At 45.7% G+C, this 59028-nt stretch overlaps 1 protein-coding gene across 1 annotated transcript; it reads right to left on the bottom strand.

The window, feature by feature from the left end:
* Positions 1-19828: 19828 nt before the first annotated feature.
* On the bottom strand, positions 19829-36807 carry GPRC5C (G protein-coupled receptor class C group 5 member C). Its single transcript, XM_044300099.1, has 5 exons — positions 36553-36807; positions 23719-24751; positions 22120-22214; positions 21422-21553; positions 19829-19915 (listed from the first exon to the last, which is right to left on the bottom strand). The coding sequence occupies exons 2-5, from the start codon at positions 24746-24748 to the stop codon at positions 19886-19888; spliced, it is 1287 nt and encodes a 428-aa protein (XP_044156034.1). The 5' UTR covers positions 24749-24751; positions 36553-36807; the 3' UTR covers positions 19829-19885.
* Positions 36808-59028: the final 22221 nt, after the last annotated feature.

Genomic DNA, 59028 nt, shown 5'->3' with positions numbered 1-59028 from the left:
ACAAATACTGAGATGATATGAAGGTGAGGAGTCTTCATGACAACAGCTCTCCTGTATAGGTTAGATGGTTGGTAGATCTGGTGTTTAGTTAATGTATATGGAGGACTTTCCCTCTTCTTTTTAGGGGGGGGAGAGTATGACCACCACTTCCAGGACTGAAGAGTCCCAGTTCGAAATTTAAAGGGAATTCTTATTATATAATGTTATTGCAAATTACTAGGAAGTGACCAAACATCATATGGCATAACTGGGGTTCGAACTCTATGACCCATGATGATTCTTCCGAGCTTCTTTGGCTTTATCCTTGCACAGCGAATAGGGTTCACTGCATAGCAGGACTACCGGACTGCTGCTGTGACTTAGGCCCACTGGGGAGAAGCATGTTCCTGTACCAGAGTTGAAGGTAGCGGAACCCCAACCTAAGATCTTGACTAAAGACAGAGGCAGTGCCAGGCCACAGAGAATCTATATGGACTTGAACCATAAATTGCTTTGTGAAAGCAACAGCAACTGTACTGCCAAGTTACGTGTCCATTAGAAAGCCCATCATAGCTTGTAACCACCAAGCAGAGTGCCCAGTGGTGATTGAAAATGCTTAGCTGTGTGCCCATCAGAGACTGCAACCACCAAGCTGTGTGTCCATCAGAGACTGCAACCACCAAGCTGTGTGTCCATCAGAGACTGCAACCACCAAGCTTTGTGGCCATCAGAGACTGCAACCACCAAGCTGTGTGTCCATCAGAGACTGCAACCACCAAGATGTGTGCTCATCAAAGACTGCAACCACCAAGCTGTGTGCCCATCAGAGACTACAATTGCCAAGCTGTGCCCATCAGAGACTGCAACTGCCAATTTGTGCGTCCAAAGACTGCAATTGCCAAGTTTTGTGCCCTTTAGAAACTGCAGCGGCCAGTTGTATGTCTGTCAGAGACTGCAACCGCCAAAATATGTGCTCAACAGAGACTGCAACTACCAAGCTCTGTGCCGAATTGTGACTGTAACCACCAAGTTGTAAATATTATGCCTGTTGCCCCAACTGTAGTAAAGTTATATTGCTTTGAACTTTGCTGTATCTGCCTCATTTGTGGTGCCATCCTCAAGTGAAGAACTGAGTAAAGATCAAGGGTCCCCTTTCTGTCACCTGAAAAATGGATATTAAGCTGGCTGACATTAGTGATGTGCTGAACATAACTATATTAGTGCCATCTCACTGCCTGCCGCCGTTATTGAGAAAACCAAACATTTATAATATGCAATTAGCCTCTAGGTGCAGGGGGCGGGGGCTCCTAGAGGAGCCTAGAGGCCATCGAGGTAGGAGACCAACGATGCATGGCCCTGTCAATCTAGTGTATCTGGCCGTGGCTTGAGGTGGGAGAACGGAGCCTCTAGGAGCAGGGACAATGCCCCCCCCCCCCCCCCCATGCACCTAGAGGGTAATTAGCATATTATAAAAGTTTGTTTTTCTCAATAACGGCGGCAGGCAGTGAGATGGCACTAATATAGTTATGTTCAGGACATCACTAATGTCAGCCAGCTTAATGCCCATTTTTCAGGTGACAGACACTCTTCAATGTTTAATTTGGGGAGAACCTTCTGGAGAGCAGAATGCCCAGGTGATCTGTTGGACTCCAAAGTGACATTTGCAGATGGCATACAATGATCTATAGTCAAAGTCTTAGTTTGGGAGGCATCAAGTGTCAGTTTTTCTTCAAGTCTACCTTGGTGTTCCTCATAGGTATTGGTGACATGTTCATTGAAGAGGTACTCCTGAGGACATGGAGAAAGCTTTCTTGCTGACCCCTCCTATGGGCCTTATGTGCTCTTAGATGTCCTCATGGAGACAATAAGTCCACCCCGGCATTAGGTAGACTATTTCTTCTCTATAGTTTGGGAGGTTCTTCTGATGTCTATTGTGCATCTGCAGCTCAATGTTCCTCGTAGCTTAAAGAAAAGCAGAAGCAACAAAGGGAACCAAGGTTTTTACATATTTAAATACGTTCTGTTGTATATGGAGCACATATCATACAACGCACAGTTCTCACCTCTACGTATGATCGCATGGCTTCTGATTTTTATATGACCTAACGTGATTGTACCTATGTGAAGTACAGGGAGATCAGGCAAGTTCAGCTACCGGACAAACAAACAGCTGTCTCTCTTGAGCCCTCCACATAGACATGCACTCTCTGCCTGCATGCTCGGCATAGGGTAAAGGAAGTAAGGCATTGCCAGGCTATCATAGCTGTGGTTTTCCTCCCTGGAGAACAAAAAGATCAGGCATGTTGAAATCCAACAGCCTGATCCTTCTTGTAAGTCCTCAACAAAATCAGAGGGTTCAGGTGACAATAATCTAATGTATTTGGCAAGGAACATCAAAAAGCAGGGTTGTAGCACAGGCACCTCTATATTAGAGTGCTCCAATGGAAGAGTTACCCACATTGCCTCTGTAACAATGCCCCCCAGCCAGCTGACCACAATGCTGTGCTGAGGAAAGGTCTGAGATACCTGTCCCTCTATCTCTCTCAGAAGGCTGGTACCCTGGCCAAAGGACTGGGGGCCCAGGGTCTGTGGCTCAGTCATCCTGCTAGCCTTGTGGTCAAAGAGCTGGGGACTCAGGGTCTGTGTCAGAGTATCCTTGTCTCACCGTCTTCTTCTGGTCACTCAGGTAGTCAGGAAGACTACTAACCACTGAACGTGATCTGAAGACAATTAGGGGCTCTAATTGATCTTATTATATACAGTTTTGAACTGAACTAGAACCTTCTAGTGGGAGAAGTGGAGAATCACTGCATAAACAGAAACAATGTTGCAATCTCAGTCTGTCATAGACTTGTACATTATATTACATTATAGTTTCAATGCAAGTCTAGGGGAATGACTAAGGCTACTTTCACATTAGCATCTTTTGCGGATCCGTCATGGATCTGCAAAAATGCTTCCGTTACCATAATACAACCGCATGCATCCTTCACGAACGGATCCGGTTGTATTATGTCTTCTATAGCCATGACGGATCCATCATGAACACCATTGAAAGTCAATGGTGGACGGATCCTTTTTCTATTGTGTCAGAGAAAACGGAGCAGTCCCCATTGACTTACATTGTGTGCCAGGACAGATCCGTCTTGCTCCGCACCACATCACGGACAGAAAAACGCTGCTTGCAGCGTTATTCCGTCCGCAATGGGAGCGCAACCAAACGGAACGGAATGCATTTTGGTGCATTCCGTTTAGTTCAGTTTAGTTTTGTTCCCATTGACAATGAACGGGGACAAAACGGAAATGGAAAGGAAAACGCTAATGTGAAAGTAGCCTAAGCAGTTTTTCCAGACATAAATAATAGAGCTAGGGTCAATGTGTCTGGTTAGGGTTTTCCCTTCCAAAACTTTGTGTAGTCCCTTATAGTAACTGTGGAAGATTTCTAGTTCAACTTCTGAGTGCATAGATAGAAAATCAATGTCTGGCCTGTCAGTCTTAGCGGTGGGGTACGGCAAAGCAGGCAGGGAGCGGATCTGGCGGGTGCAACAGCACTGCCCTAGTTGCACCCAGGACTCAATTTCATATTATAAAAGATTGTTTTCTACACATGGAACCCATATAAAGAAATGAAAAGCGTAATGAGAAGTATTACATGCAGCTGACATGCACACATCTCACATGGATTAATGCTCATAAATCTGGCGACAGATGCCCTTTAATAAACTTGTTTGAGTCCCTTTAAAGCTGAGTCTTTTCTTGCATAAGGTGCAGATAAGGAATATTAAGGATTGAAGCCTCAGCAGCAGGGATGGATGATCTGAGGCTGTATCTCTGCGGGATGGTACCGTGGAGTTAAATTTAAGCTTACTAAGCTTTGTCCTGTAATATAATGCAAAAATCAATGACCTTCCCCTCCTCCGCCTCAGCGTCAAGGACAAATCGCCTGGGGGGGGGGGTGGGCTGGCCACCTACAACTGAGAGAAGAATGAAAACTGACCGCCAAACACCACAAAATCAGAAAACCCTCAGGAAATATGTTATCATTTCTATTCAGTAGATTTATCTGTTTCTGGAAAAGTTGGGTGGCAACCAATATGGCCTTCAGGATCTGACACATATCTTTCCCAGACCCTTGAATGGCAAAGCTGACCGTTTATGCAGCAGACTGGGAAGTGGCGGTATCACAACCAGCGAGCATTGTACTTGCAGCAGTTGTCACTTCCCCTCCACATTACTTGAAAGCTAATACAAAGTGCATTAGTCAGCAGGGGGCGACAGTGAGCTCAGCACAAAGCTACGGCCATGCTTGCCCGAAACGGTGATTTTAATATTTTTCTACATGTTCTGAGCTAATAAATATATTCTGTTTTACTGAGTGCCGGATCAATCCACATTATTCCTGCATTGTTCTGGGTTGGCAGCCCTGATCCCGAGCACCGCATCTGCATGGAGGTGAGCCGATCTCAACTTCTTCTCTGCTTTGACTATATAACACTGACAGCCACGGTTCCCCCATAACGAAGCCAATCGTACTCTAATTAGAGCCAATATAATACTGACAGCCATGGTGCCCCCATAACAGAGCCAATCGTAGTCTAATTAGAGTATATAACAATGACAGCCATGGTGCCCCCATAACAGAGCCAATCATAGTCTAATTACAGCCAATATAATTCTGACAGCCATGGTGCCCCCATAACAAAGCCAATCGTAGTCTAATTAGAGCTAATTTAATACTGACAGCCATGGTGCCCCATAACAGAGCCAATCATAGTCTAATTAGAGCCAATATAATACTGACAGCCACGGTGCCCCCATAACAAAGCCAATCGTAGTCTAATTAGAGTATATAACACTGAAAGCCATGGTGCCCCCATAACAAAGCCAATCGTAGTCTAATTAGAGCTAATTTAATACTGACAGCCATGGTGCCCCATAACAGAGCCAATCATAGTCTAATTAGAGCCAATATAATACTGACAGCCACGGTGCCCCCATAACAAAGCCAATCGTAGTCTAATTAGAGTATATAACACTGAAAGCCATGGTGCCCCCATAACAAAGCCAATCGTAGTCTAATTAGAGCTAATTTAATACTGACAGCCATGGTGCCCCCATAACAGAGCCAATCGTAGTCTAATTAGAGTATATAACATTGACAGCCATGGTGCCCCCATAACAGAGACAATTGTAGTCTAATTAGAGCCAATATAATTCTGACAGCCATGGTGCCCCCATAACAAAGTCAATCATAGTCTAATTAGAGCCAGGATAATACTGTCAGCCACGGTGCCACCATAACAAAGCCAATCGTAGACTAATTAGAGACAATATAATATTGACAGCCACGGTTCCCCCATAACAAAGCCAATTGTAGTCTAATTAGAGTATATATAACAATGACAACCACTGTGCCCCCATACCAAAGCCAATTGTAGTTTACAAAAGCCTATACATCACTGACAGCCACAGAGCCCCCATGAGACAGTCAATCACAATAAACTAATTAGTGCCTATATAACCTTGATAGGCACAGTACCCCCATAACAGAGCCAATTGTAGTCAAATTAGAGCCAATATAATACAGCCACAATTCACACATATAGTAGCATGCGCTTAACAAAGCCAACCACGGTGTCTCTATTCCAGTGCTGGTCCCACTAATCCTATAATAAAACACCATGGTTTTATTTAAAGGGGTTGTTCACCCCTGTGGGTCTTTTGGGAAGACCCCCCCCCCCCATCATGGCTGAACCTGATCCCTGGTTGCTGGTATCCAGCTCCGTCATTCCCCCCTCACCGCTGCAGCTGTCATGTCTCCCCATGTCAACATCTGGTTTGATGCGGGTCACATGGCCGCTGCAGCCAGTCACTGACGTGTCTCCCATGTGGCATAACACTCGGTCATGTGACACATAGGAGAGACCTCACTGGTGCAGCCAGTCATTGTGAACCGCGTTAAACTGGATGTTGATGCGGGGACACATGTGAGCTGTAACAGCCCAGGGGGGAGTGAAGGACCCAGAACCCAGTGGCCGATATCAGATAAGTATGGGGGGTCTTTCCGAAAGGCCCCCAGGGGTGAACAACCCCTTTAATGCCATAGTACCTCCATGGCCCTTACAGTTTCAGGGCCCACATAACACCTTTAGCTACGGTGCCCCATATCCGCTCCTGCCACAGTTACCCCATAACAGAGCTTGACATGGTGCCTGTATAACATTGACAGCCAGTGTCCTCATAGCAGAACCGTGCACAGTGCCTCCTAGTCTATCCCATAAGAGAGTTGGCCATGTTGTCCGTATACCACTAACAGCCCCAGTGCCCCTATATCAGTGCCATTATGAATGGTACCAGCTAATGTGGCGCCTGTTCTATCTCTCTCCTCTTGCCCACGACTCTTAGATATGAATATTCACCCCTCTCCCCCGGCGCTGTAGACGTTTATCCTCATGTGTATCCTTCCTGGCCGAGAGCCTTTCATCCTGACAATGTGCTAGATTTTTGTGGCCGGGGCCGCCAGCCGCCATGGAACAGTGCCCACACTCATCAGGTTTCCATTCAGATTCTCTGCCAGATCCTGGGGTCACCTACAGGCTTCCATCAGACTGCAATCCCTTCTCTGTAATTTCCTGGGGTAAGAAAAGGGGGTAATTCATTTTTATTTTCTTGCCCGTAGGAGACAGTTTGAGATATGCGATGCTGTTTGATTGAGTCCTCATGACAGTGACATGGAGGTCACTCTAGGAAATGTGAGGACCCCATACAATGAAATGATTGTGGGGCCCTCAGAAACATGTTTGACAGGTGCAAGCTTCTGCTAACACTCCTCAAAGGGGTTTTCCAAGTCCTAAATATTGATGACCTATCCTCAGTATACGTCATCAATATGAGATTGGTGGGGGTCTGACTCTGCACCCCTATGATCAGCTTTTTTTAGGAGCCATGGTTCTTGGACGACCGCTGAGGCCTCCTCATACTATAGCAACGTTGTATAGTGGTCGTGCTTGGTATTGCACTTGAAAGAGCCTGAGCTACATAAAGGCTATGTGACCGGTGGACCTGATGTCACTAGCCACCATATTTGACAATAGTCCTCAGGCTATCGTGGGCCAAAATGGGCTCGGTAGTATGTAAGCCCGACCTAAAAGGGGGCAGTCCAGGGGCAGAACTACCGCCATAGTGGCTGCTATGAGGTCCCCAGTGGCAGGAAGGCCCAGGCCAGACACAACAGCAGTGACTATCGACCAGGACCTGCTCTGTATCTGCTACACTTTAAGAGCTGAAGCACCTGTGATGACATCACCGTCTTGTGACCAGTGCTTGCGAGGGCGGAGCTCAGCAGTGGAGGGGGGAAGTGATGGGGAAGGACCTATGATGATGTCATGTGACATTTGGGGCGGAGAAGCGATGGATTCGGTGTGAGAGCCAGGGATATTCTAGGAGTTGTAGTTATCTCCTCTTATACTTCCTCCTTTTAATGTCTACTTATATCACATAAAAACAGCCTGGACGTGTTGGGAGTTGTAGTTATCACCTCATACTTCCTTCCTGTAATGTCCTCTGATATCACATAATGCCCTGGACATGCTGGGAGTTGTAGTTCTCTCCTTTTATATCTCCTCCCTGTAACGTCAAATGGCAGTCTCTTTGAAGGAGATATCCCAAGGAGGCGCCAAGTTTGGTGAGGAAAACAATGATTTATGTTGTAGATTATTGGTTTACTTTGGTTGACGCAGTTATATAGGTTATGTTTTTTTATTCTGTGTGTCTATACCTGTACCAGGTATCATGTCCTCCATTTTGGGGTTATGAAAGTGGCCACCCCAGTGACCCCACCTAAAAATTATTACTGTGTTTGTGCCCAGGCAATGTCTGTCAGGATGTCTGCTTCATTCCCTGGCCGTGCTCTCTCCAGCAGGCGCGATGCAGTGACATTGCCTGCTGGACTAAGGAGAAGAACGATCAGGCCGAAGATCATCTCCTGACCTGTCCTTCACCCAGCAGGTGCGATTACATCACTACATCATGGCTGCTGGGAGAGCAGGATGTGATCTGTTCATCGGGGGAACGGGGCTAGGTGATAATTACAGTTTTTTTCTTATTTTATTTACACCACTGGGGGCTTCACTTATATGAAGAGAGGACTACTGTGTGAGGAACACTGTGAGGGTGGCATGGACTAAAGGGGCATAACCTCTGTGTGGGAGCAGTAAGGGGGCATAACTATTGTGTGGGGCAGTAAGAGGGCATAACTAGTTAGTGGGTGGGTAGGGGGGGTTCTATGACAAGCGCTGGGCTGTCTGGACTAGCCATAGGAGGAGGGGTTGCAAGGAAGTTGCTGGGGGAGCATTCAAAAATTTCTATGGGGCCCAGGCTTTTCTAGTTACACCACTGTACATGACAATCCCTTTCTAACAAAGCTAGAACCAGCGCTGCACCTCACATGGATCCAGAGATCTCCTCATTCACTTCTCCAATCTCTGCTAGATTATCTTCAGGCTGGAAGCTCATGGGCCTGTCCTTTCTCAGGGAGCATACCCTTTTTGCTGCATCTCTCTTCTAGTTAGGATTCATGCACACGAACATATTTTCTTTCCGTGTCCATTCTGTTTTTTTTTTGTGGACCGAATGCGGAGCCATTCATTTCAATCGGTCCGCAAAAAAAACTGAAGTTACTCCGTGTGCATTCCAAATCCGTATGACCATTCCGCAAAGACATGTCCTATTACTGTCCACATTGTGGACAAGGATGGGATTGTTCTATTAGGGGCCAGCTGTTCCGTTCCGCAAAATACGCAATGCACACGGACGTCAGCCGTATTTTTTGCGAATTCATGTTTTGGGGACCTTAAAATACATACGGTCGTGTGCTTGAGCCCTAACCGTTACTGTTTCTAACAGTAGATATGGCTGGTGGAATGTAAAAGAAGGAATTGAGCATGTGCGACCACCTCAGTAGGTGGACGTGTGCATTACTATACAGATTAAACACCAGGGGGAGCCTGGGGAGTAAAAAAGAGAATATCTCACCACCGGAGGATTTTTGTAACACACAGTAAATTACAAAAGCAGGTAGTTTTTCATGTTTAATCAAATTCAAATAACATTTAATGGTGGCATGACCCCTTTAAGGGGACTTGAGTCAATTTGATTCCCAGCCTGTGAAAAGGGGTCTTATTTAAGGGCAATGAAAATCCATTTTCTACCACACTTCCGCCATTTAGGAGGAGGAAGCCTCAATCCTCCTGTTTTTGTTTTGCCAAGGATGGAGAGGTCAGCCGAGGAACTGGCTCATTATATAAGGGTAGAGGGTGGGGGGGGGGGGGGGTGGGGGGCCATTTCAGAATGTTTGTGTACGTACGTGTGGACCGAGGTGGAGGAATTTAGATCTTACCAGGAAGAGATGATGTCTTGAGGATACATCTCGGATCCTTCTTGTGTTTACTCCTCTGTTTACTCTGTGATATTAATAAGTACCCATACATTTTGAGGGGGCACAGGGAGGGGACAAACGTGGGCACAACGGCTAATTTGGTCTGTAAATACACAGACACTTACTTCTTCCCGTCTGAAAATGTCGGAATACTGAAAAGAGTGCACTGAGTAGAAATAAACAGGTATAAGACTAGCTTAAAGAACACCTGTCAGCAGAATCAACCCTATTAAACCAGGCCTCGGTGCACTCCAGCTTTCCAGTGCTGGACGCGCCCCATTGGGCACAAGTTCTCATTTGCATAAGGAATAACAGTTGTTGTTTTTTTCTTTCAGGAACACCTCAGCCGGTTTTGACAAGACAGTCATCGCCTTAATCAGCAGGGTCATCCCTACCAGACACAATTCCTGTGTTAATTGGGTTGATCCTGCTGATAGGTGCTCTTTAAAGATGCCCTTGTTGAGACAATCCCCCCTATTAGGGTATATTAGAATCAGTGAGGTGGCTGCAACATACAGTGGTTCCAGCTTTGGTGGACTCCAACGTGGGTGTCATGCAATACCATATTTCTCCTGTAGTGGCCACTGCAAATTTGGGTTCTTACTCATCCTAGGCAGCACCCGAGGATCTTCTTCTCATCCCATTTCCTAGGACACAACATGAACAGCATACAAATGGTTAAGCAGACAATTAACCGATGCGGAAATAAATTAAAATTTACTCTAAAAGCAAATTTACACTGTGTCAGCAGACAATTGTTAGGAAGGAAGCGTTGCTTCCCAACCATTGCCCGCTCATCAGTGGGTGTGAAGAGTAGCATTTACATGCAGCGATCCCCTCCACAGTATGAGGATGAGCGATGGCTACTATAAATATTGTATATATCGTAGTATTGAAAGTATATATAATGTCCCCCTATTTAGTATTAGTATATATAACGCTGTCTCCTGCCCCCCGTTCCCCCAATGTCCCCAGTAATGGCAGCATATATACACAAAAAAAACTGAGTTCCACTGCTGCGATGTAGGCCACAGGCCTCATCCTGCCTGTGGCCTGAGTTGCTGCGTCTCTCTGCGCCAGGTCTCCTCTCATGATAGGATCTTGAATACCTGTCTTGTAACGGCATCATATCATTGCGATCTCATGTGCTGTTTTACTGACCAGTATTATAGTAGGATCAGTATTATAGTAGTTATATTCTTGTACATAGGAGCAGTATTATAGCAGTTATATTCTTGTACATAGGAGCAGTATTATAGTAGTTATATTCTTGTACATAGGAGCAGTATTATAGTAGTTATATTCTTGTACATAGGAGCAGTATTATAGTAGTTATATTCTTGTACATAGGAGGCAGTATTATAGTAGTTATATTCTTGTACATAGGAGCAGTATTATAGTAGTTATATTCTTGTACATAGGAGCAGTATTATAGTAGTTATATTCTTGTACATAGGAGCAGTATTATAGTAGTTATATTCTTGTACATAGGAGGCAGTATTATAGTAGTTATATTCTTGTACATAGGAGCAGTATTATAGTAGTTATATTCTTGTACATAGGAGCAGTATTATAGTAGTTATATTCTTGTACATAGGAGCAGTATTATAGTAGTTATATTCTTGTACATAGGAGCAGTATTATAGTAGTTATATTCTTGTACATAGGAGGCAGTATTATAGTAGTTATATTCTTGTACATAGGAGGCAGTATTATAGTAGTTATATTCTTGTACATAGGAGCAGTATTATAGTAGTTATATTCTTGTACATAGGAGGCAGTATTATAGTAGTTATATTCTTGTACATAGGAGGCAGTATTATAGTAGTTATATTCTTGTACATAGGAGCAGTATTATAGTAGTTATATTCTTGTACATAGGAGGCAGTATTATAGTAGTTATATTCTTGTACATAGGAGCAGTATTATAGTAGTTATATTCTTGTACATAGGAGCAGTATTATAGTAGTTATATTCTTGTACATAGGAGCAGTATTATAGTAGTTATATTCTTGTACATAGGAGCAGTATTATAGTAGTTATATTCTTGTACATAGGAGCAGTATTATAGTAGTTATATTCTTGTACACAGGAGCAGTATTATAGTAGTTATATTCTTGTACATAGGAGGCAGTATTATAGTAGTTATATTCTTGTACATAGGAGCAGTATTATAGTAGTTATATTCTTGTACATAGGAGCAGTATTATAGTAGTTATATTCTTGTACATAGGGGCAGTATTATAGTAGTTATATTCTAGTACATAGGAGGCAGTATTATAGTAGTTATATTCTTGTACATAGGAGCAGTATCATAGTAGTTATATTCTTGTACATAGGAGCAGTATTATATTAGTTATATTCTTGTACATAGGAGGCAGTATTATAGTAGTTATATTCTTGTACATAGGAGCAGTATTAGAGTAGTTATATTCTTGTACATAGGGGCAGTATTAAAGTAGTTATATTCTTGTACATAGGAGGCAGTATTATAGTAGTTATATTCTTGTACATAGGAGCAGTAGTATAGTAGTTATATTCTTGTACATAGGAGGCAGTATTATAGTAGTTATATTCTTGCAAATAGGAGCAGTAGTATAGTAGTTATAGTCTTGTACATAGGGGGCAGTCTTATAGTAGTTGTGCTCTTGTACATAGGGGGGCAGTATCATAATAGGTAAGCAAGGTAGTTGATGTCACCTAGGACTTCTGCACACGAACGTGTGCTTCCCGTTGCCGTATTGCAGACCCGCAATACACGGCACTGTTCCGCGTGCATTCCGCATCACAGATGCGGACCCATTCACTTCAATGGGTCCGCAAATTCGGAGATGCGGAATGGTGCGGAACGGAATCCTACGGAAGCACTACGGAGTGCTTCCGTGGGGTTTCGACCCGTACCTCCATTCCGCAAAAAGATAGAACATGTCCTATCTTTTTGCGGAACGGGCAGATCGAGGACCCCTTAAAGTGAATGGGTCCACGATCCGCTGCATTCGCGTGGAAGAGGCCTAAAGCTTCATAGCATGACAACATTTGCAAAACAGTGCCGAGTTCCTTCACACAATACGATCCTATTAGGCTGTTCCGTGCGCTCTGGGGCCCTTAGTAAATGATTATTGTTAATGACAGAACTTTTGAACCCTTTACAGGGATCTGTTATGATCTGGACCTTGGTCAAAATTTATAATGGACATACTCCATATAACGTTGGACGGTATGGACATGGACTGTGTGTCTCAAGGTTTACAGATTAGACTGAGCTCTGTGATTCTCACCTCAGGAGGACTAAGAGGATTCTGAGAGGTCTCAATAAAATCTGTGCTGCTGAGAGCCATTGGGGAACCTCCCTCTATAACCCTCGCTATGCCCTAGAGGGATTTAATATGTGCTCTCTATTAATAATTACACCGGTTGCTCGCTCCTTCTAGAATTAATTGTAAACCTCTGTAACTCATCTACAAAGCTCTCCCTGCAACCTTCTACATCTCTGTATCCCACCCTGCCTGTGGTCGTCAACCCCCCTGCCTTCATCTCTTTTCTTTAGGGTCTTTTATATGGGGTGATTACTGCCCAAACGCTTGTTCCTGATCATTGGCCAATGTGAACATGATTAGAGATTGAATGATAATTTATTCATCATCGATCAGAGGTTAGCCCATGAATAATATAAAAAAATTAAGTTTGACATAATATAGTACCTGACAAACCTGGAACCAGCACTGTACCTCACATGGATCCAGAAATCTCCCCATTTATTGCCCCAATTGCTGTGCTAGATTTATTTCAAGCTGGCAGCTCAGCGGACATGTCCTTTCTCAGGGTGGTGGCAGTTGGATGGAACTGAGCATGTGCTTCCATCTTGGTGAGCAGGACAGAGTAATAAGAAAAAAGCAAACAGCAGGTGGCGCTATACAGACAGATTTCAGTGAATAACTCAGTAGCTATAATACATTTTTAATTACATACAGTTACGAAAGTATTCAGACCCAGGTGTTGGTTTGAAAACCGTAGAATATTTTTCGTGGGATACACCTGGAAGTCATAAAAATGATCCTTTAATCAGCAGCACATCTCCTCATCCAAACAGGTTGGAAATGGAAGTGAATGGCAGAAGTTGTGAACAATTGGTTGCACAAACATGCGCTCACTGCCCGCTGCAGAAGACCCTTACCCCGTGAGATCGACTTTTCAGTCGGCTCTGATTTCAGGCAATTTATCTGCCCTTGTGAAAGGACCTTTACTCCAGTCTCCTGACCTCTCTTGTGCTGCACCTATACTTTAGAGTGATTTTTCTCAGACTTTTTTCAATTGGTCTTTATTAAAAATGTTCAACTGTTTTAAGATACAGGAGTTAAAAATCTGTATCACTTCTTAGTCCAGTCAGCTGATGGCTCATGTATCTCTGATCTAGTGACCTCATAAATACTCATTATAGCTAAACTCTTATCAAACTGGTAAGGATATGGCTTAAAATTAGTGTTTATGAGGTCAGGAGATCAGATATAAGAGCTACACGGGACTCAGGATGGATACTCTGCAAATAGACTGATTTTTAACTGCATGTATCACAAAAACTGCAGCAAATTTTTAATAAAGACCAACTGAAAAAAAATATCTTTTTAGCCCAAAATAAGTAAATGCAATCATAAAAACAATTGTCCCGAAGGTGTCCATAGAATTTAAATACAAGATCCTAGACCAGACCCATGCTGTCAATGACATAGTGCAATCCTTAGCATTAAGAAAGTGTCTTTGGTGGCCCTTAGGATTGAAGAGGTCTGCAGGAACGAGTATTTAGATAAGAAATAGCACCTTGCTTTTCCAGAAGCTCGGGAGTCAGACATTCAAAGACACTGGACAAAGCCTTTTTGCTATCTTGGCCCAAGTTGGGTTGCAACCATGGAATGGTGTCACCTTAGGTGAAGTTCTCAACTAGGTTCTCAGACTACATAGAGCCTATATAGAGGGATGTCATCATAGATGGTCATCGGAAGTAACATGAAGGAACGAGGCATCGTTTTTGAAGTGAGGCCCAGAAGCTTCAGGCTCCATAAACGTTCTTCAAGTCGTAAAACAAATTCTCTATTGTGCAGGTTGCCAAGTAGCAGGCCCCCCTCGGGCACTTTGCTTCCTCATCCTATGGGCTGTTTTTACAACTGTAGCCTCTTAATAACCCATAAACCTAAATTACTCACTGAAACGCAACCTGTCTCCCTTAACTGCTACTTCATCTCTCCTCCATCTTGCACAGACATGTTCCTTCCATCATCGAGGAGCACGTCTTTTTCATTGCTGAGGTACCTACTAGATGAAGCTCTGGTATGGAACCAGTAATTACTTGGTGAGCGATAGGTTATCATCGAATAGCTTACTTCTTGGGAAGAAGTGAATCCAAATTTAACCTATAATATTATAAGGGAATCCAATTTCCCAAGAACGACCTTAACTACTGAAAGCAGCCTGGACTCTGAGAATGACTGTTCCCTGGGTCTGTAAAGCCCATGTGAATGGTCCATTGATGGCGTGGGGGGAGGAGGCTGCATTATATAAGAGGATTAATCATAACACTATTCCATACGTGCCAAATTAACTACAAGAGCAATAAATCCCCCCCGGTGCCCAGCGTCCTCTCTAAGTTATGGACTCTCCAAGTTCCTAAAGTCCTCCTCACTCCTTGGTAGAGTCACAGAAACCATCCTCACTGCCTGGCGTGGCAACCAGAAGTGGAGGGTGAGTATCAGTGGAGTTAGATCTTGGGTCTGTATTACTTTTGGGGTCGGTAATAGTTAAAGGGTGTGGGGTAATAGTTAAAGGGTCTAGTCCCATCACGAGGATGGTTGGAAAATGTATGGTTGCGACTAAAGAAGAACAAATAACTTGCTTCAATGAAAACACACAGAAGGGCATTTGCATCATGGAAAATTGCCCCATGTTGTCTGAACCTGGTGTTTGAGCAGGGTTATATGGAGTCAACGGAAAATTCCACGTCTCGTGCTTGTCATCGACATTGTTTTTTCTCACATAAATCTTTACCAGGTAAATTTTTACCTTAAAGGGGTTCTTCTAGGAGTACAAAAATATGGCTGCTTTCTTCTAGAAACAGCGCCACATCTGTCTGGAATGGCGGCTGGGTTCCAATCAAGTGAATGGGGCTAAGCTACAACACCCCATAATGAATGACCCTAGGTACCATCTGCTCGCTATTGTGATCATTGAATCCGTTGACACGGGGTGTTTGTGGACCTTCCACGTATACAGACCCAGTTATAATCGAGGCCTCTATATTAAATCACCAAATGCTCACATCATCTAATAGGCCCTCTAACAATAATAATAAAAAAAAACAACAGAGGAACCTTTGAGCCCTCAGGGTTTGGCTGTGACAGCTATTAGAGATGAGCGAATTTCATATTTTGAAATTCGTTCACGCTTCGTTTGGCGGTAAAAGCAGAATTGCGTTATGGATTCCGTTACCACAGACCCTAACGCAATTCTATGGACTCCCCTGCATAACGGAAACGGGACGTTTTGCAGCCCATAGACTTCTATTGTGCCTTTAGAGGCATTCCGTTATGCATTCTGTCATAGAATTGCGTTATGGTCCATGGTTACGGAATCCATAACGCAATTCTGCTTTTACCACCAAACAAAGTGTGAACGAATTTCATAACATAAAATTCACTCATCTCTAACCGCTATCTCCGTACCCTTGTAGCAACGTCCTTGGATATACCCGGTGATCTTCACAAAACTGCAAATGACAGATCACAAGGGGATATGTTATCATCGGTGATGGTCAGTTCGCACATGCGGGCTGCACATGCGGGCTGCCATCTTGACTCACCGGTCCGGCGATGCACAGGTAAGCCCTTACCTGTGCCTGTGCAGGGAGCCGGTCTGAAATAAATGCGGTCACCAGGAGCAGGCAGTTCCGAGAACAGCCGCCGGGGGCCTTCATCAGGACTGTTCTTGGAACTGCCTGCTCCCGGTGACCGCCTTTGATTTCAGACCGGCTACCGCATGTGTTCGTTAGCGAACACTGTGAACTGACCATCACTGGTTATCATTAGAACCTCTCAGTAGTGCAGCCTTAGGCTTTGGGCCTAGAAATTGTATCTCAGTCTAGAAGAAAGATATCGAAATCCCAGTTTTCAAAGTTTTACTTTAGAAAAAAGGACCTTTTGGGAGGGACGAGAAGAATGAAAGGAATAACAGAAGGTTAGACAAGAGCAAACATGTAAAAAAACACAACAACTCAAATTCCGCCATGAAATGTACAGTTTTATTCCATTTATTCACATATAATTACAAATTTAAGTTAAATAGTCACTTATTTTTTTTATATTTTTGTTATTTTTCACTAACCAGACACATAAACTTAGCTATGAAGCCACGTGATTATTTTTTTTTCCTTAGGTGATTTACAAAGTTGGCAACAGTCCCGAATTTTCAGAGACAGTCCATGCAAATTTGGGCTGTCCTGGGCAGTAAATGGCTTGTGTACGCCCTCCCACTGTAAATGGGTGGCCCTGCCCTATTTGGGGCTGTTTTGTCCCAAATCATGGATTTAAATATGACATATTTGCGCTTCTAGGGACCGGCGCAGAAGCGGTGACTGAAGATTACGTGATTGCTCCCATAGCGAGGTCACTCACACAGACATCCAATCGTTCATCACTTTCACGCGCAAAACAAATTGTAAAAAGAAAAAAAAATCTCTCTATACAGAACGTCAGGTAAATAAAATACACATAAAAATATCGATATTTTTGCCCGTAAATGCTCACACAGTGAAATAAACGGACTTTCTTAGAACATGTCAGTTGTCTTCAAGGCACTGGTATATATTTGGGAGCAGTATGGCAGCAGACATTATTGCCACAGGGCTGAAAAAAGCCTAGGGCCTCATGTATGAAGAGGACTGGAGAGGAAACGTCTTCTGGTTGCCCATAGCAACAGTAACCACCATTTTGCAGCACTGTAGAAAATGAAAACTGAACTCTGGTTGCTATGGACAACCAGACCCCTAGCAGTCCCTATAAATGAGGCCTAGTGCATTATAACAAGGGACCTCCGAAGTGTGGCTTTCCAGCTGTTGTGAGACTACAACTCCCAGCAGAGGCCATACCTATGTATCCTCACACCTGATGCTGACCGGTGGCACCTGGAGGTGAAGAAGACCTGGGAGTGAGAAGTGTTAAGTGAGAAGGAGGCATGAATTTATTTTTCAGGGGTCTGGAGTCCCAGTTATTTTTGGGGGTCTGGTCGAGAGTCTCATTTTTTTTTTTCATTTCTTTTGGGCTTTAGTCTGGGGACACGATTAATTTTAGGGTCTGGGGACAGGATTTATATTAGCGTCTTCTCTACGCAGCATATCAGGCACATATGGCGGCACAGTACATCTGTGGAGGCACATATGGCGGCACAGTACATCTGTGGAGGCACATATGGCGGCACAGTACATCTGTGGAGGCACATATGGCGGCACAGTACATCTGTGGAGGCACATATGGCGGCACAGTATAAATATAGAGGCACATATGGCGGCACAGTAGATCTGTGGAGGCACATATGGCGGCACGGTACATCTATGGAGGCACATATCGCGGCACGGTACATCTATGGAGGCACATATGGCAGCACAATACATCTATGGAGACACATACGACTTCACAGTACATCTATGGAGGCACATATGGCAGCACAGTATATCTATAGATGCACATACGATGGCACAGTACATCTATGGAGGTACATATGGCAGCACAGTATATCTATAGATGCACATACGATGGCACAGTACATCTATGGAGGCACATATGGCAGCACAGTATCTATAGATGCACATACGATGGCACAGTACATCTATGGAGGCACATATGGCTGCACAGACTATCTCTGGTAGTACATATGGTAACACGCTATATCTCTGGGGGCAAATATGGCGGCACAGAATATCTCTGGTGGTACATTTGGTGGCACTCTATACCTCTGGGGACATATATGGTGGTACAGTATATCTCTAGGGGAACATATGACGGCATAGAATATCTCTGGAGGTATATATGGCTGTACAGTACATCTCTGGAGAAAATAAGGTGGCACAATATATCTGTGCGGGTATATATGGTGACACAGTAAATCTCTAGGGGAAACAGTATATCTCTGGGGACACATATGGTGGTACAGTATATCTTTGGAAGGAACATATGGGGCACCATAGGATGCTATCACATAGTTGCCAACAGACCTGAATTTGCATGGACTGTCCCTAATTTTCAGACACAGTACCTGCCCAGGCCAGAAATGGGTGCGGCTTATGTAAACTCAGTTCTCAGATGGGCAGTCCTGCACAGGTTGGGGGTGTCCCCAGGGGCTGTTTGTTCTGAATTTGCCAATTGCAAAGTTGCTAAGTATACTGTCAGGCAATGCTAGGAGTTGTACTTCCACTGAAGCTGTGTGTTTATTTTTACCATCTGAAATGGTGCTGGGAAATGCACTGGGGGGGGGGGGGGCACAGAAATGTCTGCACCCCTGACTTCCAGCAATAGACTGTCAGTCCACACTGAGGGTTGTAGTCGTGGGACAGCTGGAGTGCGACCAATTGGAGACCATTGCCTTATACTATCCACCTATACCGGGAGGACCTAGTATGGAAGCGGCCATTTTGCCGTCGTAGGACTTTGATCTATCAATACACTAGGGATATAGTGACATCATTGAGACCCGAGGACAAAATGGCCGCCTCCAGCTTTAACTTCAAAAAGTATTGTGCAAATAAAGCATTGAACCGCACGTGGTTGTAGTTTGTAACGCCATGTTAAAGGGGTGATCCGACCGTTTGTATCTTCTGGATAGGTCATCAGCATCTGATCGGTGGGGGTCCTGGTAGGTCATCAGTTACAGTCGGATAACCCCTTTAACCTATAAAGGATAAATATGACCTTGCAATGACCTTTAGCCCCCCTCATCCCTTCATTTATGTCCAAAATTATGCTTTCAGTCCATAATGGTGAGAGATGCTCCGTAATTAGAGCGTCCGCTGTGTGACAACTCTTCTTTAGGCTACATGCACACGACCATATGTATTTTGTGGTCCTGCAAAAAACACGGATGACGTCCGAGTGCATTCCTGTATTTTGCAGAACGGAACAGCCGGCCCCTAATAGAAAAGTCCTATCCTTGTCTGTAATGCGGACAATAATATGACATGTTCTATTTTTTTGCGAAACGGAAATATAGGAAACTGGAATGCACACGGGGTAACTTCAGTTTTTTTTGCCGACCCATTGAAATGAATGGTTCTGTATACGGTCCTAAAAAAAAAAAAAAACGGAACGGACACGGAAAGAAAATACGTTCGTGTGCATGAGGCCTTAGTCAACTATATACTGGATTGTGTCTGAAGGAGAGGAGGAGGAGGAGGGGGGGTGGGGGTCCAGCTTTGGAGGCTGCCGAAAATGGACCTCACCACTGACTGTAGGGAGAAGAATTTGCCTAAAATAGAAATAAAAAAAAACCAATATGAGTCCTAGGTGAAGCACAGATATAATGGCATTATACATATATTGTAAGGTCAGCAAGCTGAATTCAAAATTGTGGAACGCCCCCAAACTGCATAGAATCCCACCAAATAATTCTGTTTTGAAAGGTACTACAAACGAGTCCTACTTTATGCACAGATCCTGAATGACAACCTATATTGTAGTCCAGAGATTGCTACTGGAAACAGTCAGCAAGCTGGTGGGCTAGACACGCCCTAATAGCACTGCTGGGCCGCAGTTATTAACACCCTGTATTATACTCCATATATACATTCACAATTCTGCTGGTTGTTATTAGAAACCGTCAACAAGCCTGTGAACTCCTGACAGCTTAGCTGAGCTCTTGTAATGCAAGGGGAGCGGTTAGTCATTACCTGGTGTACAGAGGACACCTCCCAGTCTACGAATCACCACAATAATCAATATGGAGACAGTGAACAAGCAGGGTATTCTGAGAGATTTCAGCTATGAAGTATGCAGAACTGTGTATGCAGCTCTGGAGTATAAAGCCTCATTCACACGTCAGTGATTTCCATCGGGGATTGTGAGCCAAAACCAGGTGTGGAGCTACACAGACATAAGGTATAAGGCTAGGGCTCCACGACTACATATGTTGCGCAACACATAGGCCACAACTACACTGCAACATGTGTCGCGCGACAATTTTTATAATGATAGTCTATGGTGTCGCACTGTGACATACTGCAACAGTCGCCGAAAAATCCATTTTGGATGTTTTTTTTGCCACTGTCATGTCGCAGTCGCAGCATGTCACAGTGCGACACCATAGACTATCATTATAAAAATTGTCGCGCGATATTACTGCGACAAACGTCGTTGTGTAGCCCTAGCCTAAGGGAAGGATCTGCACCTGGTTTTGGCTCAGAATCACTGAAGGAAATCACTGACCGAACACTGACTATGTGTATAATGCCTAATAAAGGATAAGTAATGTAATGTATGTACACAGTGACTGCACCAGCAGAATAGCGAGTGCTGCTCTGCAGTGTAATGCAGACTGTAACTCAGGATCAGTACAGGATAAGTAATGTATGTACACAGTGACTCCACCAGCAGAATAGTGAGTGCAGCTCTGGAGTATAATACAGGATGTAACTCAGGATCAGTACAGGATAAGTAATGTATGTACACAGTGACTGCACCAGCAGAATAGTGAGTGCAGCTCTGGAGTATAATACAGGATGTAACTCAGGATTAGTACAGGATAAGTAATGTACTGTATGTACACAGTGACTCCACCAGCAGAATAGTGAGTGCAGCTCTGGAGTATAATACAGGATGTAACTCAGGATTAGTACAGGATAAGTAATATAATGTATGTACACAGTGACTGCACCAGCAGAATAGTGAGTGCAGCTCTGGGGTATAATACAGGATGTAACTCAGGATCAGTATAGTAATGTAATGTAGGTAAAAATTCACTTAAATGGATTCATACCTGTCCATTATTTGTACTGTGTTGGTTCTGTGCAGCGTATGCATCCTCGGCTCTCAGTGTGGAGTTTCCGCTGGCAGCCGGATGAGAGTTGGCAGTGGCTCTGGGAATTATTACATCATACTGAAAGTCTGTCTGTGGCAGAAGAAAAGGAGAAGTATGAGTTGTGTGATAGAAGCTTATCAACTAATTAACAGCAAAAAGGGTAATTAAAGGGAATGCTCCAAGATTTGAAAAAAATTAAATGCAGGGAATGTTTTAAACTATGTGCAGCGGCTTTCATAAACAGCACCACTCCTGTCCACAGGTTTTATCTGGTATTGCGGCTCAGCCACATTCACTTCAAGTGGAGACAAGCTGCAATACCAGACACAACCTATGTTTATCTGAGCTTGGACAACCCCTTTAACTGTGACTGGTAGAGAAACCCAGGAATCCCTTTAATGGAGATGGTGAGGTCTGAAAAGGGCGCAGTATACGTGCAGCACAACACAGCCAATGCTTATATACCGCTTTCTTGGAGACGAGCCAATGAAAAGCCAGGAACGGCTCAGGTTACAGTCCCTTTAATTGCGCTGTATGACTTTAAGGAGCAGTGTCTGTTTTGGATGAGTCCCCGGTATAGTATGAATAGCTGCAGTGTGGCTGCTATCTGGGAGAAGGCGCTTGCAGGCAGTTCCTGGCTCGCGCTTGGCACTTACCGGATTTTTATTCATTAATGCCATCTCCGTGGGCTGGTATACGCTGCTCCTGATCTGTCCATTGTACCCGCTGTACGGAGATACCGGGCGCTTGGCTGGCAACAGGAAGAAACAGATATGAGTTCAGCATAACAGAAATCGGAGCATATACTGTGTGGTTTGCTATTTCTGCTACTGAGACTGCGCCCCCATGACAACACTTCCTATCCCTGTGCCATGGCAGCTCAGGGTTTACACAGGGGCATTGGAACTAATAGAAACGAATCAGAAGGCAGTCTTCATTTTCATCCGATTGGTTCCCAAGAGGACCAGGCCCCTGTGCTATGGCAGGAGGTGTTGTCATGGGGGTCAAAAGCACAACAATTATTTTTTTTTTAAAATCTCAAAAACATATTTTATTTGTAAAAAAAACCAAAAATCCCATTTACAAAATGAGGAGAAGTCCTTGAGTTGTCCTCTGCTGTCAAGCTGCCAAAATTGTATTCATATGCTTCCCCTGTTTCTGGGAAAGCTGGGTGACTACAAATATGGCTGCCAATACTACTCTCATAGGAGCCACCATCTAGTTATTTTTGAAGTCATGAATAGTAAATTTACACCATATATGACATTTGGGAGTGGAGGCTAGCTGGGTGACAAGCAGAGTAATCATGCTGGTTATACTGGTTGTCACTCAGGCTTCTCAGGAACAGATATAATCAAGAAACAGGTGACTAGGATATAATTCACGGCTGCTGGCTAGACATAAGCGCATTTGCTGTCTGGGTTGTACCCCAGTAATACTGAAAATGGACCAACCCTTTAAGGGTAACTCCACCTTCAAATATGCTTCTGAGGTGTCAAAAGTTTATTTAGGGGTGTATTTCCCCTTTAATAATTTCACTGATGATGTCATTAGATGGACTCGATGAGATCCGACCCAGACTGAAGGGGCAACAGTCCTCTATAGACCAGCAGACCATACATTTCCATGGACAGGGAAATCAATGGAGCAGAACAGCAAAAGTTCTGTTGAGGATCTTTTGTCTCTACTGAGGCCCTCAGCCTTTTTCAGTTTAGGAATTGGCAGGGTACTGATTGGATTGTTTTAAGATTGGTGGCCTCTCTATCCCACTATTAGGACTCGGACCCCACCTTAACCTAATTACTTGTAAAAGAGGTGGCACTCATGCATGTCGTCCCTCTGCTGAAGAGTATGGGAGTAATGGAGGCAGCCAAGCAGAGACTTCCAAAAGAGAGGGATGTACACCTCTTCTTAGCTGGATAGAGGCCATAAAGTGATCTTTAGATGGGCATCCTGACATATAAATACTAGATATTTTTGGAGAAGGTAAATTCTAATAATTGGATCGAAGAACCAGCCTGGGCAGTGAGGGTGGTTGGTGAAGGTTCCCTAGGTCCACAAGTTGATGGAGGTCTGAGACACATGCCCTCCCTATTATATGGTTCTTTTGTGGGTGCCCATCAAAAGAAGACAAATCATCTGGCACTGTGTGATGAGAACATGCCCAGGGACAGTGGTGGGACTGCAACCTCTCAACCACACGGCACCACTGAGGTATGGATGACATTTACGAAAATTCATCCAAACTTGCTTACCAGGCTGTGGCTCATCCATAGAGAACGCTTTGTTTTCCACATACATGCTCTGGGATGTTTGCTCCTTCAGGATGGTTTCGTAACCAACCCCTCTTGCAGGGTAAACTTCTTCTTCAAATGACTGCTCTAGACTTGGCTTGGTCAACTGGGAGATCTCAGGGATGATATAGAAAAACACAAAAGCCCAGGCATTTGATACCAGAGCAATGGCCAATGTTGGGTCATCCCAATAAAGATTTCCAACCCGAGTGTTTCCATACACATACATAACGATCCACACGATCCAAATGCAAGCGGATAAGAAAAGCGTGAGCAGAATGAAGACTGCATGTTTCTTCCAGTGACCATATCGTCCACACAAGGCTGGCCAGGCGGTCACAAATCCAGCAAGGATGAGAAACATCACATATATCAACGCCATAACAAAGTCCTCATTGGCAATAAAGCATGGCTGACCCAAAGTAATAGGAGTACGTACAACTGTAATAATCAGCCACTCTGTATTGATGATCACCTCCACCAGTGATAGGGCAATAGCCATGCCAAAAATCCACCAACCGCTTGGCCCGGTGTTTTTCCTCACCAAATAGTTGAGATTCCCTGCATGGACCCACAAGCAGGAGAAGCAAATGGCAAACAAGACACCAAAGAGAAACCTTCGAGAAGCACAAGTGGAGAAGTCCTTCTTGACCACCATATCGAACACAAGACAAAAGAGTCCAAGTGTGCCAAGAAGGAAAAACACTTGAGTTCCCAGCATGCTCTTCTTCCTCTTGTCTTGAATGAAGGGGGCGCTGGCCACCAAGACAATGGTAAGGATGAAGGAAGACACAATGCCGGCACTGGTTATAGCTTGTAGGACGATGCCCCATGCTGCTGACAGGTCACATAAGTAATAATAGATTGGGTCTAATCCTTCTCCACAGCCTGTAGGTACGGTTTGAGCCTTGGCCATATTAGTGAAGAAGGACATAAGCCATGCAGAAGCCAAGATGGTCCCAGATGGACGGAAGCCGCTGAGAAGAGCCATTTCCTACAAAGAATATGGAAACAAAGTTAAAAAGTTGATCTGCATCCCAAGCTAGCATCCATGGTTGTTCTCCTTAACCATGGCTTCTTTATTCTAAAAACAGCGCCACACCTGACCACAGGTTGTGTGTGGTTTTGCAGGTCAGCATTATTACTTTCAATAGAACCTAACTGCAATACCAGATATGACCCATGGACAGGTGTGGTACTGTTTTTGAAATATAGCGGCCACATTTTTTAATGATGGACAACCCCTTGTAACATTTTCCAAACTGAAGCTTCACCTTTGAATACTAAATAACTGTAATGGTGTAATTGGAAATGCTCCTTCTAGCTGGGAGGGTCATATAATTATAACCTGAAGGGTTGTGGCTGGTGCCAGTGTTGGGGCACCCTGAGGGGCACATTTATATTACTATAAGGCAACAGTCCCAAATTTGACCCCATCACAGCAAATTGGGCTTGTCTCATGCTGGAAATAGGAGGAGCTTATGTTGTTGTTACATGTGCGCTTGGTAGCTGAAGGCATCTGTGTGGGTCCCATGTTCATATGTGCCCGCGTTGCTGAGAAAAATGAAGTTTTAGTATATGCAAATGAGCCTCTAGGAGCAACGGGGGCGTTACCATTACACCTAGAGGCTCTGCTCTCTCTGAAACTGCCACACCCTCTCCTCTTTGATTGACAGGACCAGGTAGAGAATATGTCATCACACCTGGCCCTGTCGATCAAAGTGGAGAGGGAGCGGCAGTTGCAGAGAGGGCAGAGCCTCTAGATGTAACGGCAACGCCCCCTTTGCACCTAGAAGCTCATTTGCATATATTAAAGCATCATTTTTCTCAGCAATGCAGGCATATATGAACATGGGAACAACACAGATGTCTTCAGCTGCCAAGCGCACATGTAACAGGTCAGCCAGTGTCATAGGTACAAAACTGCTGACAGATGCCCTTTTAAATAAGCCACACCCCTTTTAAATACATTTGTGAAAGCCCCACCCACTTTTAAGAAGGAATGCTTTAACAATAATTAATAGGAAGATCTTCTGATCCCTGAATGACATACCCGCGCCCCCATATGTGCGGCATAATCAAAACTGAGGAAAGCAAACCTTTATGGGAGCTGTAATGGCGGTCTTATATTGGGCATCACCCAGCTTTTCCAGGAATAGATATACATAAGAAGCGGCTGCATATAATTTTGATAACTTTGATAGCAGTGGACAACAACTTACTTACATAGTTCCTATAGGCGGTTGCACATGGTCCCAAAAGCCCCGCTGCCACATAAGAGAAAGCGCTATTATGTATGACAGATCATAGACCTGATAGAACAGCCTACAGCCAAATATAGTCAGAGTATTAGGGTCAGTGGTTTCATCAACCTCGTGGAAAGTGCTGGGACTTGTAGTCCCCCAGATGACGACAATCACAAGCTTCTGCGGAACAGACAGCTCTTGCCAACTAGTATTTCCATCCAGATAACAGACTGTTCACACAACGTCCACCGTATCACACAGTGATGATTGCAAACATATTGTTCCCCATCTGGCGGTCACGCTTAGCGCATGAAAAAAGTAACCCATTAAGTGCCAAGAGCTTTTCAGTGCTTGTCTACAGGGTGTGCCAGGACTGTGGAAAAAAAAACAGTCCTTTGCGTGGCCGAGGCCAACCAATCTGTTACTAAGAGCATACACAACCAGCGGAAAGTCAGCGAAGATGAAGCATTACACTTTATATTCAAAACGCGTAAGCAGTTTTACTACACTGGCTGGACTAATCATCAATGGGTTAAGTTCCGCCAACGACTCTTCAGAATAGAGAACAGCCGTTTCGCTGATAGAGGAGGAGGTCTGATAGACCTTTTAGGGCATTTTACAGAAAACTGTCTAGGGCTACTTTCACACTCGCGTTTGGTGCGGATCCGTCATGGATCTGCACAAACGCATCCGTTCAGAACGGATCCGTTTGTATTATCTTTAACATAGCCAAAACGGATCCGTCCTGACACACAATGTAAGTCAATGGGGACGGATCCGTTTTCTGTTGTGCCATATTGTGTCGGTGAAAACGGATCCGTCCCCATTGACTTACATTGTGTGCCAGGGCGGATCCGTTTGGCTCAGTTTCCTCAGACGGACACCAAAAGTACGAAAGCCTAATGGAGGCGAAACGAAGCCAAACTGATGCATTCTGAGCGGATCCTTATCTATTCAGAATGCATTAGGGCAAAACTGATCCGTTTTGGACCCTCTTGTGAGATCCCTGAACGTATCTCACAAACGGAAACCAAAACGCCAGTGTGAAAGTAGCCTAAACTGGACAATTCCTTTAAGTCAGTGGTGATATGGGAGGGGCAGTGACAGCTACTCATCTTTTTTTTATAAATTACCAATGAATTATCACATTACAACTGGAAGTTGGGTTAATTGCTACCTGTAGGAAGAGACCTGATCGAAGGCATCATGTCAGACCGAAAGGGCAAAGTGGGCACCTAAATATCACTTTGAGATGGCACACCCACTTGATAAGTAGAGTGAACTTTGTGATAATGTTGATCTGGCAAAGTATAGCACTTTGTGTTGACTTTGCATGTTGTTTGTCACTTAGGTTTCTCAGGGTGTGGTGTCCCTCGTGGGGTTCTTTGGGGGAATATGTGTGGCCAGGTTCCTTATCCCTCATTCAGTCTGACCAAACCTAGAATTTTGGACTGAAGGCTAAGGCCTTCTGACTTGGTTGATGGCCCATCTTGTGACTTGGTACATAGTTCCATCCAAAGAAAGAAGGAACCTGTCTTCAACTTTTATTGCCCAACCTTGAATTTTAAGGAGACATGGGTTGCAGAACAGGCAGATGCCATTGCACAGGTGTCCCTAAGTTTCGGTGAGTAGAGGCCACTTGTCCATGACTCTTTGCCAGACTTCAGGCTCAGGGACTAGGTAAGAGCCCCTTCTGCTCTGGTATTTTTTCAGTGACTCCCCCATCACCCCCTATACAATCACCAATACAATAATTATGAGAATTCTTCAGAGTTGCTGAGTGTTTTCCTGCATATTTCAGGAAGCGTCTGAATGGGTCACATACTGGAAGCGACCGCCAGCGGAATGTGCGAGGAAGCTCTGCTTGGGAGAAAAGGAAGAGAAGAGAAGAAACTGCTTCCCGGAATATAGGAGCATGGGATATTCGAGGCATTGTCACCTGCAACATGTTCTGTGTATGAATGTGCCCACCCATGGGAAGGCTGTAGAAACACAAACATAATCATATAGTTCTGTGCCCACTGTTGGCAGACATGAGCCTCTCCTGCTTCTTCTCTTCAAAAACCGGCCATGATTTCATGGACTAGATAATTATCCACGCCCATTTGGTGACATCACAACCCACCCACAATGATGTCACCTACTGCTGTTCCTCTAATCAAGAGAAACCTACAGGTGACGGCTCGAGACAAACCAACTCACAGGATTGGTCTGAGATTTCTAGACACGCCTTTGGCCGTGTCCAGAATTGCAGGTTTAGTCCAGTACAGGACGTGCCCGCTTTGATGGATGGATGACCTTCTCGAAAAATATCACAACTGGTTGATAAATATGGTGCACCTCAGGTGTGATAGTTTTCATTAAACACTGGCACCACCCCTGGGACACAAGTCTTTCCTCCATTTTCTCAAGGAGATCCAGATGGTTATCTCTGGTGGTGAGGCAAGTTGCTAGGCCGCTGTAGATCTGTAATAACGCTGTAGTAACAGGAGATCATTACTAAGGAGCTCACTAACAAGGAATCACTAGCTAAAAAATTGGGACTTTTTTTATGGGGGTGGCATAGTTTGTATGTAATAGCACCAAATTCATAGAAAACTTACCCGGAACTATATGAATTTGCCTCAAATATAGGATCCCTTCAGAAATTTCAATTATGAGCCTAGGTTTAGCTCTCCTAAACTGGCATATGTGTCTATAAATTAAGTCCACAACACTAAAATGGAAACTTGTCTGTGACGAAAATGCCATCTTGCAAATTGCCTTGGACAGGAACGGTGCAAGAGCAATACACACCACCAGTAATGCCGTAGTACATACACACCGGTGTCTTTAAGAACATGGAGGTCCAGGTGGTCACTCAGGCAGTCTCTACAAACCTAGCACTGGTTAGGTAGTGGCATGATGTGTTTGGCGATTGCCTATCTATCTCTGTGTTTTCAGGGAGTATTTATTATAGAGTCTGAAGAACTATCTACTTACATTTAAAAAAATATTTTAATGGAGTCCCCCTTTAAGCCCCGCCCAAATTTTAACGTCTAGCTTCAGATACAAACAACCATTCTAACCACTAATTTTTTTTTTTTCAGGATGAAAGCACGAATCTTACAGATTGCAACCGATCAGCCAAATGTCCCCTGGTAGAGCATTAGAAAGGGGGATTATAGTATCCCGGGGGAAGCCATTATGTATTCGGTCTTCTGGATGCGAAGCCGGAATGGTGCTGACTGCTATGTTACCTAGGAAGCAGATATTATCGCAGATGTTATTGTTACCTCTACCCCACCCCACCCATCGTCCACGTACACCTACCTCATCTTACTTATGTCCCACAGTATGTTGCTGATCTGGCATTGACCCTCACCTTTACCACGCCTGCAGAAGGAGCCAAAATAGGGAGCTATAACTTTTTTATTTTTCTCTTAAAACCTATACATAGTACATATATCCTGTTATTTAAAGGGGAAATGACAACTTAAAAAAAGGGAGAAGATACTGAACCATTTTGGCCATACAGTTTGCACCCGTATCTGCCCAATATAATACCTCCCCTCCCCCATGTAGTAGCATGCTACGAGCAGACTAATATAGATGGATGAAGCTGTCAAACGATACAAAACATTTTTTAGTCCCTGCATATGACCACAAGGCCGCAAAGCGACTTCAAATCCAGTAGTGAGACCCGATTCGGTGGGAACCCTATGAGTACTTCCATTTGCACCCCAAAAAAATCCATTGGGGCACATTTACTAAGACCCTTGCGCTGCTGTGAGATTCGTCTAATTCATGACAAGGCAGGTGTCTCAACATAAATTAGGCACATCTATGGCAGTCCTTGCGTCTGGTGGGGAAAAAAAAAGGTTTTCGCCAACATTTACTTGTTTTTGGCTGTAAATGTTAGTAAATTTGCCAGTGTCAGATTTCCAGCCGCAACACGGCCACCGACACTGCCCCACTCTGCCCCTGTCCCGCCTAACATGGTGTGACAAAATATTGTGGCAAGGGCAGTTAAAAAAGGAACTTGCGACCATTTTTTAAATATACTGTGATCTTCCCTCAAGCAGATCTGCTCAAAAAATTCACAGCGTCTCCGCTGCATGTGAACAGAACCTATAGCAGCAGATTTATTAAAATGGTCTGAAAAAAAAAGGTTTTGTTGCCCATAGCAACCAATCACAGCACAGCTTTCATTTTTCAAGAGCAGAATATGACTGGTTGCTATGGACAACAGCTAGGCCAGAAACCTCGGTGATCGTTGAATCTGGTCTGACGGGTTATATGAGATTGATGTTGATATTGGCAGATGGAAAGTGCATTAGATGGTGATGCCCTGTGGGCACAGTGATCCAGTGCTAGCACCTGTACCCAGTATATACCAGTTGCGGTCTCCATGGTCACATAAACTAAGGACTGGTTTTATCTAGCACTTAGTGGTCACCTGCTCCTTACTGTGTGTACTGGCTCATACTATTGGCCAATAGGTGACATAAGGGCGATCGACGTATTGGCTGACCATTTAATGTGTATGGGATCCTCTGAACTCTTCCCTTACTGCAGAGGGAGAAAAGGATCAAGCTGTTGGGTTTCAATATGCCCAATCCTTTTGTTCTCGGGGAGATAAGCCGCCCACTGGAGGTGTCTCCCCTTCACAACACATACAAGCTTGGCCGAGATGAACCTATGTGTCCATGGAGTGTTGGGAGGAATAGCTTTTGGTCCAATGGGGCCCTCAGTCCTGAGTAAAAATGGCCGCCTTCAACGAGTAGACTGTCCCAGCAAAGTGAGACCATTCTGTGGGAAAAGTAAACAGGATTGATTTGCTGGCGACCAGTAATTAGTATTGGTGCCGGTGAGGGAAGCAGGAAGGACGTGAAGGGTGAAGATAACGACCCTGCTCACCATTGTCCACCTACATAATTCGTTCACAGAGGAAGATTTACATACAATTGTACGGACGACACTTCTCTGTCCATTAACTTTTATCCCTATGAAATCCCTCCGGAGGCTGCAAGGTGTCTGTTTACCTTAATTAGTGTCTTCTTAATCTAATCCACACTCTTTACTAGGGTGGAGAGGAGTCTCCAGACACCTGAGATGAACAGTGGATTCAAAGGATCATGGCGGGATCTGTCAACAACATCAATCTAAGGGTCCATTCACACGTCAGTATTTTTACCTTTCCAAATAAACTTTCCTTTTTTTTTGCGGATCCGTTTTTCAGTACAGCCTTCCGTTTTTTTTACTGAAGTGCTTCCGAATCCGTTCCGTCTTTCCGTTATTCTGTTTTTTTTTTCATCCATTTTCCTGTCATGGATCCGCAAAATCAGATGGCATTCGGATAGTTTTCTGCATGTCATCCACATTTATGCGGATCCATTGACTTGAATGGACAACGGAGCCGAAAGACGGACAGAAAGTAGGACAAGCTTAATTTTTTTTCAGGATCCGCATACTCAAAAATAGGAAAACGGAACGGATTCCGTGATTTGGACAGCACTATGATTGGTGTCCGCATTTTTGCAGAGGCAATTGAAATTAATGGATCCGAAAAAACGTTCTGATTTAAATCAGAATGGAAACTGAGTGTTATAACGGACGTGTAAATGGACCCTTATACCCATGGGCTGTGTATGGAGCGGCTCCTCCATCCGAAGGGCCTAGTCCACCCTCTTCAGGACATGTCACATGTACGATAAGTCTCTGATGCTTCTCGGCCTTTTGGCTAAGATCAAGTGTAGTATCTAGTATCTGTTCTTATCAGTCCAGTCGAGCCTGGCTCCTGGACTGAACTCTGCCCATGGAGGAAGGCCGCGACAGGCTGAGCCATGGGATTAGAGGAGAGCAGAGAACCACACAGTGGCCCACAAAGGGTGTACAGCATTAGGGCAAATGTCCTGTGCGAGGTGGCCCGGGTTGCTGGATCGATGCCATTAGGTCGAGTTGTGTTGAAAGCCCAAAGTGCAAGTGCCCCAGGACTGGTGACCCTGGGGTGCGGGAACTCACAATGGCACAGCACTTTCTTTCTCACAATTTTAGCACACACCTCTATTTGCTCGGCTTCGGCCATGAAGATACGAGGAATTTTTATAATTCCGGTCGAATGTCCGGGCCGTAATGGCACACATTCACTTATTTATTTTTTATGTCACTGTGTGCACTTTTACATGTTGTGTGTTCACTAGGATTTTCAGGGTTGCGGCCCCCCTACGGGTACCCCCTCCTTGAGGTCTAGGGGGGTGTGTGTGGCCATATTGGTTCCTCACCCCCCTGCCAAACCCCTTGGGCTCTCCCTCCGGGAGAGTCCAGACCTTGTTGAAGCTCCTGGCTGACGCCTTGGGTGGCAGCCTAGGCGAAAGCCAGGAGCATAGATGGGCGTACCCTTGGCTCCGGCTGAGGGTTGCCGTTTGTCCCAGTCCCTTGCAGGAGCTTTGGCCCCGGAGGGATAGGGAATGGTTTGTGGGGGGCCCTTCTCTTTTGGAGAGGGCCTGCGATAGACCGCGACCTAGTGCACGATTTTGTTGCATGAGGTGAGAGCACGACTTTGGGCTTTCGGAAAACCACAACCTGAGCACTGTTATTTGGCCACCATGTAGTATTATATGGCACTATTATTTATACACTGTAGAACTCTCTTATCTGGACACTGTATGGCACTATTAGATATGTACTGTATGGCTCTGTTATCTGGACACTATACGGCATTATAGGGGCACAGTATGACACTATTATTGATGCACTGTATAGCTCTCTTATCTGGGAACAGTATGGCACAATTATGTATATACTGTATAGCTCTGTTATTTGAACACTGTATGAGATTATAAGGGCACTATTATTTATGCACTGTATATGGCCTCATGCACACGACCGTTGTTGTGTCCCGTGTCCGTTGTTCCGTTTTCCGTGATTTTCTGCGGACTTTCAATGGGTCCGTGGAAAACTCGGCCTCCGTGATCCGCCTCCGTGATCCGTGTTTCCAGTCCGTGAAAAAAATATAACCTCTCCTATTTTTTTCACGGACAACGGTTCGCGGACCCATTCAAGTCAATGGGTCCGTGAAAAAAATACGGATGCCCACAAGATTGTCACCCGCGTCCGTTTTTTTTTCCTATCATTTGCATGGCAAACTAAACTTAGATTTTTTTTTACTTTCCTTCATGTTTGGAGATCCTCTAAAAATAAAGGAAGACACACGGAAACAAAAATGGACACGGATCACGGAACAACGGAACCCCTTTTTGCGGATCGTGTGTATGAGGCCTATGTCTGTTATCTGTGTACAGTATGGCACTATTATTAACTGTAAAGCTCTATTTGGACATTTATGACATTTTAAGGGCACTGTATGGTATTTATGCACTGCACTGTATAGGTCTGTTATCTGGGTAGTGTATGGCATTATAAGGGCACTGTATAGCATTATTATTTATGCACTGTATAGCTGTGTTATCTGGGTAGTGTATGGCATTATAAGGGCACTGTATAGCATTATTATTTATGCACTGTATAGCTCTGTTATCTGGGTAGTGTATGGCATTATAAGGGCACTGTATAGCATTATTATTTATGCACTGTAAAGCTCTGTTATCTGGGTACTGTATGACAATAAAAGTTCACAGTATGCCACTACTATGTATGTACTGTATAGGTCTGTTTTCTGCATAAAAATAGAAAATGTCCTATTTTTTTGCAGTGGGGATTCAAGTCCATGGATCGGCATCTGCAAACGGCGCGCAAATTTGCGTTCCGCAGCACTGGCATGGGGGCACACACGCTGGCGTGCATGAGCCCTTACTATGTTATTCATTACACTGCTCTATTTAGTGAACTTCATGAGAACTGAGTCTTGATAAAAAAAAAAATCTCCAGCCGTTTTATGTACACAGCTCCTATGCAGACCTATGTTTTCCTATCCTTATAGACACAGAGGCAAACCCTACAGGCATACTCTATGTTACTTACTTCTCTGCTAGGTTAACAAGAAGAGGGGGCCATGGAGTAACACATTACTACAGCATCTGACTACACAGGCTTTGTTTTTGTAGTCTGTAACCATGGAGACACATAGGGCTGTAAATGAGATGTATACACAAAACGATAAGAGATTTTTGAGCAAAGTTTTTTTGAATTGGAGCAATAGCATTTGACGATGGCCTCTGAATAGCAATTCCATAATGAGACCAAATGACAAGGCGCCACAGAGATGACGTGATAATCCGGAATGTTTGATAATCCGGCAAGGTCCCACCAAGTGAGGGCTGGATGTCACATTCACCTCCATAGGTGTGGCCTGTTGTAAGGTGGTACAGCAATGGCACGACTTGTACTGTGGCAGGGACAGGGGTGGCGCTACAGGTCAATGATTACATACCCACATATGACGTCAGCCAAGCACAAGACACAAACCAACCTGGTGCCCAGGGCCATGTTCAGATTAGTCGGAGGCACGCGTCTAAAAGGGGCAGTCTGTTTTCTGTAAACAAGGCGACCAAAAACATCTGAAGAACAAAAGGTCGCTCGGTTTTTAACCCTAAACAACTTTCCGCTTGAGATAAGCGGTGCCAGGTGATGCTGATCCCCACAACAGGACAGGCATGGTGGAACAGCTGGGCTATTCATTAAGCAGTATAGAAGGGGAGTTCGTACGCGCCGGGGCACACCCCTGAAATATATCAGTGCGGGCACATCTACCTCTCCTCCTCCTGAGGGCTCATGCACACGAGCATATTTTTTTTCCATTTCAGTTTTTTTACAGGTCCGTAAGCGGAACCATTAACTTCAATGGGGCTTATATAAAACCGGAAATGACTCTGTATGCATTCCATGTCTGTTCTGCAAAAAATTTGAATATATCCTGTTATTGATATGTTATTGACCTTTTTCGGACAAGGACAAGCATTGTTACAATGGATCCGCCAAAAAAAAAACGGATGCAACACGGACATCACATGGATGATCCGTGTTTTGCGGACCACAAAATACTCCGGTTTTGTGTATGAGCCCTTATTCACGTGTATGGGAGAGGGCACACACTCCTGACACCTGTATCAGATCCACCCCCCCCCCTTTATAGGTGCCGTTCCTGCCTCATTCTCACCCCATGCTGGGGCTATGTACATATTCCACCTCTATGGAAAATCCTCCCCCGGCTGCGCCTGCAGCGGACGCCTCTTGCTTGTATAGGGGTCTGCTGGGAATTCGGGATGTGTCTGACGCTCTGAGCAGGCTACTACGAGTAAAACATAAATCCCAAACACTATAGCTCTGTGTGCTTAATATGTGCATAAAGGCTGACCGCTGCTGCCTGCTTAACCCCTTCCCCTCTGTCCACATATATACTGCCTGCTTATCCCCCAAGGATGGACATACTGCCTGCTTAACCCCTTCCCCTATATATATATATATACACACACACACTGCCTGCTTAACCCCTTACCTGCCATACCTAAATACTGCCTGCTTAACCCCTTCCCATATATATATATATATATATATAGATATATATATACATACACACACTACCTGCTTAACCCCTTCCCTGCCATACATAAATACTGCCTGCTTATAAGGATGTACATACTGCTTGCTTAACCGCTTCCTTGCCGCACATACACTGCCTGCTTAACCCCTTCCCCTCCACATATATACTGCCTGCTTATTCCCACCCCAAGTATGAACATGCTGCCTACTTAACCCCTTCCCCTCCACTATATATACACTGCCTGCTTGACCCCTTCCCCTCCTCTATATACACTACCCACTTAACCCCTTTCCCTCCTCTATATATATATATATATATATATACATATATATACACATACTACCTGCTTATCCCCCAAGTACAAAGAACCTAATTTTAACTCCTTATGTTAATAGCAGATGTCACAAAAAGCAAAGACCAAGGATAATCCAAGTTTAACCCATTGCCCTCAGAAGAGGTGGCTAAAACCACATGTATGCGGAAAGGGGCACAATAAAATTACTGTATAATGAAAAGTTCTGCCGATTTCTGTCATGCTTTGTGTTAGAACTTCTCGCCATGTTCAAGCTCTCTGCTTGCCGTCAGTGAATGGGAACATTCTTGTTTACATCCTGAGACGGGCCAGGAGAGTACGTTTGTGCTATTACTGGTTTGTTTGCGTTGCCAGGACTTGATACGATTGTAACAAACCCTCAGCGGTGAGAAGTTTTAGACAAAACAACAAAATGCATGCTTAACCCCCCCCCCCCCCTCCTTCTCCATGGAGTCTACATTGCAAAAATAGGTATGATTAACCCATTGTCTTCCACAGAAGTGCGTGTAGCCTGTACCTATACACTCATTATTGGAGACCGCACTGTGTGCATAACCCATTTCACTCCATAGTAGTCCAGAAAGCAGAGTTACAATGCACAGTGGGCAAAATAAGGCAGATTTAACTCATTCTCATCCGCAAACCTCTATCCAAGAGATAGTACAGATCAAACAGTCCATTCAGACTATTGCAGTCCACAAGGACAACTTCATTGCACTGCAGAGGACACTACAGCCTGTCACTGTGGCTCTTACCTGTATTTTGGAGGGGATCTCCCCCAGGTGTGGAGCAGAGCACAAGGAGCTCTTGATTCCTGAGTCAGAGGGTGAGCGGTCCTCTCCTGGGCACAGGCAGGGGGTTCTGCAGGACTGCTCTCTAATCTGCTAGTTCCTCACACTTCTGCACTCCTCCTTCTCCTGAGGTTGCACAAGCTCGCTGACATCAGAGTGACATCACGAAGACTCCCCTCAGGACCTGACAGGTACACAGCCACTCCTTCCTTCCTGGCTCCACACTGGAAGGGAAGCAGCACACACACCCTTCAGAAGTTACACAAAAATTAACCCTTTCTGAAAAAGAATTGTCTGTGTTAGATGCGCCTTACAAGGATGATGTGGATAATAATATGATGCTGAGAGCACAGGGTGACTAAATGTTAGTGGGGTACCTGCAATTATTTGATATAGACAACCCCTTTAATTCCTCTTTAGGACCTCCCTTAAAAACCAGACGAGGACCAGTTACTTACAGTGAAAGTTATTGGGAATTAAAGGGTTAACCTCACAGTGTGAGGGAAAATTATGCCATTACTTACTCATCGATAGGGGTCGGACCACTGGGACCCCCTTAATCCCTATAACCCCTTTATTGTAGGGATTTCATAATTTAGATAGGAGTTAGATAGACAGAAAGAAAGAAGATAGATAGATAGATAGAGAGAGAGAGATATGAGATATATAGATGTGAGATAGATATGAGATAGATAGAGAGAGAGATATAAGATAGATAGATAGATAGATAGAGAGAGAGAGAGATATGAGATAGATAGATATGAGATAGATAGATAGATAGATATGAGATAGATAGATAGATAGATAGATAGATATGAGATAGATAGATAGAGAGAGATATGAGATATATAGATGTGAGATAGATAGATAGTGAAATATGAGATTGATAAGAGATCAGTAGAGATGTCTCGAACATAAAATTTTCCGTTCGCGAACGGCAAACGCGAATTTCCGCGAATGTTCGCAAACGGGCGAACCGCCATAGACTTCAATAGGCAGGCGAATTTTAAAACCCACAGGGACTCTTTCTGGCCACAATAGTGATGGAAAAGTTGTTCAAGGGGACTAACACCTGGACTGTGGCATGCCGGAGGGGGATCCATTGCAAAACTCTTATGGAAAATTACATAGTTGACGCAGAGTCGGGTTTTAATCCATAAAGGGCATAAATCACCTAACATTCCTAAGTTGTTTGGAATAACGTGCTTTAAAACATCAGGTATGATGTTGTATTGATCAGGTAGTGTAACGGTTACGCCCGCTTCACAGTGACAGACCAAACTTCCCGTTTAACGCACCGCAAACAACCGCAAACAGTCCATTTGCACAACCGCAAACTCCCCATTTGCACAAGGTTGGATACCAAGCTAGCCATGTCCCGTTCCTTGTCCTCACTGACGTCATTGAAGGTCTCTTCCTCCACCCAGCCACGTACAACACCAAGGGTCCCCGAAAGGTGACAACAAGCCCCCTGGGATGCCTGCTGTGGTTGGTCTTCCACCTCCTCAAAGCCACCTTCCTCCTCTGACTCCTCTTCTTCAGACTCCTCTCTCTGCGTTGCCGCAGGTCCAGCAATCGACGACGACAAGGCTGCTTCTGGTGGTGATGGTGACCACAACTCTTTCTCTTCATGCTCATCGACGGCCTGATCCAGCACTCTTCGCAGGGCACGCTCCAGAAAAACGTATATGGGATGAGGCCGATGATGTTGCCTTGAGTTTGACTGACCAGGTTTATCACCTCCGCAAAAGGACGCATGAGCCTGCATAAGCGTTCAGTAACGTGGCCAAAAAATACCCAGTTCCGCAGAGGCTGTCCTCTTTTTTTTTTTTATTAAAAAAATCTGTTCTTACCAGTTTAATCTCTGTTTTGTCCCCTGTCAGGGGCCGATGTATGGAATAGATTTTAGGAAACGGGAGATGGAAAAAGATGCTTGGTCGGTCCTCTTACTTCCAATTTGGGGCACTGCGCGTGCGCCGTGCAATGTACTGTGCTACCCGATCTGAGTGGTATGTTAAGTAGTACTATTCCTATCAGTTTAATCCCTGTTACGTCCCCTATCAGCGGCCGGTCTATGGAATTGATTTTAGGAACCGGTAGATAGAAAAAGATGGTTGGTCGGTCCTCTTACTCCCAATCTGGGGCACTGCGCGTGCGCCATGCAATTAACTGTGCCACCCTATATGAGTGGTGTGTTAAGTAGTACTATTCTTATCAGTTTAATCCCTGTTACGTCCCCTATCAGGGGCCGGTCTATGGAATTGATTTTAGGAACCGGTAGATGGAAAAAGATGCTTGGTCGGTCCTCTTACTTCCAATTTGGGGCACTGCGCGTGCGCCATGCGATGTACTGTGCCACCCTATATGAGTGGTGTGTTAAGTAGTACTATTCTTATCAGTTTAATCCCTGTTACGTCCCCTATCAGGGGCCGGTCTATGGAATTGATTTTAGGAACCGGTAGATGGAAAAAGATGCTTGGTCGGTCCTCTTACTTCCAATTTGGGGCACTGCGCGTGCGCCATGCAATGTACTGTGCCACCCTATATGAGTGGTGTGTTAAGTAGTACTATTCTTATCAGTTTAATCCCTGTTACGTCCCCTATCAGGGGCCGGTCTATGGAATTGATTTTAGGAACCGGTAGATGGAAAAAGATGCTTGGTCGGTCCTCTTACTTCCAATTTGGGGCACTGCGCGTGCGCCATGCGATGTACTGTGCCACCCTATATGAGTGGTGTGTTAAGTAGTACTATTCTTATCAGTTTAATCCCTGTTACGTCCCCTATCAGGGGCCGGTCTATGGAATTGATTTTAGGAACCGGTAGATGGAAAAAGATGCTTGGTCGGTCCTCTTACTTCCAATTTGGGGCACTGCGCGTGCGCCATGCAATGTACTGTGCCACCCTATATGAGTGGTGTGTTAAGTAGTACTATTCTTATCAGTTTAATCCCTGTTACGTCCCCTATCAGGGGCCGGTCTATGGAATTGATTTTAGGAACCGGTAGATGGAAAAAGATGCTTGGTCGGTCCTCTTACTTCCAATTTGGGGCACTGCGCGTGCGCCATGCAATGTACTGTGCCACCCTATATGAGTGGTGTGTTAAGTAGTACTATTCTTATCAGTTTAATCTATCAGGGGACGTGTATCGAATAGATTTTAGACAACCGCAAAGAGTCGTCAATAGTTGACACACTCATGACATAAATTTTATACCTCTATGCGTCAATCTTGGTGTAGTGATGACTGTGCTCGTGCGCACGTTTGGGAGATTGCAGGCGATGGCGGTTTTTCAAAGCCTATGGTCGTGCTGAGGTAGTTCAGTGACAGTTTAGTGACCCAGAAAACAATGATTCTGCATTGTGGGCCCATTGTTGGCCTAGTAGGCTTTAATGATCACCTATGCAAAATTATCCAGCCGATCGCTTTTGGTCTGTTCACAATGAAGCAATGACCTTATCATCTGGGGTGTGCCAACATTGCCATTGCCAACACACTCATAGAGGTGATGATCGCTTCATTGTGATACGCAAGCCCCTTCACCACAACAAGGTAGCGATCACGAAGGGGAATTGACACATGTGTGTGCCTTCTTTTGTTTTTTTGCAGCCACAGTGCAGCACCAGAGGCCAGAAAAATTAGGCATGTACACATGCCTGAAAAACCAGGTATTGTTGCAGCCGCTTCTGTAGCAGTGGCCGGAAAAATGTATGTTTCCCAGGCAGAAAGTGCCCTAAAACATTGCGGCTTGAACCCTAGCTGGTGGCGGGGAAGTCACCAAGTCATCCGGCATACAGAGATTAAATACAGCAGCGTGTGGACCATTTTTAGCCCAAGGCATCTCATCTCATCAGGCCATTTTTAGTCAAATGCATCCCCCACTGTCAGTCCCTTCGGGATCCATGCCTCATTCATCTTAATAAAGGTGAGGTAATCTAGACTTTTTGTCACAACTATGTGTTTGGTCGTGACTCTTTGTGTCGCATGCAGTTGTCAGCGGTCTGCTTGTTGTCTACCGCAGGTGAGGGCAGTTAGTATGTTGTCTCACGTGTGGTTGCCGCTGGCAACATGACGTGAGTTGGCAGTGTAGCAGCCTGAGCTGATTGCTAGGCGGCTCGCTGTCAAGGCATGCAGTTGCATCTGCAATGTGTCTTTGTATGTGTTCACTTTCTATGTTTGGTGTGCACGGGATGTAGTTGTGTGTGCATTTCCCCTTTAAGTGACACTTACCTTGTCTGGTGTTGGAAGGGTTAACTCCTTTCCTTGTATGTGTGTGTGGGTGTGGCTGCTTGGACTATTTAGCTCCTGCTGGATGCCTGTAGCTGAGGGGTACTCCAGCCATGCTTTATGCTGGAGTCATCCTCCTGGTCTTATATGCCATCTATCCAGTGAGGGCCACCCTTGTGGTCATAAAATATATGTTATGATGTTAAGAAGATGTTTTTATACTTTCTATGTTGTTTGCAGCTATGGGTGTCCTTGATACCTGTGTGAGTTGTGTGTGTGCTGTGTCCTTAATGTTTGTGTGGACATCAGTACTTGTGAACGGGTTCCAGTCAGCGTGTCTGTGGCAGGTAGGTGTGGTACTGGTTTAACTCACCTGCCATATCCATATGCTGCATATGTTTCCCCTCTCCTTGCTCCTTGGCCAGTGAGACTGCTGTTCGTCCGTGTCTAGGAGGAACAGGTCGTCTTACCCTGCTCCTAGTCCAGGGATTTCCTGAGGGCTAGTAGGGACCCTAGGTTCCGGAGTATGAGCCCTCCTACCATCTGGGTTGGCTCATACGGTTAGGAGTCAGGGTCAGAATTAGGGACGCACTAGGAGGTGACCTGCTCCCTGATCCTGTCGTCCTTGCCTAGCAGCTACCCTTATCCTATTGACATCGCACGGTTGAGGGTTTCCCCTATCCTCAGCCGTAACACTATGACCACAAGGGCTCCTTGCTTGGTCACCTTCAAAAGAGGGTGCAGCATGTATCGCCATCTGTTTTTGGGATGAATGCACGTTCTCCGGAGGGAGAGCGTTATGGGGGTTTCACCGTTAACGGCGCGGTGAGTGGCTTTTCCCCGCTTTTCGATTGTCACCGTTGTCTGTATTGGTGCCCCCTTACTTGTCATTCCCCACCCCCCTTCCATTGTTTGTTATGCCCCACCAACTTTACCCTTTTGTGGTTGAGGGGGCTTTGAGGGGTGGGAGTGTACCGCCTTCGGAAGAGGGCGCAGTATGTGGGGCCTGCCGTTTTCTGGCACGCATTCTTATCCTCCGGAGGGAGGGTGAAAGGGGAACCCTGATACAGTGCAGTTCTCTGTAGCAGTTGTTGCAGTGTGTGTGAACTGGCACTTGTGGGTGGTTCTCCCCTCGTCCATGTCTCAGTGGTTCTCTCACTTGTGTCGGTGTGGCTGGCTGCAGTCCTTGTTTGACTGGCTTTGGTGTTTGCTGGTGGAGGATGCATGCTGGCAGCGACTTCGGGAGAACCATGTCTGAGAGTGGACGCAGTGATCAGTGCGGTCTCTCCTGGTTGTTTGGTGGCTGGCACCCTGGTTCCTGTGTGTTACTCCAAGGGCTGGCAGCTAGTGCCCTGGTTCCTGTGTGTTGCTCCAGGGGCTGGCAGCAGTTCTGGGGAGATTCACTTGCGCTGACACTGATTCTCCTACTTTTCCCCTTCTCCTATCCCTGTTTTTGGGTTCCTCACCAGTTTCCCCTTTTTTATTTTATTTTTTTGGTGGGGGGGGGGGGCTTTGAGTGGTGGGAGTGTCACGACTATGTGTTTGGTCATGACTCTTTGTGTCTCATGCAGTTGTCAGCGGCCTGTTTGTTGTCTACCGCAGGTGAGGGCAGTTAGTATGTTGTCTCACGTGTGGTTGCCGCTGGCAACATGACGTGAGTTGGCAGTGTAGCAGCCTGAGCTGATTGCTAGGCGGCTCGCTGTCAAGGCATGCAGTTGCATCTGCAACGTGACTTTGTATGTGTTCACTTTCTATGTTTGGTGTTCACGGGATGTAGTTGTGTGTGCATTTCCCCTTTAAGTGACACTTACCTTGTCTGGTGTTGGAAGGGTTAACTCCTTTCCTTGTATGTGTGTGTGGGTGTGGCTGCTTGGGCTATTTAGCTCCTGCTGGATGCCTGTAGCTGAGGGGTACTCCAGCCATGCTTTATGCTGGAGTCATCCTCCTGGTCTTATATGCCATCTATCCAGTGAGGGCCACCCTTGTGGTCATAAAATATATGTTATGATGTTAAGAAGATGTTTTTATGCTTTCTATGTTGTTTGCAGCTATGGGTGTCCTTGATACCTGTGTGAGTTGTGTGTGTGCTGTGTCCTTAATGTTTGTGTGGACATCTCATTTGTGAACGGGTTCCAGTCAGCGTGTCTGTGGCAGGTAGGTGTGGTACTGGTTTAACTCACCTGCCATATCCATATGCTGTATATGTTTCCCCTCTCCTTGCTCCTTGGCCAGTGAGACTCCTGTTCGTCCGTGTCTAGGAGGAACAGGTCGTTTTACCCTGCTCCTAGTCCAGGGATTTCCTGAGGGCTAGTAGGGACCCTAGGTTCCGGAGTATGAGCCCTCCTACCATCTCGGTTGGCTCATACGGTTAGGAGTCAAGGTCAGAATTAGGGATTCGCTAGGAGGTGACCTGCTCCCTGATCCTGTCGTCCTGGCCTAGCAGCTACCCTTATCCTATTGACATCGCACGGTTGAGGGTTTCCCCCATCCTCAGCTATGACACTTTTTTGACCTAGGCGACTTCTCTTCTCAGTGACAATACCTCCTGCTGCACTAAAGGTCCTTTCTGACAGGACACTTGAAGCGGGGCAGGTCAGAAATCGCAAATTGGGATAGCTCAGGCCACAGGTCAAGCCTGCACACCCAGTAGTCAAGGGGTTCATCGCTCCTCAGAGTGTCGATATCTGCAGTTAAGGCGAGGTAGTCTGCTACATGTCGGTCGAGTCGTTCTCTGAGGGTGGACCCTGAAGGGCTGTGGCGATGCGTAGGACTTAAAAAGCCCTTGCCGGCGTGGTCGTGGTAGGAGGAGGATTACTTTCACCTCTTCCCCTGTTGGATTCCCATTGTGCTGTGACATCACCCTTATACGCTGTGTAAAGCATACTTTTTAATTTATTTTGGAACTGCTGCATCCCTTCTGACTTCCGGTAATTCGGTAACATCTCCGCCACTTTCTGCTTATACCGGGGGTCTAGTAGCGTGGCCACCCAGTACAGGTCGTTCTCCTTCAGCCTTTTTATACGAGGGTCCCTCAACAGGCACGACAGCATGAAAGACCCCATTTGCACAAGGTTGGATGCCGAGCTCCTCATGTCCCGTTCCTCGTCCTCACTGAAGGTCTGTTCTTCCCCCCAGCCACATACAACACCACGGGTACCAGATAGGTGACAACGAGCACACTAGGATGCCTGCTGTGGTTGGTCTTCCTCCTCCTCAAAGCCACATTCCTCTTCAGACTCCTCTTCCAGCATTGCCGCAGGTCCAGCAAGCGATACTGATAAGGCTGTGTCTGGTGGTGATGGTGACCACAACTCTTTCTCTTCACGCTCATCTACGGCCTGATCCAGCACTCTTCGCAGGGCACGCTCCAGGAAGAAAACAAATGGGATGTTGTCGCTAATGGTGCCTTCAGTGCGACTGACTAGGTTTGTCACCTCCTCAAAAGGACGCACGAGCCTACAGGCATTGCGCATGAGCGTCCAGTAACGTGGCAAAAAAATACCCAGCTCTGCAGAGGCTGTCCTAGCACCCCGGTCATACAAATACTCGTTGACAGCTTTTTCTTGTTGGAGCAGGAGGTTGAACATTAGGAGTGTTGAATTCCAACGTGTCGGGCTGTCGCAAATCAAGCGCCTCACTGGCATGTTGTTTCGCCGCTGAATATCGGAAAAGTGTGCCATGGCCGTGTAGGAACGCCTGAAATGGCCACACACCTTCCTGGCCTGCTTGAGGACGTCCTGTAAGCCTGGGTACTTATGCACAAAGCGTTGTACGATCAGATTCAACACATGTGCCATGCACGGCACATGTGTCATCTTGCCCAAATTCAATGCCGCCAACAAATTGCTTCCGTTGTCACACACCCCTTTGCCGATCTCCAGTTGGTGCGGGGTCAGCCACTGATCCACCTGTGCGTTCAGGGTGAACAGGAGTGCTGGTCTGGTGTGACTCTCTGCTTTCAGGCAAGTCAACCCCAAGACGGCGTGACACTGTCGTATCCGAGATGTGGAATAGCCCCTGGGGAGCTGGGGGGGTGCAGTTGATGTGGAGCAAGACGCAGCAGCAGAAGAGGACTCAGTCAAGGAGGTTAGCGAAGAGGATGGCGTAGGAGGAGCAGAGGAGGTGGCAGCAGGCCTGCCTGCAAGTCGTGGTGGTGTCACCAACTCCTCTGCAGAGCCACGCATTCCATGCTTGGCAGCCGTCAGCAGGTTTACCCAATGCGCAGTGTACGTGATATACCTGCCTTGACCATGCTTTGCAGACCAGGTATCAGTAGTCAGATGGACCCTTGCCCCAACACCGTGTGCCAGACATGCCATGACTTCCTTTTCCACAATAGAGTACAGGTTGGGGATTGCCTTTTGTGAAAAGAAAAATTTGTCCGGGTACCTTCCACTGTGGTGTCCCAATAGCTACAAATTTTTAAAGGCCTCAGACTCCACCAGCTTGTATGGTAAAAGCTGGCGGGCTAAGAGTTCCGACAAGCCAGCTGTCAGACGCCGGACAAGGGGGTGACTTTGTGACATTGGCTTCTTACGCTCAAACATTTTCTTGACAGACACCTGACTGTGGGCAGATGAGCAGGAACTGCTGAAAGTGAGAGGCGGAGTGGCGGGTGGTTGAGAGGGGGCAAGGAGGACAGCAGTGGTTGACTGTGCCACTAGCTCCTTGCGGTGACCTTCCCCTGCTTCCAACTCGTCTCCTCCTCCTCTCTGTCTCCCCATCTGAACTTTCCCCCTGTTCTTCTTCTCTTCGAGCGGGCACCCTCGTGACATCCACGGACACATCATCATCATCAACCGCTTCACTTGTATCTGACAACTCACAAAGGAAGCAGCAGCGGGTACAACATCATCACACCGTACGTCCATGTGTGTAATGCTGCCTGACTGAGACATATCCCTGTTAACTACATCCTCTGGCAATAATTGTTACGCATCACTCATTTTTCCAACTGATGTGTAAATAACTCCTCTGACAGATCAAGTGAAGCGGCTGTGGTGCTAGTGTTGGTGGTGGCGGCAGGCGGGCGAGTGGTAACTTGAGAGGTGCCTGAAGCTGAGCTGGAGGAGGATGGTGCGTCAAGGTTCCGAGTGGAAGCTGTAGAAGATTGGGTGTCCTGTGTTAGCCAGTCAACTATGTCTTTAGAACTTTTCGAGTTCAGGGTACGTGGCCTCTGAACACTAAGCATTATTCTAGGGCCAAAGGAAATCGCAGCACCACGACCACCCCTGCGGGGTGGCCTGCCTCTGCCTGTAATTTTTTTTTAGATTAGTGGTACTATGCGTGCAAGCTACTGTGCCACCAGATATGAGTGGTGGGCACTGGCAGTGGGCACAGTACGCTCTGTGGGCCTGACACACACTGGCAGGCAACTGCAATTATATTACAGAGAAAATATTGTTTTAGTGTTTTATCTGAAAGCTACTGTGCCACCAGATATGAGTGGTGGGCACTGGCAGTGGGCACAGTACAGTTTGTGGGCCTGACACACGCTGGCAGGCAACTGCAATTATATTACAGAGAAAAAATAGTTTTACTGTTTTAAATGCAAGCTACTGTGCCACCAGATATGAGTGGTGGGCACTGGCAGTGGGCACAGTACACTCGGTGGGCCTGGCACACACTGGCAGGCAACTGCAATTATATTAAAGAGAGAAAAAAAAAGAAAAGCAGACTGATGTACTAGCCCTAAAAAGGGCTTTTTGGGGGTGCTGTCAGGACGCTGTCCTTACAGCAGATGAGTCTTTGAGGACTGGAGTGGACACAAAACACTGGCTAGCTAACGATTTCCCTATTGAAGCAGCAGCAGCAGCACTCTCCCTGCTCTCACTAACATGAGCTTCAGAATGAATCTAAGATGGATGCTGTCCTTGCTTTCTGATAGGAGGTGGGAGGGAGGGTCTGCTGATTGGCTGGAATGTGTCTGCTGACTGTGAGGTACAGGGTCAAAGTTTGCTTAATGATGACGTATAGGGGGCGGACCGAACATCGCATACGTTCGCCTGCCGCGGCGAACACGAACAAGCGATGTTCACCGGGAACTGTTCGCCGGCGAATAGTTCGGGACATCTCTAGAGATCAGTAGTGAAAAGATAGATAAATAGATAGATGGAAGGATGGATAAATCGATAGATAGATCCACGGTGAGCTGCTAAGCATTGTAAACAGTGGAGGTACCACACGTTCCTCTGCTTTCCATCTCTGCTTTGTTCACTTGTCTGTGTTTTCCCTTTTTCTACAGAACTCCTTTGTAGGATGTGATGCATCTGTTCAGATCTTTACTACATTTCTTGGAGGTTATGAGGGCAGTGAACCCTGGTTGGGGGTTATGATGCATCTTGGGGGAGGGGGATCCCCGGATGCTTCTGGGTAACATCTTTCTGGAGAAACAATTATGAGTTGTGTCTCTAACGTGAGCTCATTGACTTGTGTGGAATCTGGTTTTATCTCTATCCAGTGGTCCTTACCATAAGTGAAGAATTGCATAAGTCCTTGAGATTCCCTCAAGGATTACTTGCGTAAGGCCTCATGCACACGGCCGTTGTTTTGGTCCGCATCCGAGCCACAGTTTTGGCACCTCGGATGCGGACATATTCACTTCAATGGGGCCACAAAAGATGCGGACAGCACTCCGTGTGCTGTCCTCATCCGTTGCTCCCTTCCGTGGCCCCGCAAAAAAAATATAACATGTCTTATTCTTGTCCGTGCTTTGCGGACAATAATAGGCAGTTATATGTAAAGGCTGTCCGTGCAGTTCCGCAAATTGCGGAACGCGCACGGACGCCGTCCATGTTTTGCGAATCCAAGATTTGCGGACCGCAAAACACACCACGGTTGTGTGCATGCGGCCTAAGGCCATGTTTACATATGCGCTGTGAACTCCAGCTGTTCGCATATGTGAACCCAGCCTAACCGTCAAGCTTCCCCAGGGATTTATCACCCAGCTTTCCTAACGTAGGGTGACAACTTTCATAACCCCTAAAAGGAGGACATCGTACCCAGGATAGTGGGTGACGATACAACACACAGAATGGAAACTGTAATCTATATGGCGTCACAGGACATTACTGAAAGGAAATATAAGAGGAGAGGACTACAACTCCCAGCATGTACAAGCTGATATAATGTAATACAAGAGCACATTACAGGGAGGAAGTATAAGAAGAGAGGACTACAACTCCTAGCATGTCTAGGCTGATATAATGTGATACCAGAGCACATTACAGAGAGGAGGTATAAGAGGAGAGGACTTCAGCTCCTAGCATGTCCAGGCTGATATAAAGTGATACCAGGACACATTACAGGGAGGAAGTATAACAGGAGAGAACTATAACTCCAATTATGTCCAATCCGTTATTATGAGATATCAGAGGACAGTTTACAAAGGGAGTGGACTACAAGAGGAAAGGTCCTTACCAATTTTCCTTTTCATTGCTGAGCTCCTACTTCACCTGTACTGATCACATGATGGTGACATCATCACAGGCCCTTACTACTCCTCCTCTCCTCTGCTACGCTCCACTCCCTGCTTGCACTGATCACATGATGTCATCACAGGTCCTTACTACTTCTCTCCACTGCTGAACTCCGCCCCTGCCTGCACTGATCACATGATGGTGACATCATCACAGGTGCTTCAGTTCTTGTACTGTAGCAGAGTATAGTAAAAAATGTCCTTTAGTGGGCCTAGGGAACCCAACTTGACTCTGGGGAAAGAGGGATGGGGATCAAGCTGGGGGGTCCCTGCTCATAAGAGTTGATCCTGCTCTGGTGGACCTGGCTCATCCATCCATGTTATTAGGAGGACAGACAGGGTCATCATTCACCAAGACCGTCAATGTCGAACAGTGTGTTGTCTTCCGGGTGCTCGGGTTCGGCATATTGCAGATCGGATTGACAGATTGCTGGGTGGGGCTGGGGGAGACCCAGCGGTCATGGTGCATATTGGTCAGGGGGAGATGGTATAAATGGTTTGACGGCTGGAGGAGCTTTTAAACTAGGATCTGGGGGGAGAGTGGGGGGTCATACTAATAAGAGGGTAGACAGTGCAGATAGAGAGTGGGATATAGGAGGGGACAGTGAGGATTTAGTGGGGGCTGGTGTTAGTGAGGAAAGTAGGGAGAAGAAGGGCAGAACTATACACCGATGAAAAATAGAACTGCTCGTAACAAGAACCTGTTACATACAAACATCAACCAAGGTAACACAAAAATCCCAAATATTCACTTTACAGGTATTAGTAATTTAAAATGTATTTTCACAAATGCCAGAAGTCTAGATAGCAAAATGGGGGAGCTGGAGGCTATAGTACTAGAAGAACACATAGATGTAGTTGGTGTGGCTGAGGCATGGTTGGACTCTTCACATGACTGGGCTGTTAGTATTGAGGGGTTTACACTATTTAGGAAAGGTGGTGGCGTGTGCCTGTATGTGAGGAGTGATCTGAAGACAAGTGTGAAAGAGGCAATTGTGGGTGAGGATGTAGAAACCTTATGGGTGGAATTTCAAAAGGATATAAACACTGAAAAAATAATACTTAATGCAATCTATAGACGTACTAACATCTCAGAGGAGATAGAAACGCAACTGTATAACCAAATAGAGCGGGCTGCAAGGCTGGTGCAGTGGTCATAATGGGAGATTTTAACTTCCCAGATATTGACTGGTGTCATGGTTCTGCCTCAACCGCAAAGGGGAGAAGATTCCTCAATTTCCTGCAGGACCACTTTTATGGGCCAGTTTGTAGAAGCTCCCATTAGTGTCGATGCTCTGTTGGATCTGGTAATTTCTAATGATGCAGAGCTTGTTGGAAATGTTACTGTTCAAGGAATTATATTCCCTCTAAACTATAAGAAGCAAACTCTGTCAGGCAGAGCAAAGTCACTTTATTTTAAAAAGGCTAATTTCCCTGGGTTGAGGGCAGCAATTAGGGGCATAGACTGGGAGCAGCTACTGTCACATAATAATACTGAGGATAAATAGGAGAGCTTTAAATCCACATTGAGTAATTGCACTAAAAAAAATATTCCTTTAGGTAACAATTATAAACGGCTAAAATGAAACCCGTCATGGCTTACAGCTACTGTATAAAGGGCAATAAAAGACAAAAAGAGAGCATTTAAAAAATTCAAATCTGAGGGGTCAGCTGTAGTGTTTGAAGTTTACAAAGGGCTTAATAAAATCTATAAAAAGGAGATAAAATTAGCAAAAATACATAACGAACAGCAGGTGGCAAAAGAGAGCAAAACAAATCCGCAAACATTTTTTAAATATATAAATGCTAAAAAACCAAGGTCCGAGCAGGTAGGTCCCCTAAATAATGGTAAAGGGGGGTTAGTCACTGAAGATAAGGAAAAGGACAGAGTTACTAAATTGGTTTTTAGCTCTGTACATACAAAATAAGAGAAAGTAGCTGATATCTGTGGTGCTGAGTGATATACTCAACTGGCTAACTGTAGATATGGTCCAAGAGAAGTTAAATAAGGTAAATGTGAACAAGGCTCCGGGTCCCGATGGATTACACCCAAGAGTGCTTAAAGAGCTCAGTTCAGTCATTGCTGTGCCCCTGTTTATAATTTTTAAAGATTCTCTAGGTACTGGTACAGTGCCAAGTGATTGGCGCAAGGCAAATGTGGTGCCCATTTTCAAAAAAGGATCAAGGTCCTCACAGGTAATTATAGACCTATAGGCTTGGAAAGTATAGTCTATAATTGGATTGAAAACTGTCTGAAGGACCGTGTCCAGAGAGTTGTGGTCAATGATTCCTATTCAGAATGGTCCCAGGTTATAAGTGGTGTACCCCAAGGTTCAGTGCTGGGCCCCCTATTATTTAGTTTATTTATTAATGATATCGAGGACGGGATTAATAGCACCATTTCTATTTTTGCAGATTACACTAAGCCGTGTACTGTACAGTCTATGGAAGATGTCCATAAACTACAAGCTGACTTGGACACTGAGTGATTGGGCATCAACTTGGCAAATGAGGTTCAATGTGGATAAATGTAAAGTTCTGCATCTTGGTAGTAATAATCTCTGTGCTTCATATGTCCTAGGGCAGTGATGGCGAACCTATGGCACGGGTGCCAGAGGCGGCACTCAGAGCCCTCTATGTGGGCACCCACGCCCTGGAAAAAGTCTATGGCATAGCAATATGCTTTAGATATTTCCTGCCATTCATCATCCCCAGGACACACTATAAACAGCACAGGCAGTACATTAAATGTAGGCTATTAATCTATTATAGATAAATAATAAAGGACATGAAAGATATATTATTTTGGTATTTAGGTTAAATTGCCGTGTCGGCACTTTGCGATAAATAAGTGGGTATTTGGTTGCAGTTTTGGGCACTCAGTCTCTAAAAGGTTCACCATCACTGTCCTAGGGGATGTAACACTGGGGGAGTCACTTATAGAGAAGGATTTGGGTGTCCTTGTAGATGGTAGATTAAATAACAGCACACAATGTCAATCAGCTGCTTCTAAGGCCACTAGGATATTGTTATGCATTAAACGAGGCATGGACTCGCGGGGCAGGGATGTGATATTACCACTTTACAAAGCGCTGGTGCGGCCTCATCTGGAATATGCAGTTCAGTTCTGGGCACCAGTCCATAGAAAGGACGCTCTGCAGCTGGAAAAAGTACAGAGGAGAGCGACCAAACTGATAAGGGGCAGGGAGGGTCTTAGTTATGAAGAAAGATTAAAATAATTTAATTTATTTAGTCTTGAGAAGAGACGTCTAAGGGGGACATGATTAACCTAGTACAAATATATAATGGGCCATACAAAAAATACGGTGAAAACTGTTCCATGTAAAATGCCCTCAAAAAACAAGGGGGCGCTGCCTCCGACTGCAGAAGAAAAAGTTCAGTCTCCAGAAGCGTCAAAGCTTCTTTACTGTAAGAACTGTGAATCTGTGGAATAGACTTCCTTAGGACGTGGTCGCAGCAGGAACAGTTTTAAAAAGTGAATTCTTAAAAGTAAATGACATTAATGTTTATGAAAATGTGTAGAAATCTGAGTCTCACTTCCTTCTGGGATTCGCGTCCCTCACCTGTCCCTTGGTTGAACTTGATGGACTTATGCATTTTTTCAACCGCATTAACTATGTAACTATATGTAACATGCATAATTGCGTTCCTCCCAACCGTCCTGGATTCGGCGGTCAGACATCACTCTGTTGGTCTGTGTAGGAGCAGCGGTACAGGCCCTTGAATCAGCCTGTGCACTCCTCTTATACAACACAGCAAGCATAATATCTGACCGCATTGTGTCTGCTGGGGAACACAGGATGTGCTCTGATCATCGGGGGATTGCCTAGGTCAGTATTTACTTATTTTTTTAACTTTATTAACAGAAGTGAGGTGGTACTACTGAAAGAGGCACATTGTGAGCATAACTATATAACCACTGGGAATACTGTGAAAGAGGCATAACTACTGTGAGGGGGCACAGTACTGTGAGGGGGCACATAACTTCTGTGAAGCGGGCACAATGTGGATATAACTACAGGGGGGTGCCAGAGCCCAGAAGCAATGAGCGCTTCCATCAATACAGATGGAAGTGCTCATTGCTGGAGCGCCGGGAGCTGCAGTCCTGCCACTCACTGACCGGCTCCCCGGGCTCCGTTTTTCCCGCACTGAACGATGAAGCAGGAAGATTTCTGCTCACTGCTTCACTATTCAGCCCTCAGACACAGATCGCGCTGCCGGCCTGTGTGGGAGGAGCCTGCTGCTCTGGAATCTGCCTGTGCTCCTCCCACACAGTGCTGCAGAACGATCTGTGTCTGCAGGGGAGCGCTGGATGTGAGATACGAGATAAGGGGAGTAGTTACTGATTTTATTTTTTTTAACAGAGGGAATTGCTCCTGTGAAGGGTGTGGGCATCACTGTTATGGGGCACAAAGTGGGTATTACTACTGTAAAGGGGCACAATGGGCATTACTACTGTGAAGGAGGCACAATGGGCATTACTACTGTGAAGGGGGCACAATGGGCATTACTACTATGAAGGGGCACAGAGGGCATTACTACTGTAAAGGGGCATAACTGTTATGGGGGCACTACTACTATGAGGGCATAACTACTCTGAAGGGGAACGGTGAGGGCATAACTACTCTGAAGGGGCACAGAGAGGGCATAATTACTGTGATGGGGACACAAAGAGGGCATTACAACTGTGAAGAGGGCACAGATAGGGCATTACAACAGTGAAATGGGCACAGAGAGGGCATAACTACTGTGAGGTGGGCACAATGAGGGCATAACTACTGTGAAAGGACACAATTAAGGGATAAGTACTTTAAGGGGGCACAATGTAGGCATAACTACTGTGAAAGTTGTACAATGAGGGCATAAATACTGTTAGAGGGCAAAGTGATGGCATAACTACCATGAGAGGGCAATATATGGGCATAACTACCGTGAAGGGGACACATACCTGGCATAAGTACTGTGAAGGGGGCACATACCTGGCATAACTATTGTGAAGGAGGCACATACCTGGGCATAATTACTGTGAATGGGCACATAACTACTGTGACAGGGTACAATATGGGCATAACTACTGTGTGGTGGGCACAAAGGGGGAATAATTATTATGTGGGGCATTAAGGGGACTTGGTGGGATTGGGTGTGTATAATTTTGGGTAGAGATAGAGGCTTGACCTAGTAAATAAAAAATATGTGTGTGCGCTGCACCTATTGTCCCTGTTTGTGCTTTTCAAAAGTTGGGAGGCATGGCTCCACCTGAGGACCACCACATTACACGGAGAGTCCTATGTCCCCTGAGGTGACTGCCCACGTGGGGTTCACTATAAAGGGTGACATTATGGCTGTCTCTCCACTCAGGGCCTGCATTTACGGCTTCTATGCTTGCTGAATGCAAACCATCTTATTTGCATTTGGAGACTGAACAGCAGCACAGATCCAATAAATGGCGAGGCAGGAAACACAGGAGCACAGATCCTTCTCCTGTCCTGATGGTTTGTTACACTGTGTCAGCCGGGAGTCCCAACTACTCAGCACACAGATGATTGTGTACAATGTAACCGAGAAGAAAGGGATGCAAATTGGCTCTTAAAGGGGTTCTGCACTTTCAATTAACTGATGATCTATCCTCTGGATAGATCATCAGCTTCTGATCGGCCGGGGTCCGACACCCGGGACCCCCGCCGATCAGCTGTTTGAGAAGACAGCTGCGCTCCAGGAGCGCCGGTGCCTTCTCACTGTTTACCGCCGGGCCGCCCGCCCACTGACGTCACGACTTGTATCAACTACAGTGGGCGCGGCTAAGCTCCATTCAAGTGAACAGAGCTTAGCCGCGCCCACTCTAGTTGATACAAGTCGTGACGTCAGTGGGCGGGCGGCCCGGCGGTAAACAGTGAGAAGGCAGCGGCGCTCCTGGAGCGCAGCTGTCTTCTCAAACAGCTGATCGGCGGGGGTCCCGGGTGTCGGACCCCGGCCGATCAGAAGCTGATGATCTATCCAGAGGATAGATCATCAGTTAATTGAAAGTGCAGAACCCCTTTAACAAGCTCTGCCTCTGATGCCACCAGATGTAAGGCGTCCATTCTATAAGTCAATGTTTGACCCTTTAAATAGGCCTTGAGACATGACTTGGATAATAAATAAAGCTACTTTCACACTGGCGTTTTTGCTGGATAAGGCAGGGTTCAGCCAAAACGCTTCTGTTACTGATAATACAACCATCTGCATCCGTTATGAACAGATCCGGTTGTAATATCTTTAACATAGCCAAGACGGATCCGTCAGGAACTCAGTTGAAAGTCAAAGGGGGACGGATCTGTTTTCTATTGTGTCAGAGAAAATGGATCCGTCCCCATTGACTTGCCTTGTTAGTCATGATTGCTACGTTTTGCTCCGCATCCCAGGATGGTAAGCAACCCGCAGCATGCTGCTCTCCGGTATGAGAACGGAATGCATTTGGGAGCGCTCCGTTCTGTTCAGTTACGTTTTGTCCCCATTGACAATGAATAGGGACAAAACGAAAGTGTTTTTTTCTGGTATTGAGACCCTATGACGGATCTCAATACCGGAAAATATTAACACTAGTGTGAAAGTAGCCTTAGCCAGCACCTCATCTGCAGACAGCTGTTTCGGGGTGATCAGTGCAGAGCAGAGATTACTGACTTAACTGGCTGAGAGGCCTAGGTGAGGATACGTGATGTACTATCTCTCCTTACGGAGAGGGCTTTATAGGATAGCTGCCTTACATCTGGTGGCATCAGAGGCACAGCATGCCAAGGGCCAATTTGCATCCCTTTCTTCCCAGAATTCTAGAGGAGCATGTATGACTTATTATTCGCCTCATGCCGATTAAGGCACTCTCTCCCCAAGGAGAGATAGTACCCCCCAAAAAAACTGTGTAGCAGAGTCTCAGTTGTGAGACATTAGGTACAGGTTTTCTGTCTCTTTAATGCCTCATGCAGACGTCCGTGTCAGTTTTGGATCAGTGGTAACACGGACCGTGTTCAATCCGTGTTTTCTCCCATGACAAATCCGTGTTGGGTCTGTGTGTCCGTTTTTTTGCTGTCCGTGTTGCATCCGTGTTTCACTGACACTGAACAGCTGAATTTTTTTCTTCAAAGCTTCTCTTCTTAATGATCCATGAAACACGGATGCCACACGGACTCATTGACTATAATGGGCGTGAGGGATCCGAGAACACGGACCAAGATAGGACATGCATCCGTGCTGAAAACATGGACCCACGGACCATGCTCAAACACTGATTTGTGAATACACACATTCAAATGAATGGGGACGTGTGCTGTCCGCGGAGAACACGTACAGCACACGTCCTAGAAACACTGACGTGTGAATGAGGCTTAACAGGAATGTTAACATTCACTGACAGCAAGTGCAGAGCGTGAAAATATTAAAAGGGCGGCCCAGACCTGCCCAACCCAGAGTGGGAGTGATACTCACCTGATCCCCGCTGCTGGATCCAGTCTCTTCCGAGCTGGCAGTTCTGCTCTGACTTGTGCCGAGGGCAACATCTGTTGACGTGGGCACATGTGACTGCTGCAGCCAATCACAGGCTGCAACAGTGACCTGCTCCCCTTGCGTCACGTGTGATGCAGGGGGAGCAAGACATGTGCGCCGCCGTCGACGGATGTTGTCCTTGGCGCATATGGGAGCGGGACTGCTGGTCGGGGAGCCCAAGAGACCATATCAAGAGGGGAGGATCAGGTGAGCATCACCCCCACCCTGGGTCGGGCAGGTCTAGCAGGTTCAGACATTCAGAATATATAATAATTCAGCATATTGTATATCAGTACATTTCCGTTTTACGTACACTTTTTGTTTTGCTACGTGAGCTGGGCATTATGTGGGCGCTAATATTCAGTGTACCCACCTAAGTGTGGGTAATTAAAGTGGTGCCCCGGGGCAGGATAGAATATTTATAGAAGCAGCCTGGTAACTGCTTCTGTAGCGCAGCGCGGGCCGCACCTTTCCACGTGACCCCCGCTCGCGCTCTCTAAATATTGACCTGTCTTTATTTTCTTGACTGATTTGTTTACTATACTCTGATTCAAGGAGAATGGACCTGACGTGAGACCTTCTGTTGCATAAGGCCTCTCCTCAATGTTGCAACTTCTGAGGTGCCTTCTAGCCTGGGACTGTTCCCTGGAGACTATGGTTACACATCAGCAGGAGTAATGTGTGATTAAGGGGCGAGGATCACTGGACTAAATATATTTCTTTTAAAAAGCTCAAGCCTCTAACTCCACCCAATGCCTATCTATACACCCAAGCCTGCCCAGTCCCATTAGTGCCCCCACATAGTAGTTATGCCCCCTTACTGTCCCCATACAGAACATATGCCCCTTTAGTGCCCCACACAGTAGTTATGCCTCCTTAGTGCCCCCACACAGTGGAATTCCCCATTAATGCCCCCACACAGCAGAATGCCTCATTAGTGCCCCCACATAGTAGTTATGCCCCCTTACTGTCCTCATACAGAACTTATGCCCCTTTAGTGCCCCACAGAGTAGTTATGCCCCTTACTGTCCCCATACAGAACATATGCCCCTTTAGTGCCCCACACAGTAGTTATGCCTCCTTAGTGCCCCCACATGGTGGAATTCCCCATTAATGCCCCCACACAGCAGAAAGCCTTATTAGTGCCCCCACACAGTATGATGTCTCATTAGTGGCCCCACAAAGTAGAATGCTTCCTCAGTACACCCATACAGTTGAATGCCCCATTAGTGCCTCCACACAGTACAGTACCCCTTTAGTGCCCCACACTGCAGAATTCCTCATTAGTGCCCCCACACATTAGTTATGCCACCTTAATGCCCCCACACCGTAGTTATGCCCCTATTACAGTAGTGCTGCCCCCTTAATGCCACACTAGTGAAGCCCCTGTAGTGTTAGTAAAATGTAAAAAGAAAGGAACCCTCCCCTAGCCCCGTTCCCCCAGTGAATGGAGCACTTCACGCTCCCATCCCAAGAGCGCACAGGCCAATTAACCCTACTGGGCATGATCCTCCACCTGCACACTCTCCTCCACATTCAGCAGGCGCTATGACGTCACTGCAGGAGAACGGGGCTCCTTGCTCCACCATTGCACTCAACTGTATCTGTGTCCTCAGAAAACAGATAGAAGATACCTTAGCCATCCTGAGGGGGTGGGACAGCTGCCGAAATAGTGACTTGGGCATCTAAACTCAGGCCACAGTATGTCTCATGGCACACATTAGGAGGGCTACTTTACACAGTCCTCAGTACATATACCGCAGGCTGCTGGGGGGTCTAGTCACTACTAAGTCCAAGTTAGAGCCTACCCACATTGCCATCTCCAGGATGGAAGTGGTCTGGTGCCACTTGTGTTTTCCAGGACAGACTCCTCTCCTGGAGCGAGCACTGTGTAAAACTATTACCAGACCCTTCATCCATCATGCTTCACTGGTCTCCTCATAGGGGGCACGATAGACCTTATTAGGTCCAGGGCCTAGCTGAAGCGCACTCTCCGCCCCAGCCCTTCCAATGCACACCCATAACTTCCCTTGCAGGCTTCATATGAGCTGGACATAATGCTTTACAATTGACTTCTTGTGAGATTGATAAGAATCAGATTTCCTGTTTGCCCATCTTATCTACCAGGAGGTATAACACAACCAAGGACATGGTGGCACAAGGCCGAATTCCCTTCCCTTGAACAACATATTTAAGCATTAGCTTTGCAAATTATACTATAATAATAATAATTAATAAATAAGAAACCACACACTCATGAAATGGATTAAAAATAGCCACCATGTTTATTAAGGGCTACACCAAAATGAAACATTATATTGATAATTAATTAAAATTATAAATGAATATGACTCATACCATTGTAAAACCCTAACAATCCATATTAATCAATTGACCTTAAAAACAAATCCACCCAGTCAGGCCGGCTTCTGCCATGAGGTAAGATGAGCATCTCGCCTCAGGCCGCGCTGACCTGCTTTATCAGCCTTAGGCCTCATGCACACGACCGTTGTTGTGTTCTGTTCTGCAAAATGGGGTTCCGTTGTTCCGTGATCCGTTTCCGTTTTTGTTTCCGTGTGTCTTCCTTTATTTTTGGAGGATCACCAGACATGAACGAAAGTAAAAAAAAGTCTAAGTCAAGTTTGCCATGCAAATGATAGGAAAAAAACGGACGCGCGGACGCGGATGACAATCTTGTGTGCCTCTGCGTTTTTTCACGGTCCCATTGACTTGAATGGGTCTGCAAACTGTTTTCCGTGAAAAAAGGTTATATTTTTTTGACGGACTGGAACCACGGATCACGGACGCGGATGACAAACGGTGCATTAGCCGAGTTTTCAACGGACCCATTGAAAGTCAATGGGTCAGCAGAAAATCACGAAAACCGGAACAACGGACACGGAATAAACAAACAACGATCGCGTGCATGAGGCCTTAGGCTGGGTTCACATGGGCGTTGCGGGTGAAATGCGGGAACAGATGTGGATGCGTTGCGTAATAATCACTGCTCATCTGCACAGCCCCATAGAAATAAATGGGTCCGGATTCAGTGTGGGTGCAATGCGTTCACCTCACGCATTGCACCCGCGCGGAAATCTCGCCCGTGTGAAAGCGGCCTTATGGGGTGTGCGGCTGTCCACAGGTGTCTTTGTACTATGGGTACGTCAGATATGTGTGTTTATTTGTAAACTTCATTTTACCT

This window comes from Bufo gargarizans, chromosome 6, assembly GCF_014858855.1.
Source record: "Bufo gargarizans isolate SCDJY-AF-19 chromosome 6, ASM1485885v1, whole genome shotgun sequence".
Classification (NCBI taxonomy): domain Eukaryota; kingdom Metazoa; phylum Chordata; class Amphibia; order Anura; family Bufonidae; genus Bufo; species Bufo gargarizans.
The sequence above is the reverse complement of the archived record's forward strand: the minus strand, read 5'-3'. Positions and strand labels throughout refer to the sequence as shown.

Coding starts and splice junctions, on each gene's coding strand:
- GPRC5C (XM_044300099.1), bottom strand. CDS start 24,748: ATGGCTCTTCTCAGCGGCTTCCGTCCATCTGGGACCATCTTGGCTTCT. Junction 22,215..23,718: donor TATGGATGAGCCACAGCCTG/GTAAGCAAGTTT, acceptor TCCTGTTGCCAG/CCAAGCGCCCGGTATCTCCG. Junction 19,916..21,421: donor ACAGTACAAATAATGGACAG/GTATGAATCCAT, acceptor TTTCTATTTTAG/GCAAATTCTTCTCCCTACAG.